This window comes from Neopsephotus bourkii, unplaced genomic scaffold, assembly GCF_033783945.1.
Source record: "Neopsephotus bourkii isolate Nb327-2 ecotype Australia unplaced genomic scaffold, CSIRO-AGI_Nbou_v1 NB_1598, whole genome shotgun sequence".
Classification (NCBI taxonomy): domain Eukaryota; kingdom Metazoa; phylum Chordata; class Aves; order Psittaciformes; family Psittacidae; genus Neopsephotus; species Neopsephotus bourkii.
In genome coordinates, this window is record NW_026902074.1 from 551,065 (window position 1) to 623,153 (window position 72,089).

Sequence of the window (72,089 nt, forward strand, 5' to 3'; positions counted from 1 at the left end):
TAAATACAAAGCAAAACCAGAAGAAACATTCAGCAGCAAAGAAAACTAACTATGTGAGCAGCATACTCGGGGGCATGTCTTTCTAAAACCTTGCATCAATGCTGAACTGCTGGGTGAGGCTCCATAGCCTTTTATTAGGAAAACATGATGAGATTGTCGTACCGTATTTCAAACTGCTGTGGATTTACTTCTTGTTTTTCCCCACAAGAGTATTCTCCCCCTGTTCCATTTCTGGCAGGCTATGTTATACAAATACAGCAGAAAACATTGAGCTGTATATCCTGCTGCTCACTGTGCCAGCGCTGGTCAGATCCTCAACAGATTTGCATATGTATCCTGCTCTCTTCTGCAGTTACAGAATTTCTCTGCTGCAAAGTCTAAAGTGAAGCAGCATTATGTTGAAGAAACATGAAAAAAAAAAAAGACCAGCATAGAGCTGCAAGGTGATGGGAATGATGCTGTTAGCTACTGCACACTAGGGTAATTCTTTCTGTCAATTGAAAATGCAGAGACACTGAAGCTGTTAATTGAATCAAATTATATTCTGGATCCATTGACATGGGTGAAGCTACTGCACTTCAGGATTCTCCTCTTCACCCATGCTTAAGCAGCCCATAAAATCTTAAACAGCATGGTTCAAATTGTGAGGATATGCACGTGAAAAACATCTGATAAATCTTTGATTTATATAGGTCATCACTGACTCTCCTCCCTATGACCACAGTTAGGGAAAAAAATGAATTTATAATTTGACTTTATAAGTATCTGTAAGTAGGAGTACAAAAGTAATACTTCAAAATCACAATTACAAGTAAAAGTAATAATAAGAGCAACTGCTAATTGAAAACAACTAACTAGCCAGTAGTTGCTACATGTATCATGTAAATAAAAACAAAAGGATTTGTTACACGCTTGAGAAGGGCCTGGAATGATTTGCATAGTTTTCCTACTTACCTATTACCTCTATGTAAACTCTGCCAACTTTCACGTAAACATTAAAAGAAAGAACAGGTTGATCGCAGCTTCAATTTGCAGCTGGGTCAGAAGCCCAGAAGGAACTGTGGAATGCAACTGGAAATGGCCTACATGGGTGGTCAGATTGCCCCGTGTGGTACAGCCATGGCGTGATCTCCCCACTCATATCAGGGATGTGTCTGCATCTAAGCACCAGAAGCTCTAGCCAGCTAAACCAGTAATGATGCTGAGAAGTCCACCCACAATTTCATCTACTCGTATTGTACCTAATTGTTGCCCACACCTGTGTCCTTCATCGAATTTGCACTAAGCTCAGAGAGGCCAAGTACATGCTGGAGGACAGGCATAAAACTCAAAACAATCTTGAGAAATTGGAGAAATGGATTGCAACTATAGGATAAAATGAAAAAGGTTCAACAGCAAGAAAATACAGTTTGGCAGAAGTAAGCATGTGTATGGCAGTGCCTGAATGTATGGAAAGTATTTAGAAAAATGGAATGGAGTACAGCTGGTCACTACAATCCAAGAATATCAGGCTCTTGCCAAGATGGCATATCTAAGGGTGACCATAAAAGCAGGAACATAGCCTCCAAGGTACCCCAAATATCCCTTCCACTTCATTATTACTGATATACGTTCAGCTGGATTACTTGATCCAGGTTGGTGCGACACCACATAAATGGTAGAGACAATCTGGGAAATCTGTCCAAAATGAAAAAAGATGATCAGAGGCTTGGAAAACATAATGTTCAAGAAAGAATTGAAAGATATGGCACTGATAAGCTTAAAGGAGAGAAGGCTAAGACACTTGATGACAGTCTTCAAATCTATCCTGAGACTTCCAATACAAAGTAGAAAAGGTTAAAATCTGAGCATAATGCTCATCTGACATATTAAGTGCTAATATGTTAAACTCAATTTCTAAATTAAATTTTCGTGAGATAAAGTTAGACAGTATTTTCCAGACAAATACCTGTGTATTACAAATTTGAGAAGCTGCTGTTTTCCTGAGCTTAACAATAATTTTTCATGGTACTTTGATGCAAATACTCAATCACATTCAAATGAAAATAGAAGGAAGCTACTATTTTACATGGCTTCCTGCAGGACATATGCAATGTTATCCCAGAGGATATGGCAGGTTATGCAATGTGTGAGCAGCTCAGCATAGCTATGTTTATTTGGGAAGCATTTCCAGTAATTATTTGGACTGAACTGAGAGAATAAACTGATGAGACATTCTTGTGGTTTAGTATTTTAATAACTAAAGTTAACAATTAGATTTTAAATTAATTGCATTTGGTTACTATTTCACTCTCATTATGCAACTTAAATACTGGAAGGGAAATAGGAACTTGCTTTACTAATATTAGGATTCTTCCATTGCGTGTGTGTTCGCATATGCATGTGAAAGTGCTGGCTAATAAAAGAAGCAGAATGGTTTCCTCTACCTTATTATATTCTAGTACTACTGGATAAACTTGGTTTAGGGACCAAAATAGACCAACTCTTTTCCAGATTTAAAATCTCGTAGAACAAGAGCCAATTCCAAGTTCTTAGCAAAGCTAAATGCTGTTCCAAGTCACCTAGTAAGTTAGACAAGTAAGTCAACTAGAAGACTAAAGCCTTCTCTTTCAAAGGGAAACAAACATACAGTTCTTTGATCATAAAATATCACATGCAGACTTCTCCAATTGCATACTCCATATTTCTTCTTCCTGATTATCGTAAGTTAGCAGTATTTCTAATTTATGTGTCTGGCACAGACAAACCCCCTGATCTTTCTTTCCTCCTTACATGACAGTATTTTTGAAAAATGCAAAAGAAAGACTTCAGCTAATTCTTTCTGACAAAAAAAGCTTTCCCATCAACCAGTTCTGTATAGAATGGCCTACTGCAGGAAAAGCATTCAGGCTTCCATACTGAGCTCAAAAGCATGTTGCTTTGCTACAAGCAGGTTTTAAAACTGAACTGGACATAATTATTTGTATGTCATTACTACAAATCCTTTTCAGGTTTATAGCTGCTGCACATCAATTCTGTCATCAGAGTTCTGGAAACAAACTGGAAAGCTGGGTGTGAGCTAAGATACACAGAGCATTTTCAGAGCACTTTGGAAGCCAACTTACAGAAGACTTTTTCCACTTTTACCATTCATTACTCAGTTATGCTTGGCCTCCATCTCCTCCTGCCACCTTCAAAATGAAAACAGCATGTTCATTATTATTCATGGAAATCCATCAGATACAGAGAAAGTATCCCTTTAGCCCCCCAACTGTTCCATTTATATTTCTTTTGGGAAAGATTGCTATTCTTTGCTTGGGTAGCAATCTTTTGAACTGCTGCTTTGCCACTGAATCCACAGGAAGACAGTAATTTGCCTTGGCTTTACAGAGCCTTATCTGTAGGCTAAGTAATCGTGTGGCTGCCAGCCTCAACCGAGCACATGTGTCCGAAGCACATAATGCGATGGCAGCTGGCAGCGCTCAGCTTCCCCTCGTTTCTGTTCACTGGCCCCCCCTGGGCAGCTGTCCACAGTAGAGGCAGCTTCACCCAACACCACCCAGCATCTTGTGGCATGAAGTCCACAGATGCATGCTTCTCAACTAGCTTAGTATTTAATATTACATGTTTACAGTGCTTAGTACAATACCTGTTCTTGTGGGGCTTATTGGATGTTACTCAAGTATCAATGCTTATTTCAATTAGTGCTACTCCTAATTACATGAAATGAGGTGCTATGTATTCCAGCTGACTTAATTTCATTATTACCTTGAGACCATTCAAGGAATGACAGTACAGCAACAAAATTGCTAAGGTGTACAGGGATGGCTGCTCTATCTGAAGTGCACTGCCTTGCATGCACTGAAAGGGATTTAAGAGCAGCACAAAACATTTCATATAATATTTTCAGCTGATTACACAGAATAATTTTAAAGACCCTGTTTATCCCTTTCCCAAGAAACATGCTGCTATTTGTTATTCCTATCATACCTTCAAAGATACCGCATGTGATGACACAGGAAATCAAACATGTGCATCACTCTTTGTGCAAGGTCTTTTGTAAATGGAGATTCCAAATTATTATAAATGTTTGCACATGCATGTCTTAGAATGGAAATATAATACATTAAATTGATGCTCAGCACTAACCAAATTTCAATCCTTACTGCCTAATAGTAAAGAAAGTATGAGCTTATGAGTTGAGCATCCTCAAACTAGGCTGTGCTTATTAAATGTCCCAAACAGATCTAAAAGTCTCAGTGTAGGCATGAGGACTGAAAAGCCATGGCTTTATTACTCATAGCCTAGCCGAGGTCTGCCCGGAGTCATATATTGACACCCAACTGTGAAATACTCTATAGCGACATCCAATTTACCACTTTTTTGAAGGAGGCTGAAAAGAAAATTACTGTGAAATGGGGGCGGGAGAGAAAAACCTCCCTTTGCCAGACTGCGGGAGAACAATTTACTTTTTCACCGCTTTTTTTGCCCAGCCCCGTGAGGACCGCCTGGGCCAACCGCTCCCGGTCGGCTTCGGCGCACGAGAGCCGCGAGCCGCTCACCCACCGCCTTCCTCAGCCTCCCTCCCGCCTGACCTCGCCCGCCACCGTGCTGGGCACCGCCGGGGCAGGCTGGGCGGGGCCGGGGCGCGGCAGACCCCCAGGGCGCTGCGGGGCTGCGGCGGAGGTGGAGCGCCAGCAGGAGTCGGCTGTCCGCTGCGGGACAGGCCGGAGGTACGCTGAGGTGGTGCTGCCGGCTCGGCGCTGGGGCGGGACACCGGGCTTCCTGCTGGCCGCGCACCTGGGAGCGGAGTTGGGGCTCCGGCTGTCTCGGCCCGGCGGCATCGGCAGCAGGAGTAAGACTGAGACTGGGGGACATCGACCACAGCAGCGGCACCAGCGGCAGGAGGCGGCAGACCGGAGCATGGAGAGCATCTGCTCCCCCCCACCGGAGCAGGAAGCGGTGGAAGCGTGGCTGGACGATCACAGCGACTTCACCCGCTCTTACTTTGTTAGGAAAGCTACGAGGTAAGACCGGAACGGCAGTGGATAAAGGCAGATCCTTTCTTCCCAGCAAAAGGTCGCTCTTCCATTAATCTTAGGTGTCTACAAAGAAAATAAAGGAGAAAAAAAAAACTATTTCCCCCTCCCCCCCTCACCAAAAGAGCAAAAACTGAGGCCGAGCAGCAGCTCCAGCCGCCACTGGGAACATGCCGCTGTCTCCCGAGCTGGGCCGCCGTGGTGCTGCGAGCAGCACCAGCCCCAGCCCGGCCCTCGGGGGTCCGCGACGTCCCCTGCCCGGGGTTCGATTGATTTATTTTGCGGTCTCCGTGGTTTAAAACAGGCATAGCCAACTTCTTGCGAGTAGCGAGCAATACGTACTTCCCTGCCCCGCCAACTAAACAGAAGTATGTCGAAGCCTAGGTAACATCTCCTCTCTTCAGGACGGCGCACTGTGTCACTGCTCAGTAGTCTCTGAACAAAGCGCTACTCTTTCAAGAGCTCGGTCGCCCCGCGGCCTCGTCACCTTTCTTGACAGCTCGACGGCCGGCGGGAGGAGGGGCGGTGCGTTATCGCCACGAGAGCTGACGAGCCGGTTGCGGCCGCTCGTGCCGTACGGGGAGCACTGGAGAGCCGAGCTCTGCCCGAGAAGTGCGAGCACAGCAGCTGAGGGGAGGGGGTTCCTACAGCAGGGGACATCGTGCTGCATCCCGGCCCTGCACCGCGCTCCCCTTTCCTTCCTGCAGCCTTGGGGAAGGGCAGCAAGCGAGGGATCGCTGGCCCTGGGCGCGCGGGCAGAGGCAGAAGAGCAGTCTCCCCGGCAGAGGCAGAGTCCCCAGCAGGGGGCAGCCTCCCACTAGGGCAGAGGATCCCGTAAGGCAGAAGAGCAGTCTCCTATTAGGGGCAGAGGCTCCCCGGCAGGGAGTAGCGCGGTGCAGGCGGAGCTGCTGATCGGCGTTGGGCGGGAGGGTTTAAGGAGGGGGGAGAGGCTGCGCCGCGCCTGTCCTCGATGCTGGTTCTTTCAAAGAACTTAATGGAAAGACCTGGAGAGCTCTCCTGGGCTTTTCTCTCCTGGCTTGACATGTTGCCATTTGGAGATAAGGCGAGGTATTTGCTAACCGTTCTCACACTTCAGCAGTGGGACTTCAAGTTGAAATCGAGTAAATTCCGCTATTTTTAGAAGTGGAGTCAGGTTTCCATTTCAAATATTTTCCGATAAACAAAGCAGTGGCGATGCAGAGCACCGGCAGTCTGCAGCTCCCACGGTACATCTTAGCTGAGAGCTCTGGTTAGTAAGTCCTCTGGGTGGTTCCTCGCGCACGCTTCCCTCCTCTCTGCTTTGCTCTTCTGCTTCTGAGCCGCTGCCACCATCTGCTCACCGATGCTGGTTTCCTGCTGTCCCAGATCACTTAGCAGGGCTGGCTGGATGCATTCATAGCGGGGTTTTGCTGCTGCTTCTCTCTGCATGGGATGGGGTGGTAAGAAGAGAAATCCCCATTAATAATTGACTCGAGGCAAGCTTGAAAGCTTCAGGGATCACTTGCTTTCTTGTGACCATCTGTCATGCAGTCTCCTCTCTTTCTTAGGTTCATTTAACAGAAAAGTAATAAAGGTGCCATTTAAAATGTCTTTTAATGTTGGTGGTTTTTAAAGGCTGTGCATAGCTGTTGGATGCATAGATGTAAGTAGTTAATCTTGATCTTCTCCAGAACAGTAGGGCATGATGTGTAGTTGAAGGGTAGCTTATTTGCCCAGGAAACAGCGTGTTAGCAGCTTTGAGAAGTCCCATTTTATTAGTTCAGCCTGTAACACTTCCTTTGGAAACTGGAAGTAGCATTGAACAAATAGGAATGCTAATTAATAGTATGCGCTTTGTCAGATTTGTTTCCCCATGGACAGGTTTGGTTGTTTTTTTTTTCTTTTCTTGTTTTTCTTTCTTTCTTTTTTTTCCTCTTTTTTTTTTTTTTTTAATGCTGAGACAGTATGATGTTTGTGTGGGTCTGAAACAGGCAGTGGTCACAAATACAGATAGCAATGCTCTCAATTCTGCAGGAAAACTGTTGACTTTGAGTTCTTGCTTGGCCACAGTTCTAGGATGTTTTTGAAGTGATGAAACATTGCATTTGACTCAAAAGTCTCTTCTCTGCTGTCTTACATGGAATGGTTTGGGGTGGTTTTAGGATTTTTTTGTCCTTATGATATAAATAGAAAACTATAACTAGATTTTATCCACTAAATGCTGTAAAGCTGAGCAGTTTAAAGGAATTGATGTACTTTACAAAAGGTTTAATGTTCTATACTGTAGTGTTATTTAGAACATGAAAACATTTAATGTTAAATGCCCAAACACTTAATGCTGTGCTTTGTTTTAGTGGAATCTTTCTACAACGGCAATACATTGAACAAAGACTACGCTGTTAATGTTTTCTCACTTGGCATTATATTTACTCTGTCAAGTAAAGCAGAGTTTTTTGAACTAGTCTCATCTGTTTTCTAGTCTTAATTTACTGCTTCTCAGTTTTTATTTTGCTTCATAATATGCCAAAGTCGTCGTGGGTTCTAAAAGCAATAGACTAAAAGGAGAGTTAGTTTGGTACCTTTCAGAGCCCAGAGGCATATTCTACTGCATACTGCAAGGCACAATTGCAAATGGATAGTTTCTGTCTCTGTTTCTCAAATATTTATACACAGGAATAGGAAAAGATGACCAGTGCAAGCGTTTACTACAGAGTAATACAAGACCTTTCCACTGATAGTAATGAACTTTGAGTCAGAGCCTAATTTAGCAAGTATATGACAGGTGTTAATTTTTTTCTCTGCAACTAATTAATTCCCATAGTGTTTTATACAGTAGCTCTTTTGGTAATTCCCACAAAAGATGTTTTAATTAGGTGTCTAAATAATACTTATAAAAGAAATGCTTTGGGTGCTCTTATGCTGCAGATTTGTTTTCTTGGTTTTGTGTTGGTTTTGTGCTTTTTTTTTATTTTTTTTAAGTACAGGGGTCAGATTATGTCATACAGTCTTTGAATACTTCCATTTCTTCTAAGTGGAACCTCTTGTTCCATTTTGCATAGGTCAGTGATATTAGTATCAGTTTTCATGGTTTAGATAAAAATTGTATTTTCTGTCAAGGTGGCACTTCAAGAGAAAACATTTATTTTCCTTCACAATTAGCTATCGTTCTTAACTTGACAGCGATTAGAAAAATCCATATTCTGGATTCTTTGGGAGAAGGGTTGCAGGTTGTCTACTTGATTAATTTGTTTCTGCTTTCCTCCTCTCCCCTAAAATGTGTTGTAGAAGAAAAGTATATGCTCGTATTTTGATCCTGCAATGCCTTCAGTTTGATAGCATTTACAGGCGGGCCACATCAGTGCCTTCCTCAAGTCTTTGGTGTCTAAGTGAACTGACATATTCTGCAGTTTACCTATGGTGACTGACTTCTACCTGTACAACGCAAGGTTACAATCCTACAAGCATAGAATTCATGAGAATAGCTTTACATTGCTTCCTCCTTTAAGTAGAATAAACTGATCCCTTGAGTAGGAAGCAACAGAATCAGTTATTACTTTATTTTGTAGCAGGGGTACAAGTGAAATGCAGTGATAATATATCAATAGCTGTAATTCATTTGGTATTATTACAGTATGATCAAAGTACAGAAAAGCAAAGAGGAAGTATGTCACCAGCACATGCTGGTGACCAGCTGAATTTGGCTGACTGAGTGATAGTGTATGCTGGTTAACAAACCTGGCTGGAGAGTTTGGTACTGCACGCTTAGGGGTTCCAGTGTTTCTAAATACCTAGCTCCTACTAAATTTTAGCTATTTGTTTTCTTCCTTCTTTTTTCTTTTTCCTCAGCTCCTCTTGCTCTTTTTTTCCTCTTCCAAAGTTCTAGAATTGGCTATCATGGTCTGGCTTCCTGGAAAGCAGAAATGTTTTGAAGTAAAATGTTTCTTCCTTTAGATTGTATTTTATGTTTACCCAACTGTTATATGGCTCTTTGTAGCTGCTGCTACAAATATAATTGTTTCAACTAGACATTATAAAGGCATGATTATTTTTTTTGTGACAAAGTTGCACTGCATTTATGGCTGAATCAACATTCTTTTGGTTTTCCTGAGGTTTTATCTTTTAATGTTTCTTTCAGAAAAACAATCCATGCATTGTCATGTTCAAACATAATACTTGTTTTCAACCCTCATGGAATACTTCTGCATTTCTAACATCTTGTTTGTCCCTACTCTTAAAAATACAGGAGTGAGTCTCTGTTGGTGCTCTTTGAGATCAGAAGCAGCAGACTGCCAAAATAGCCGAAGTTCTCCCCTCAATTACTGGCAACTGCAGTTGCAGTTTTTGTTTGGTTTCCTAAATGTATGAATGCCATGATAGATATAAATTTTTCATCTAGGTCTTGTATGCCTTTCACTGGAAGTAAGATTACTTCATTATAAATACATCTTGGCATATTAGCAGGGTTAGGAAATATTTACAAATGAATGAAGGCGGGTTTGTATTTGGAAAAAGAAAAGTCCTTACCAGCATGGTACTTCATTGTGCTTAATTTAGGATTCCAGAAGTGGCATTTACTGGAAAACTGTACTTTCCTGGAATTCAGAGATTGCACAACTTGAATATATCAGTTACATTTATTACTTTGGAAAAACTCAAGTACAGTTGTTTGGGTTTATTTTCTTAATGATGGCAGGTGGACAAACAGTTTGTAATGTGCTGTCTAGAGTACTAAATTATTTAGGATGTTTGCATTCTAATCTCCGTGTCTAGAGGTCTTTTAAAAAAGGTATTTCATTTTGAGCCAGCTATTTGAAGTTCAACCTCATAAATATTATATCATATGCATTATGTTATTGTTTTGTTTGGTAATATACATGCACTTAGTTTTTTTCTAATTGAAAGAAAATTAATTTTTGGAGTTAAGTGTATGAAAAGTTGGAATTTCAAATTTTTCAGAAAAGACCTATTGAAGATTTTCTGCATTGAAATGTGCTTTGGCCTGTATTTTTCCTTCAAGAGATACTGCTGACATAAAAATAACGATCCTAAAAATAGACAAGTATGAGCCATATTCATTCCTAGCATGACCTTAGTAAGTAGGCAGTGGGTTTTAAACTTCTGTGATTGAAGGACCACTAACAGTTTTCTAGTAGAGGCACAGAATCTTATGCAAATTGTTCAAACATGCTGAAAGGGGTCTTGCTTTTCTAAGTTATCCTGAGCAAACCATGTACAAGAAGACTGCAGACCACTGATTTTTTTCAACCATGGCTTGAAAACCATATGAAGTAGTGGTGTTAATGCAGGGATCAGAGTATTTTCTCTCACTTACTTGGTTTTATTAGATACTTACAGAGCTTTTCCAAGAATGAAGTACAGAAAAAAATTGATTTCTATGAAATCCTGGAAAGTTTTCTTGTTGGTTTAGCCATCTCCATAATTGTACCACTTATGAATAAGGTGTCTGTATCTCTACGCCTTTCTTGAAGAGCGTGCAGCAAGCTCACTGCCCTGGACTTCAAGCAAGCAGACTTTGGCCTTTTCAGGAACCTGCTTATTAAGGTTCCGTGGGATATAGCCCTAGAGGGCAGGGGGGCCCAAGACTCTTGGTTGATACTCAAGGATCACCTGCTACAAGCTCAGGAGTGCAGCAGGATGGCCAGGCTACCTCCTTGGATAGATAAGGAGCTGCTGAGGAAAATTCAAATGAAAATGAGGTTTATAAAAAGTGGAAGCAAGGACAGGTGGCCTGGGAAGAATACAGGGATGTTGTCCGGGAAGCTAGGGACCAGGTTAGGAAAGCTAAGGCCCAGTTAGAATTAAACTTGGCTAGGGATATTAAGGATAACAGGAAGCGATTCTACAGGTACATAGCAAATAAAAAACAGACTAGGGAGAACATAGGCCCCCTCAGGAAGCTCTCGGGAGAACTAGCTACACAGGATTTGGAGAAGGCTGAGGTTCTGAATGATTTCTTTATCTTGGTCTTCACTGGCAAAGGCTCTGACTGCACCACCCAAGTCTTGGAAGGCAGGCGCAGAGACTATGAGAATGAAGACCTTGGGCCCACTGTAGGAGAGGATCTGGTTCGAGACCATCTTAACAACCTGAACATGCACAAGTCCATGTTTTAGAATTTGACCCCAAGAATTTATTCTGTCTTTATAGTGTGAGTAGAAAGTCCCTTATATGGAGGAAAGCTTTTTTTGTGAAAAGCTAAACTTGCAGTTTGGTTGTTAAAGAAAACTTGAAAATAACGAAGAATAGCCTGTTAGTAGTAGTCCTCCATTTCAACTACTTTTGCTTCAAATAATAAAGGAACCTCTGCCTCCTATTTAAAAAAAATAATGTGAGCATTCAGACAAGATTTACATCGTTTCATAGTTCTAAAACGTTGTATTTCACTCTTTCACTAGCGTGGTTGGAGTCAAGAATTAGAGTTCTTAATTTAGATTTGCATTCAAACAGAAGTCAGTCAGGCCACTTAAAATGTTTAAAGTTAAATGTATGCTTATATATTTGACTGCATTGTGCAAAAATTGACACAGACTTTAACTTACACTTTGTCTTTAAAAACTTTGTCTACCACTGTTAGCAATAGCATGTCTAGTAACTACAATTGGAAAGGTTTTAAGGAAAACCAACTGTTGACTTTGTCAATCTACTTCTTTAGTTAACTTGAAAACACTTCTTTTACAGTCAGTTTACTGTTCCCATCTATTGAGGCCTTACACAGTTTATTTAAATGTTTCCATGGCATTCCACTTAAAACATGATAGTGGAATAGGATGTACTGGCAAGAAAATGGGAAGGCAAGTATAATGTTCAAGTGACACTGACTTTCAAACTCTTTTGTTAAAACTGAATGTTTTTGAGCTGTTGTTAATGCTTCAAATAATTTCTATGTCAAGATGCGTGAAAGAAATTTAAAGATATCTAGTGGTTATTTTAAGGAAAGCAACTAAGAAAATAATCTGAGCTTAAAATATTGTTGATTTTGGCATTGACAGGGTTAGGCCACAGGAATTCAGATATTTGAAAGTGAGTGTTTTCTAGTAGGCAAGTTTGTATTCAATCCATCTTCTGAAGTGTGTCTTCGGTAGCTGCTGGTTTGCATGACAAATTAGCAAACAGGCCACAAAACTGCTGAAAGGTTGCACATTGTATATATAAAAGACTTCTGAGCAACAGAGAAAATGGGGAACTATTTGTTATTTCACTGGAAGCTACTCATTACTCACTACTTTTATGGTACAGTCATTATTATGCATTCTTTGTGCAAGATAAGTAAGACGCAGTGTACTGTCATTGCTGCATCTCATTGTTACTTTTTTTACCGTTTTTGTATTTTCTCCAAAGATAACCACATACCTGCTATGGGTTCACATTGCGGTTGTCTTACATATGTAAGTTATATGTGAGAACAATATGATTATAATCTGGCTGTTACTTTTTAAGCATCTGTACTGGTTTTTGTTTGGATTTTTTTGCAAAGGTATGCTGTGTGTTTTCAAGATAATCACAATGAAGCAAAGGTGGGTACAATAAATTATTTAATATTCCCAGTGTATGAGTAGAATAATAATTAACGTCATGTCAGCATGGTTTGATACATACAGCAGAGGAAATAAAGCAAGATTCTCATCAAGTCGCAGACCTGAAGACTTCAGGTCTACTTGTGCTGTTCTGTGTGACTTGGCTCAAGCCATGTTGCTTCTTTGTGCCTGTGTTTTTTCACCTAGTGATCTTCTATTTTTGTTGCCTATTCATACTGAAAAATTCCTGCTTTAGGGACAGGTCTACTTTCTGTACAGTGTAACCTGTCAGGGCCAAAGAGCCTTAATTCCTCTGAAGTTTCTGAGCTCTCATGGAGTGCAGATAATGTGCATATATATACAAGTGTGTATGTATACAAGCATAATAGAGGGGAGGATCCCACTTTTTTTTTTCTTTAAATGTTGTACCTGACATTGTATTTTCATCCCATTCTCATCCCTATCTCTTCAGAATTTCTTTCCAATTTTGGGATGTGCTGATGAGGTCACCAGCCAAATTCAGCAGTCACTATTGTCATGCTCTTTTGAAATTTTATAGGGTGTTTTATACAGGAAAGACTAGATTTAGCTGATGGTAATGACTAAAAAATGGTTACTTCATATGCAGTTCTTTCTGTTTATGAACTCTGGGATAAATTACAGTTTTCTCTAGCGGAGGCTCACACTGCAGTAAAGGTTCATAGTACAGTACAGGATGCATGCAGCTCATCAGGAGTGGATGCTGATGCCTCAACATGCAACACCTCAACATGCAGCAATTGCTGTGCTGGGATGGAGATGCTGCATTGGTTTTAACTATCTATGTAGATCACAGTGGATCAGTATCTGCTCATGTTTAATACACTCCTGAAATTTCTAAACTTTGTTCTACAGTAAGCATCTTGTTCTTACAATCAGCTCTTGATGATCTCAGTGCCTGAGGACTATTTATATGAATAGAATAGTCCCACGTGTTTGTTTCTTCCTGCAGTCTTTTAAAAATAATGTCTTAATTAAGCATACATAGTGCTTGTTACTCATATCCAGTAACCTCACTTGTGGTTCAGTATGTGTCTGGTATGTATCTGTCAAGTTAATTCTGCACTGAGAAAGTAGTTGTGTTGGTAACAATACTTGTCATGCATTATTAAATAGGATTGAGTATCAACAAGCAAATGTATGTCAAGTCCTTGTCTGATGGATTTTAAATAGTTTGAATACATGAGTTAGTGTGAAATGCTAGTTTTTCTATCTGCACGTATGTAAAGCGAGCTAAATAGTTTCTTTGTTAGAAGTGGCATTCAGTAAAGGACAGTGAACACTGTTCTTATTTCTGATGAATTTGAATGGCTTTCCTGTTGCTCAAATAAAAATGCCTAAATGCTTGGAAGTTGAAAACCATGCATTAAACAGTATAGTTAAGAATTATTTGTTGTTAACCTTTTTGAGAATTGCCCTCTATGTTGGCAAGTTATTGGACTATCATCTAAGAGACGTTAAAGGGGACAGGAATATGTTACTCAGAATTATGCAGCTCCACATATAGTTCTGTTCAGCGTCAAAAGTGCTTCATAAATAGTGCAGATACCTAACAAGTATTCAGTTCTTATGAAAGAAATGTAATTACTTTCATGTAAATGATTTTACAGTTATGTTCCACATCCTTCAATACCCTCCATAAAATAGAGAAATTAATGTTTATTTTCCATAGTAAATTCAACGTGAAAGAAAGCTAGGTTAAATGGTAGCATTGTATATTATCCTTTCATCATGTGGAAATAAACAGTCGTTCAGATTGCTCTGCAAGTAGCTGTCACTCCACAATAGTACAGGTTCACCCACGTGCATTTTCAAACATGCTTAGACAAAGTACACAGCTTCCTATGCCTACTCACTTGGAGTTTTAAGAATGCTCACCATCGATATCAGGATATTACATTTACTTTTAAATCTTGTTGTACATTAATGCCAGTCCTTGATGTTGAGAAAAAAATCAAGTCAGCAGACACACTCATAGAACTGGGTCAAGTCACAAGCCTTTTACAGCTAGTAATTATTCTCGATCTACTTTCTGGTGTCTGAGGCTTCAAACACACCCAGTTCCCATTTTCAGGTTCTTTTCTGGGGCCTTTATGCCAAATTTTGTGTAGAAAAGGCTAAGATCTCCAGGTAATTGCTTTTCTTAAGAGGAGGGTAAAACAAAAAGAAACTACATACAACACAAACATAGCACATATGAGGACAAAAAGTATCAGCACTAATTTTAGAGGTTGCACTGTGTTTACTTATAAACTTCTGCATTTTAAGCTTTTTATTTTTCTTAATGATACTTTTGGTCATTTTCATCACAAATTTTGATTCTGCTTTCTCAGTTTAATAAATGAAAATCCCAAAGATTATCAAATCCTAGCTTCTTTGACTGTCATTGAAACAGCTTTTGCAAATGGGATATTGCCCTACGTAAACTGTGTATTTCAGTAATACATGGTCACACACTCCACATTTAATATTTATCCTGTTTAAGTACTATAAAGTAAACTTGTTAAAGTCAAAGTTAAATAACATATAATTGTTCTTTATGCTTTTTTATGGTGCAGAACATTTGGATGAGGTAGCTCCATGAAAAATATGTATTCCTACTGTAATAAGGAAGGATCATTGGTAGGTTTTATTAATATACTTAAAAATCAGAGCTTCCTTTTAAAATAAGTAGCTAAGCAATGAACCAAAACGCTTTCCAGAATAACAATGGAATTCATTGTGTTCTCTGGCACCATGTTTCCAGTAACAGGACATGCTTTAGATTGCTGGAAAATTTATAATAGATGCTGATTGAGGTACATTATTGCTACAGCTAGCACTGCTCCAGGAGCTTCATGGAAAATGTGAAAGCATGAGATGAAATCCTAGCTCTGCAGTGGGCAAAGCTCCCACCACGTTAATTGTATATAACTTTTCATTCAGTGGTTTTGGACTCATCAGAAGATCCACAAATGTCTTATGTGAACACACTGACCAGTCAGCCTTGAAGTTCACCCGGGCTATAAAAGATACTGTGTACATAAGGTTTTGCATGATCGGGACCACAATGTGCAGAGAGAAGCCAAAATAAAGAATAGGCTGTCATCCATTTATTTGGAGTTGCACTTGTGTGAATAAGAGTAGAATTTGGTTTTGTAGTGCTACGCTTACTGATACTTACCTCAGTCAGACTTCTTGAGGGGAAAAAATTACCAGGTAGCTAGCACTGAAGTGGAATGGGTGCAGTAACATGACTTCCCTTTGTCCAGGTGCTCCTGGGTAACTCACGTGATTTCTCAAATCAGTTCAGTTTCTCGTAGCATATTTGCCTATAGTTGAGATCTCCAAATGATACATGCTTGCAAAATCTGAACAACTCTTTCAAACCTTCCTAATAGGAGACAAGAAAGTTTCCTGTTGTGGATTGCATGCTAATAAAATTATATTGATGTACTTTAGATCTTAATTGATTACTTTACTTTGAATTTAATGGTTAATTACTTGTATTATTGCATTCTAGAACATAGATGGAGCTGTTCTGTAAGGAAAAAAAGCCTATGTACAGTGCTTTTCATACTGAACATATGTTGATGCATGTAACTGATCAGTAGCTGACTAACCTGACTAATTTCCATGGTTTCATGCAGCTTCACTCTTGAAATTCCTGTGGTCAGCTGAGCAAATAAAAAATATACCAAATTTAAAACATGGCCACCATAAAGTTTTCCAAATTATAAGACTTTTAATACGATTTTTGCTGTTCATAGGCCCATACATTATGTAATTCAGAAAACAAACATTTCTTCTGAGAGTTGGTTGGTTGCTCTGACAAATCCTTGACAACGAGTAAATGAAATAAAAAGCCCTTTATTAAACAAACAAACAAAACCGAAGAAAACAAAAACCATCACCACCAAAACAAAACTATCCAAAAAACAACCCCCAAACAAACAAAAAAAACCCCAACAGATTTTTGACAAGAAAATATTATGGTGATAAGAAAAAAGTGTACTCATGTTATTGATGAGATGTGCTTATGAATAATTCAACATATGCTGTACTTGGTTATTATGATGAGCATACTATTAGGGTTGGCATTCTAGTGCTAAGTTAATTTAAGAAATACTAGGGTTTAGTTAAAAACTAAAGTTCAGTGTCAAACTCTTCAAAAGTGTAATTTTGTGGGTACTCAGTATTTTGGGTTGAGTGAGGCATGAGTTCCATCTGCAAGGAAAGCAAAGAGGAGAGATGCATGAAAACAGCCTGTCTTTTCATTATTTTGAGGGGGGGTGAATTAGAAATATTCATATTCCTGCCTGACAGTTTTCAAGCAAAACTTTGTGCTTTGAGTCAAACCAGCATTTTTCATTAACCCTGAGAAAGCAGAGGAAGTTAACATAAAAATAGTGTATAGGTGATATAAAAATAGCAGGGGCTGCAGGTGATTTGACAGAGACAATTAAGGTTCAAAATTGACTTTTTAAAAGTTAGGAATGGCCTAGAAAACCAGAATTAAACCAGCAAGTTTTGTCTTCTTATAAATATATATTCATTGTACACAGAAATCCAAATCTTAGCAATGGTATGGACCAGAACTTTTCAAGTGCAAAATCACAGTGTAAACTTCCAATGTATATCCTGACAGCCACAGTGTAAGGAGTCTTCCTCTGCCTGTTCAGCTGTTTCCTTTAGGCAGAAATAACTTCCTTTTTATGGGGCATAAGCCATTACCGCTTAATCTAGGCTAAGTGCTGTGTAAAGTATGACAATATTGATATAGGGGAACACTAAAGGTGCACTCATGTCCACTGTATGAAAAGGTCTAAAATTACTATCTTTGCAGTGTCCTCTTCAAATACATATTAGTCCCTGAGTACTTTTAACTTGCATCATTCACTATGTTTTTATTTTCGTTTTACAGAGAAATGGTTAATGTATGGTTTGCTGAAAGAGTTCACACCATCCCAACCTGCAAGGAAGGAACCAAGTCCCAGAGTGAATTCTGTGCTTGTCACCAGCCTGTCTGTGCTGAGACCACCAATCCTGGGGCCCCAGTGAGGAAAATATCTGCTTCTGAATTTGACAGACCCTTAAGGCCGATTTTTGTCAAGGACTCAGTAGGAGCAGTGACTTTCCTCTCTGGCTCTGAAAAGAAAGAACAGATGCCTCTGCAATCTCCAAGAATTGAGACCAGTGCAGGGGATCAGTGCTCAAGATTATTAGAACTTGTGAAAGATATTTCTAGTCACTTAGATGTCACAGCGCTGTGCCATAAAATTTTCCTACATATTCATGAGCTTATAGCAGCTGATCGCTATTCCCTCTTCTTGGTCTGTGAGGACAGCTCTAATGAGAAGTTTCTTGTAAGCCGACTGTTTGATGTGGCAGAAGGCTCTACCCTGGAAGAAGCTTCCAACAGCTGCATTCGTCTGGATTGGAACAAGGGCATTGTTGGGCATGTGGCAGCTATAGGCCAACCTCTGAACATCAAGAATGCCTATGAGGTAAACCAAGAAAATTTATCTTGAACAATTCTTGAAAAAAGAAAAAGCCATATTATCAGCTGTTGTGATATTGCCATTTTAGTACATGTATTTGGAGTTATAGTGACTTAAACCAGTCAAGATGCAAGCCTGATACCATGCTTTTGGTTAGAATGTGTGTATAATAGATACATGTTTATACAGAAATATGTAGCTATGAATAGCTAACATCAAAATAAATTATATAAGTTTGACATTCCCAGTCAGATATCAGCCCCATTTGAACCTGCTAAATGCACACCAGTATTTGCATTTTTATCTTTGGACAAAGATTTGAATTGGGTCCATCATGCTCAACTTGAAATTATTCACCAGAGACAGAACAGCAGCTTTAAAAACAGTCTGGTTTATTTTATTATTAAAACAAAAAAAAAAAAATCTGAATTTTATAACAATTTTCCACTAAAAAAATGAAACAAGCGCTCTCTGGTAAAAGGAAAAACACTAACCACCTTCATGAAACCTTGTTCCTTTATGGACTTATGTATTTCAGTGTATTTCTGTAATTTATTTTTTGATTATAAAAGCTATACCAGGGATGTTTAGTCCATGTATGCATTTACTATGGCTTGAAAAAGGCTCCTCCTAGGGTTTGAGTGTTTTGGAGTTTTTTTTCGAGTTCTTTCTGGCTGTTACATTTATCCACAGGAAATCATGTTCTACATACATGCTTTTTTGTTGTTGTTTTAACACACTGATAGTAACAACTTTATATAATTATTGGCTAGTAAGGGAACCTTTGTTATCCTGGGTAACATTTACGTCAAATATTGTACTTTTCTTAACCTTTAAACTAGGAAAGAATAAGACCTGGTCTATAGGCAAGTAGTCAAATAATACTTTTTTTTCTTTTTCTTGTACCAGGATCCAAGATTCAATGCAGAAGTTGACCAGATCACAGGGTATAAGACTCAGAGTATTCTCTGTATGCCAATAAAGAATCATAGGGAAGAGGTAAGTTGCAGTATTAAGATTACTTCGTATAGTACTGTTTTCAGATATGCTTTAAACTTCTGTTAGCTGGCAGCCATTATCTTACAGTATAAAACCATCTCTTTTCTTTTTTTAAAAAAGGCTGTTTATGTTTGCTTGGAATTTAAAAATATCATATCTAGTTTCAGTAATAATAAGCTAAAGGGAATTGTCAAGAAGAGTTTAATCCCAAATACAGAAGTAGAAGATGTGTATTTAACTCTAGATGTGCTGTTCCTGGTTCCTGTACCAAGCATCTGTCATCATTAAAGCTCTCTGCATACTTATTGGTCTATCTCAGTGCATTCTCAGATTGCAATTAAGAGTTACTGCACTTCAGCTTAGCTTGTATCTACGTTATTTCTTTAGAGAACACAAATTGGGTTTTACCATTGTCTAAGAGGCTGGGTTTTACATTCTATAAATTTATCACTTATGAGCTAAGAAACATGTTAAGTGCTTAGCATCAGGCATTGGAAAACATATGGTATCAATGTGATTCAGAAAATTCATCCACAAGTAATGTAACTTGTATCACTCTTAATTTAAAACAATGTGAATCTGATCATTGAACACTTGTAGGTATTTCCCATCCATGCTACTTCTTATGGAAGTTCTCTCTTTCTGTCTGATATACTGTAGGGAGAATTCTTATTATCATAGAATCACAGAATAGTTAGGGTTGGAAAGGACCCTAAGATCATCTAATTCCAACCCCCCCGCCATGGGCAGGGACACCTTGCACTGAAGCATGACACCCAAGACTCCATCCAACCTGGCCTTGAACACCACCAGGGATGGAACATTCACAGCTGCTTTGGGCAACCCATTCCAGTGCCTCACCACACTTACAGTAAAGAACTTCTTCCTTGTATCTAACCTGAACTTTTAAGTTTTAACCCATCACCCCTTGTCCTGTTGCTCCAGTCCCTGATGAAGAGTCCCTCCCCAGCAGCCTTGTAGGTCCCCTTCAGATACCAGAAGGCTGCTATGAGGTCTTCACACAGCCTTCTCTTCTTCAGGCTGAACAGCCACAACTTTCTCAGCCTGTCTTCATACGGGAGGTGTTCCAGTCCCCTGATCATCCTCGTGGCCCTCCTCTGGACTTGTTCAAATAGTTCCATGTCCTTTTTGTGTTGAGGACACCAGAACTGCACACCATACTCCAAGTGAGGTCTCTCAAGAGCAGAGTAGAGGGGCAGGATCACCTCCCTCGACCTGCTGGTCACGCTCCTTTTGATGCAGCCCAGGATACGGTTGGCTTTCTGACCTGCCAGCACACACTGCCAGCTCAGGTTAAGTTTCTCATCAACCAACACCCCCAGGTACTTCTCTGCAGGGCTGCTCTGAATCTCTTCTTTGCCCAACCTGAAGCTGTGCCTGGGGTTGCCCAGACCCAACTGTCGGACCTTGCACTTTGCTTGGTTGAAATTCATGAGGTCCTTATTAAGGACTAATGATGCCTTCTTGCACTGTATTTGACTAGTGAAATCAGTATAGTCAATGAAAGCCAGTGAATGGAAAAAAGTAAGGTCCACTGTTTCACTTAGGGGTCCTAAATGTAGTAGCCTTCAGCCACATCACTAGTTCTTAGAATGCTCACAAAGTGTAAGGTGCTCTGTAGGGTGTGTCAGAGCTTTAAGATGGACAGTTTCTTTACTGTAATTCCTTTATTTTTTTTCAGAGTACTTATAGTTTGTGTCCAGAAAGCTCAAACTCCAAAAAGAAATGCTGTCAAGATTGGTTTGAAGACATCATACTTTCTTTTTCTTGCTCTTCCATCTTTCACTTTTCTTGTGGAATGTGTCACCTTGACTCTGACTGCACTGATCATTTTTTTCATTAAATAAATGGATTAAACTCTTGATTTAACTTGTCTGTTGAATTAAGATTCTAGCTGACCCAGATGATCAGCCAGAACTTTCTTTTTTCACCTACTGCTAATTTTGGTTTAAAATATTTTTTTCAGTTCTTCCAAGGACAGCACTTGATCCTCTCCTGCTTAAAGAACTTCACCTTTCTAACTGGCAGCAGCCAGTGCTGGCCCTGGGCCAGCTGATGAGCAAAGCAGATGTTGTGTGTAGAGCTACTGGGGACCAGTGATGAATGTCAAGCTGACGCAAGGCTTTAAATTTCACCTATTCCATCATGTTTACTTTCTGTTTAAAAAAAAATGCTATTCTGTATGTAATTTGGATCGGGAATGAATGACAAGATCCTGCTAGCCAGGCAGTGTGAAAGTAGTTACTTCTCACTGGATCATGCTGGTAGGTGTGGAAAGGAGTAAGAGCTGTACTATATTGGTCCAATGCACCATGACTTACAGGCTGAACAAACCTGCAATTGGCCATATCTTTAGCTAGCTTTCTAACTCCTAAGTGCTTCAGCAAGTGGAAATGAAGCAGGATTTGGTTTACTTTGAAATGTTCAGCCAACCCTCAGTTTGAGGAGCATGTTACACTCCACTCATAGGCAGTAATCTGAAGGGGGTAAATTATAATATTTCTTATAGGAAAGGATGGCACTTTTAAATTTTTTTCTGATTTTAAAATTTCTACCAGAAGGTTTTTTCCTCCCTCTCACACCATAACAAATAGCTGATATGTTTCTGGAGAGATGTGGGAGTCAGTCAATCAGTCCTTAATTTGCTATGTGCATTCTGCTGCTTTTTCTGTTTAAACCTCCTCTCTCCTCCCACCCTCCCCACCTCTCCCAAGAAGATGCAAAACCAAACTGGCTCCTCCCCGTTAAAAAATAAGATAAAATAAAATAAAAAAGATTTAAAAATCTTCAAAGCCCCTCTAGTAATGCTGAGTCTAGTAAGTGCTGCCTTAGCCCAAGAAGTCAGCAACAACAGTCAAAAGATGATTCGGGAAGACTTCAAAAAATAAACACTGAGAAAGAGAAGCAACTGGGGTTTTGTGTGTATGTGTTTAGTATTAATATGATTTCTGTTTTAAACAGAAGAATAATTGAAAGGAAGAAAATCTCATGCTGATTATTAAATCCTCTGGGCCTGCTAAAGTATGGAGGTTTTTCCAGTAGATGGTTTTCACATTTGCCTGTATTTCCGTGAGGCATGTGGGAAACTGAAGTCTTACTTAACAGCTAGTAAGAAATTCCATAGGTAAAAAGAAGAAAACAGTTTGATTCACAGAAGAACTCATAAAAAGGACCCAGGAACTAGCATCAGTGAGAAAAAAACAGTGCAATAAGAGGACTTTAACTCCACACAGATGTGCATGAAGAATGGAATTATGTTCACTTAATAGTAAAGAGCTTTTCTTAATCCCCTAATCAACCTATTCTTGCTGACAGAAATTCCACAGACACATTGCATTTCAGATGCAGAAAATTCTGCTGGTTATGTTCTTTAAGATCAGATCATAGAGGCTTGCACAGTTTCAGCTTTATAAAGAGTTCTCATTTTCCCATGAAAAATTACAAATGCAAAGTGACTGAGCTTTGCATCTCACTTTGGGGCCTTTGAACAGACTCCTGATATCTGTAAACCCCTCCTACACAATCTCTAATAACTAAACAAATTCTTTCAATTCCATCATATGGATTGAAAGGATTATCAGGTGATGTTTTCTGGCATGCAAGGCTGCATCATTTTCTGGTTATCACTGTTGAAGAAAACAAGGAGGAAGAATGGGCTTGGGTAACCTGAATTGTATTCTACGTAACAATTAAAACGTAATGGTTCTAAGTCAAATAATTTGATCATCTGTTCCTGTATTCACATTTGTCATAAAGTGAATTGAAGCCATAGCAAAGACTGCATTTTGATCCTTGAAGGTTTTCTCTTCTGGTGATTCTTCCGTAAGAGCAGGTATATATTTATCTAGACATCAGTATGTAAGACTTGCTACTTGGATTACCAATATGTATCAGAGAACACATCAAACCCTTCAAAACAGACTGAATTTGTACCCTCAGTAGTAAAAAAGCCACCAATTAAAAGTTACTACTAGCCAGCCTGTACCACAGAGTTATCATGGTTATTTCTTTTGCAAGAGGAAGCTGGTATTGCTGGCCACAGGCTTTAGCTGCAGCTGTTAATACTAACCATTTCAGTGCTTATATAGAAAACAGGCTCTTACCACTACTGGCAGAAGACCTAAGTTTTTGGCAGGTCTGCACTGTGTATCTCAAAAAGCAGCTTTTCTTTCCTGGTGTGACCTTAAACCTTTAATTTTTTAGAAGCTATAAATGCTACTCATTTGCATTCTAGAGCTAGAATAAAGTCAGTCAAGATAATAAAGTCAGTAAATGCAGTGGCATTTTTTTCTGATTTTGTTTGGTCTTAAATTCATTTCTTTGATTTTTTCAGCTGTGCAAAATAATTTCCATAAATTTAATATCAATTTAATTTCTATTCAAACTGTAGGACTTTCTCATATGGGAACTTTTAGCTGAATTAATTGAGATCTAATCTTCTAGGCTCTGAGTGTATACGATTGAACTTCCTACTAATTGGCAGGGAAATGTTTTATTTTGGCAATGCTCACTCCAGTAGTTTAGTTTCTTGTTTACTTTGTCTTATCTCCTGTCGCTAGGAAGCTCTTTCCAAAAAATTAGGGGTGCTACTCTATTTACAACAGCCTTTAAAAACATCCTGTTGAATTTTATTGTGTAAAATGTGACCAGGCATGTTACTCTTAGCCAGCTAAGTTATTCTCTCCCACAGCGAATCCTTCGGGTATAATACATCCCAGTCACTGCAGTATAGCATAGATCTAGCCAATTGTCCTGGGCTCAGCTCTAACTTCAAGCAGCTGACTCAAGTTTCAGAAGCATTCTTGCTGCAGGATTATGGAGATCAGTAAGTTGCTTCTTGGGTGAGTTTTCAGCTTATGTTGAGACATGTTATAGTAGCTAGACTGCTGGAAACTGTGCTGGCTACTGCTGGCAGGAATGATAGAAGAGGATGTGAAAGTTCTGATGGTTAAAAATGAAAGCCTGTAAATATAGTTCTGTCCCTGCAGGATGATTTTACAACCTTGAATCAAACCCCTGCAAGACCAGGAGAGCAAAATAAAGTTAAAACCACTTGGTCTGTCTTCTCATGTGCGTTCCCATCTTTAAAATGAGATACAAGTTTCCCTCTTCCCATTACCATTTCTTGGCTTACTGTAATTTTTCTTCATGTGCCAGACAAGTAAACAAAAAAACAACCATATCTTCTTAGGAAGCAAAATTATACTAACATTTTTATGTCAAGTCAGCTGAAGTAAAAAACAACTATGAAGGACAGTAGCTTCCTGTAGAGCTGAACAGCTTTCACAGAGTTAGGCCTGTAATCATAACGTGCAAAAAATTGCAGCATGAAGCAATTCAGATAAAATTCAGAGCACAGTCCTTAGCACTGAAGTCATCAGTCATCGCCTGCTGGGTAGTACTCAAGGTAGCCTGCTACTTTTGGAGGCAGGAGTCAGCTATTGCAAGAAAATAGTAAAAATAAAGCTCTGATAATTAGAAAAATAATCTGTCCTTGTAATGTGGATCAGGCTGTATTAAATGGGATAACTGGTACAGACTGAGAAGAAAGATTACAGAACAAGTAGCAACACTGGAAGATGACCTCTGTTGCCAGCAAGAATGCAATTAGGAATGCAGTTAGACTGAATCAGATGTGGTAAAAAGGTGTGGAACTGACTCAGTAATTGTTGGAGGGGTTTTTTTCTCCCTTCTTGGGACTAAGTAATAGTAAGATATTAAGTGATAGAAAGAGAACAATTCCATCATCAAAATTGTGTTTTGCTTCATGGTGTATGTCTCTCTTTCATGATCTGAATGGAAAATACCAAAGTACTTGGTTTCTGACCCAAGGGGGATTTTTCCAAATGACTTCAAAGAAAGCTGGACCGCTAAGGTACTTTACATACAGCGTGCTCCTTTCTGCTTCCTCTTGTGTACTTTCAATACAGCAAACCTGGATGAAGGCCCTTGTTAGGAACTGCTTGACCACTATAGATACACCTTGTTCTGTAATCTCTTCAAGTAAAGCTTGCGAAAAAGAGCATTTAGCGCTAAACAGCTTGTTGGTTACTTTAGGTATTAAGTCATAAACTCACAGGTATCAAAGTATAAGCAGATAATTATTTCAGTCTTTCTTCTCCCTTAGTCTTATTTCAGTCCAGTCTTCCACTATTAGCTTTTCTAGTGGTCATTCTGTTTCCCTAGCTGTTTCTATCCTCTTTCTTTCCTACTGGTTTTGACATGGGTGACCAAGAAAAATGCAGGATAATTATGTAGGCATATTAAGAAAGTGACAAGAAATCATACATACGTATCTGCTTTATTGCTACAGGACTCAACTTTCATAAAAGTTCAGTCAGTGACTGCCTGTTAGAGAACTGAAAACACAAAATATTGTGCATAAGTTACTTAAAACCACCTTTGTTAGACTGTAACAGGGCTTTCATGAGCAAGTGTTTGAGTGGACTGTCACGGTTTTTTTGCAGTATTCTCCCAGCTTTATCGCACATATGTCTTGTTTATTGCCACGAAGATTTCACACTTTCTGTGTACCTGTTAGCTGAATTAATTCTCTGTATAGCTGAACTCAGAGCAGTAGTTCACCTTTGATTCAAATTTTCTGCTGGTGTGAACATAATTTCCAGATAGAGATTCAGAGATTAGGCCTACTGCTTAGATTTGTTTACAGTAAGTTTTAAAAATGAGGATTTGAGTTTCATACTATGTTTAGTATTCTCTAAAATGGAGGCATATGTCCTCCATGGTCTAAAATGCTACCACATGATTTGCTTTTTTCCTAATTACATAATTACTCTAGTAACAGGAACAGATCCTCCTCCTCCTAAATACCTGGTAGTAGGCAAGACTTCAATGGTTAAATAATATCCATCTGAACTTTTACTCATTACTGTCTCTATGCCACATTCTGCAGAATTTAGTGGACTTTACTGGAATTTGTACTGCTATATATGAGGCCAGAATTTAAACCAGTTTAATTTTTAAAACTGTTCTGCATGAAAAAAATGGCACACACTATGAAGTTGTCTTTAAAAGCTTAAAATGCAGCTGAAACAACAAAAAGGTTTGCATCTGCACAGAATGTTTATCATCATCAGGACAAATGTGAATTTTTAGCAGGTTTATTCTCATTACTCCCTCTTCAGTTAAAAGTTTTTATTAAAAATGTTGACAAAGATCTAAAAATAACCAAATGCTCTTGGAACACATGCCTTGGTTAATGTATCAGAAACCTGTAGTGCTAACAAAGGGAGCCTCATTAGTCTTTCTGCTATATTAATATTGTCCTTTAACTTTTTTAATAGTTTTGTTTAAGCACCACAGATTTACCTTTCATGGAGAGGATATGCTTATGAAAGATGAAAGTACCTTTTGGATGCCTTAAGGAGCCTCTGACCTCATGAAAGGAGGATCAAAACTGAAAAAGATAAAATACAAATATAATAAAATACCCACAGAAGATAGTAGTATGAGAAAAGGCCTAACTTTTGAACGCTGCACATGTAGGTTAACAGAAACGCATATTGACTGGGTAAAGATTTCTTAGTCTGCTACAGAAGTCCACAAGACTAGTTGTACATCATTACTACAATAAGAAAGTTTGCAGGTTAAGAAATATTCCTCACAGAAGTAAATGAGAGGTTGACTGTGGGGAAAGCTGAGTTGTATGGAATGGAGCTGACAGTTAAGCTTTATTTCAGACAGATGTTTTTTAGCCCACAGTTGGCAGTGATTCACAATGCAGAACAATGACCTTATTTGTAACATCAGTATTTTGGGAAGGCTAGGCTGAGAGATAGTAAATTGTCTTCTTTTCCATTACAAAAATAAAACTGTTTGTGTTCCTTCAGTTTAACAATTATGAATTTAATGGTTAACAGTTAAATGCAGCTTTTTAAATTTGCACACCACACAGTTTTCTTCCGATACTGTTTATCCCCAAAAAGCAAGATGAAAAAGGAACTATCGTTCACACCTTGTGCAGTTCTTACATTTGCTGGATCTCAAACAAAGGAAGTTCTTTGCAGCTTTGTCAATAATTTGTTTTAAATGTGCCAAAAAATCTGAAAAGAATCAGAAGTTTTGCATATGCTTCATGGCTTCTTACCGTGTAATCTTTCATGTTATTGTACAAGTCTAGGTGGGCTTCATCTGTGCTAGCACGTTGTAGCCTCTGAGTTTACTACAGAGCAGATTTACTGAGGTCAGCAGAAGATCCAGCCATCTAAATAAATAAAATGGTCTAACTGTAAAGAATTGCAGGGTTTTAGTGAGTGATTTCCAGCTCCTTCCAGTTTCCAGCCTCCCTTTCCCACTGTTCACTCTCTTGCTACTTGTTTCTTTCAGGTCTGTCTTAACCTAAATCCATTCCAGGTGCTGCTGTTCAGCTTGATACCATAAACTGTGGGATTCCCTTCTGGGTACCAATATAAGTAATGGCTCAGATATAATTGTTCCCACCCTGCACTTAGCACCTTCCTCAGAAGGTACCATGGTAACTTTCACATCCATCCTGATAAACAGCATTGAGTTCACCCCACTCTCAATGTCAGTTACAGAAAACTGCAATTACTCACTGACAGTCAGAACACTGAATTTTATTTTGCTTTACTTTACAAATCAAGGCAACTATACTTGCTCCAATTCTTTTAAGCCTAAAGTCAGATTAGTAATAAACTGCAAAGTATCAAAAGGAGTGGAAACATACTGAATTATATTATGGAAAGGCTAAGGCCTTGAAATCCTATAATCTAGGAGATGTTCATGCATCAGAGAGAAACACTTATTATAATAATTTAATTGAGAACAAGAATGTGCATTAGTAATGTAATAAATAAAACTAAATAAACTTTTTGTAATGGAATGACAAAATGTTTAAGTTAGAAAGCCTCTAATTTTCACCTTATCCAAAGAGAAAGTCAGGGATCTCAACTAAAATTAGTCTTTCTTCCTGAAAGCCTTCCAATTTTAGTGTGCTGTAAAATTATGTGGTTTATTTGTGGTTCAGAAGAGAAGAGCACAGAAGTACAAGGATAAGCACAGAAGCTAGAAGTTTAATCTAGTTCACAGGACAGTGTGGTTACTGCCAGTAAACAACTTGAATAACTGCAGTGAGGAATCTACATAATTACTATACCAGTGAATTACTTTTTTAGAGAAATGCTCGCTTTCCCTTCATACTGACTTGTATGAAGTTCCCTTTAAAGTCCTTTGCTTTCCTTGGGCTCTGAAAAACAGATCCAAGTTACCACAGATGATATCTATGTTAGGTATGTCAGAGTAAGTCCAAAGCAACCACCCAGTTTCATTTTCCTCCAAATGTTAAGAGCTAGAGCCTGCATTAGAAACTGGAATCAGTACTAAGCAAAGATCTGAATTCCGCTTTCATTGTTATAAGGAGTTCTGGGGTTTGCAGTCCATGAAGACTGGCAGTAAAAAAACATCATGCTTAAACAGCTCTGTTGTTCTCTTACGTTCATTTTACTTTTTCAAAAATCTAAACCAACATCCTGGATCGAGAAATCATTTTTATTGCTTAACTATCCTGCAGGTACAAAAGCTTGGACTTTAACTGACTGTCTCTAAAGGGAAAAACACATACTTTAATCTCCCAATTCATGGAATTATGTCCAGAAATTTGAAATCAAATTTTATCACAGATTGTTTCTATACTAAAAAGAATCACCTAAAATATCATTTAGACAGAACTTTGTAAGAATAAGACTAGATATGTAATCTGACTTGGTTTATTGTCACACAGATTCCATTCCACTTAAATCCAAAAGGAGACAAGCCAACAAAGACAGTAAATGGAACTGGTCTGTTGATGTCCTTAGTACGTAAATCATAGTAGTAGTTGTTTCCTAGTTCAGGTAAATCTTCTTTGTTACTCTCTGTGCACTGATTTACTTACATGGGCAGCTTTAATTTATGAAGCTTCTTGGCTGGTGATCTTAGTACATTTGAAAGCTCAGATTTAACCCATGTGCCAAAAGCAGAAAGAACTACTTACGGAAAGCTTTTAAAGATGATCAGGACATGTGGATACCTAGGTCTACCATAGATATGCTGCAGGACCTGTGAATGAATTTTTACCCTTTGTTTAGCTTCTTTACCTGTAAACCAGGATTCTTCCCTACTTTATGAGCTGCTCCATAGGGAAAATAATTAAAAATAGCATAGTATCAGCATGTCTTGGCAAGGACAGTCTAACTAACAGCTGAAGCCTAACAAAGTATCTCTTCTCGGTGTTGGTTTAATGTCATTTTAGTAAAAACCTTCCTTTAATAACATGCTGAGTTCAAGTAACAAACTTGAGTCTGGCAGGAATACAACCTTCATATGCTATTTTTCAGCAGATGAAAATCCAGACAGATTTAGAGAGATGCAAAATGCAAAAAGGTCACTGTAGCCAAATTTCAGATCCGGTAAGGAGGCAATGTTTTGGATATTCTGTCACAGCTAGCAGGAAGGGTATTTCCTTCACCCACAAGCAGATGAACTTTAGAGAGAGCTATGGCATAATCTGGCTTCTGACTGCAGAAGCATAAACTGTTACAGTCTTTCTTGGTGAGGAATTGCTCCAATTTATAGAATCAATTTTGGATCAAATTGACCCCTCCTCATAGAGTGTTCAGGACTCATGCCACTTTTTTTTTTTTTTTTTTATACATCTATCAGGTTCATGCTCAGCTATACATTAGGGAAAAACAGGCTTAAATACCTTACCTAAATGTCAACCAAATGAATACCTTTAATGATAATTTATTATCTTCCATAAATATGTATAGAAATAGAAGCAAGTGACAGACTCCTAAAAATTACCTAATCACTCCATTTGGAATGCACTAGGTTGTTGGCGTGGCTCAAGCAATCAATAAGAAATCTGGAATTGGTGGCACTTTCACAGAACAAGATGAAAAGGTATAAAAGCTGGCTGTTTGTCTTTTCTGTTTTCCCAGGGGAAATGGGGATGGATGTGTTATTACTTTTTGCCCCAATCAGAAATTTTAAAGTTATAAAAAATTAAACACGTCTGAAAGAATAAAAATTCCTGGTAATACTGCAGATTTATTTCTTTATGAGGCCATGAGAAATGTGGATATGAAATAGTTTAATTTCTGGGTCAGCATAGTATCTCTCATACATCTCTGAAACACAGGCTTACTCTACTAAGATGTACTATAAAGCGATTTCATAAATTTCAATAGATATAATTTTTTATTAATTGATTCCAACTCTCCTGGCATCCCCAACAAACATATTTTGAATATTAAAAATATTCAGAATATTTTTTATTGTTTGATTCCTCTGATATGCTTCTTATACCAGTCCTGCTTTTACCAGGATAAACTGTGAAGATCATTTGTTTAAAAAAGGGAGACAAGATTCTTGAGGGAATAACTGAAAAAAACCCAAACCTGAATGTGTGTTTGCTAAAAACAACCAAAAAGTATCAATTAATACTTCAAAGTGAAACCATAAAACTGCAGTAGTTTATCTTTGAATAGAGTTAAGATGCTGTGAAACATTATCTTTACAAGGTCTGATGTTCATTTGTCTTCAGGATTTTGCTGCATATTTGACATTTTGTGGAATTGTTCTTCACAACGCTCAATTGTATGAGACATCTTTGCTTGAGAACAGGCGTAATCAGGTATTGTTGACAGGTTTGTCATAAGAGTACAGATATTATGGTGGTTGGCTAGTAATCACTGCCTCCTACTCATAGTTCTCATATGGTAGCTATCATTGGCTATTGTCAATTATTCTAATTGAACGCTGTGTATCTCTGATAAAGCTCTAACTAACTTGCACTGAGCAGTAGCTGGGCACATTCCACCTTGGGCTGTGAAAAGTGGACTGTGTTGGGGAAGAAGGTAAAGCTACATGTTAGAAAATTCATTTCATGTCAGTATGCTCGATAATTGCCTGAAGTTATCCCGTGTCTCACTGTATGTATTATACAACCAGAGGTGTGCATACTCTGTACATACTACAGAGATTTCAGAAGAATTATCCCTATAGCACAGTAGAGGTTATACAGATTGCTCTTTTAGTCTACTACAACAATAAATAGTCACTAAGCATGTTTTTGGTAATAACCAGATGGAAAACTGAATTTCCTTCTGATTAGTGTAACTGTATTTTGCAGCCACCTTTATAACTGATGGGTTATTAATGCCATGGACTTTATGGGAGGATATGCCTGCTATATACGGTATGAAAAGATTCTGGAGAAACAACTAGGCAGCAGTTGTTTTAAAAATTTTCTGGTAGGTCTGAGTTTCCAAGTGACCATCGGTGTCTGTAAATCAGTGCAGATTTGGATAATCTTTTCAAATTGACTCCATGCTTCTTTTGAGGAAAAAAAGAACATAATATGTGCACACCTAAGCAGCTGACTCCTTCAGTGGCAGCTCTGAAATACAGCAGACTCTATCTAAATGATGTTTTCACCAAATTCATTCATTCAAGTTTGTTACAATCTGTTAGAATTACAGCAGATAATAATTACGTTCAAAACTCCTAAGAAATGTAAATACTGCTGTTTCTAGAATGCACACGTGAGCCACAGGAAACTATTAGGTTTCCTAAGGACAAATAACTTTTGTCTGGGTTTCTCAGGTTTCATTTGATGAACTGTTAATGCTTAAATCTATTCTATATCTCTTTGACTGAAGACATCAGACATATACCTATGCTATTTATTTCTTTCATCAAGCATCAAACTGGCTATTATTTACTGTTACCTTGCAGTCTGTGTGAGAGCCAAAACTTAATTTTGGTCACAGTCATACATGTTAACTCTCATGATTCAGGCAAGAGGAAAAGAATCAAAGACAGTAGAAATGGTAATTATTGCTTAAATCACAATTAGTCAAAATCTCACAAAAGACTTTTTCCCCAGGTGCTTCTTGATCTTGCCAGTCTGATTTTTGAAGAGCAGCAATCTTTGGAAGTGATTCTGAAGAAGATAGCTGCCACTATAATATCCTTCATGCAAGTGCAGAGGTGTACCATCTTCATAGTGGATGAAGACAGTACTGTGCGTATGTTTTTTTTCTGAAGGCATAAGTGCTTATTCCCTGGGAGCAGCATAGGCTTCCTTCCATTCTGACTCAATAGTATTTCAAACCCATAGTATGTTCTGTTGCCTTTTTGTCTGTCTTTTCTTTTACAGTATCTGCTCAGGTTAGCTGTTGACTTGGAAGGCTTTGGTCTTTGTGTAGGCTAGACTGCCATTTTAAGCAGCCATTTTGACAAACAAAGCAGCAACCTTTTGACAAACTCTGGCTCTGAGCTCTCTCAAATTCTTTCATATCTCATTTTCTTGGCTACAGGTATATGATGGAAAGAAGGAGAATGCTGGGGAGAAAAACAATATAGCCTTTGCTTCCTGTGCAGAATCAGTTTTGATAGTACTTTTTATTTATTGAGTATGTCTAAGCAGGGAGTATCCAAACAAGGTGTCTAAACAGAATCATGACCTATCCCAAGACTGTGGCTCACTGAAGCAAAGCAAAACTGCTTTGCAATTCTCCCACCTCTATTTCCTTCCTATTGAAAATAGGCAGCAGAAAAAGGAGCAGAATACAATGCTTGTATTGTACGGGCTTTGCTAGTTTTATCTTTACTACTTGTTACAGATGCAGGTGTACTAAGAACCAGAAGTAAGGACGCATTTCCAGGTTCTGTAATATAGAAGTAACACACAATACTTGCGATCATCTGCGACAATTCCATCTCTCAATGTAGAAAAGTCACTTGTGCACACAAGGTTACAGAAGAGGAATCTGGATAGTTTTTGTATTAACCTATTCAAACTGTCCCTGCAAGTTAGGTAAACTCCAGCACCTAGTTTGCAGTCTGTAGTTTGAATCTTTTGTATAGAGAGAATCTAAATTTTCTCTACATTTACACTTCTCAACTATTAAAAAAAGCTGGATGAAAAGGTCAGTCAATATGTTTAAAATGTTTTGATATCCTCACCTGTCAAAGCAAAGCTGGTCTAGAATGTTGAAATAAAGAAGTTCTGTGTTGTCAGATTGGGCACGGCCTATAAACACAGTCTTTTCTTCTCAGAGTGTCAGTAGAGATTTAAGACACTTCAATAATATGTAAAGTTGTATCAGGAGGTATTTTTGTGGTAGGATCATGTCTGCTTGCTGCTGGATGAAGTTAAGTAATTTTACTCTTGTCTTTGTTACAGATTAGGCTTTGATAACTGCAACAAGCTTTTCATGAATAGTACTATTCTAACTTATGGCAATCTGATACTCCTGTATATTAATATATCCTCCTGGTATTCCAGGATTCATTTTCCAGTGTCTTTCACATGGAATCCGAGGAGTTGGAAATTAGAGCTGAAAATCTGAAGAGGTAAAACAATGAATTAAAGCTTTTGTACATCCCAGCAGAATGTTGAAGAAACTATGATTATTATTATTTTTTTTTCCATAATAACAGACCTTATTTCTACTGGGTACCATGTATTACTGCTATATTCACAGAGTAGGTTTTGTCCTGAAATATACATAGACAAGCATTATTGCCTTAAAAAGGTCTGAGCAATACAGGAGTGCGGGGCCTGATCACTTTGTCAGGTCTAAGTACATAGTTGTATTGCAAAGCTGAAGTATGGAAATGTGCAGAATGTGTGAAGATGTGGGAATCTAAATTGGTGGGCTGCTCTAATACTGATCTGTGAGAAATCTGTGTAGATAACTGTGTTGTAGCCACATTAATAGATACAAATTCTATTTATGATTTTCATCAATTATTTTAATCATTACTTATATTTCATGGATAGTGAAACTGACTCAAAGAACAAGACTGACTAAATCAAGAATAAAGTTCTAACTTTTTGAGAAACCATTATAAAGTTCAACTGGGAGGAAGGAAAAGATGTAAGCACAGTTGAATTGAAATAAACAGATTATATAGTTTCTAAATCTAGCGTGAACCTTGGTATTGAAGTTTGAAAATTACTGTCTCCATTACTTTTCTCTGTCATCAAAACCAGTTGTTTCAAATAATGTCAAAAGAGTGAGACACATTTGTATATAAAATAGACTACTCAAAGATAGGGTGCAGAGAGAAAATGGAGGTTTCTGTACCCCTTCGATCTCTTTGCAGTGAACATTTGTTATATCAAATTTAATTCCATATATTGGAAAAATACGTCCAAAGTGTGTCAGTTGAGCAGCTAAAAACTGTTGAGCTGTAGAATAATTTTAGACAATGTACAAGAAAGTAGAGAGGTACCACAGGTTAGTAAGATACAGGGTGAAAGGCAGAGTTCCTGGTTACCTCCTCTTCTACACCATGGAAATGGTTAAGAGAATTTACCCTTCCTATTCATTATCCCTTTCATGGTTAGTAGTTAATGGACTCAAAATGTAATTTACTGGTTGCATGGGCCCTCAGTAAATTATTTCTCATAACTGATAGAAAAGAAATCTGAGAGGCTTAGTGCATATCTGAATCTTATATATCACATGTATCTTATAATCACAGATACATGCCAAGGACTGTAATGTGGTCAACAACTGGAGTTAGAACCCTATGCTTGAAGGGCACGATCTGGGCAATAGCAGAAATATTGGATTAGATGGGAAGTATTAATTTACATAACAAATTTCAGGTTTATTATTTAATCAAGGACCCTGAATCAAACCCCAAATAAGACCAGTTTTCACAACTGTGGGGCATTGCCCTGTATAACCAACTTTGTGAAATAATGAAAGAGCAATTTTCTTCCTCCAGCACTGTGAACATCCTTACACCAGAAGGATTGCTAACACCAAGTCAAATGTCACAGGGAAACTACAGGAGCTTAAAGGAAATAGGCTTATTACTAGGACATATGTCCTTTTCCAAAGCAGGCAAAGTATCCAAGAGAACCGAAATGCCTTAACTGAATACACTGTGGCTAAAAAAATAGGTTGATTCTGTAAAGGTATTTTATGTCCTCCTTTGGAATAAACAGTTCTATTTCAATAACAGAATCCCCATGCAACTGATTATGCCGTTACTTTAGAACAAATTTTAAACAAACTTGAAACTTAGCAGAAAATTCACAAACATGCCTGCTGCACTCCATTTAAAAAAATGTGAATTTCATCCAGTATTGATTTTTCAGGTGTGTCAGATTTGGAAATGGAGTTTGTTTTCAAAAAGTTTTGTTTATTTCAATATAAACCGAGTTGTTCGTTCTTTATACTTCATCTGTATAAACTGTACTAATTCATTTATTTCTTAAGTTTGGTGTTCGTTGTTAACATTGTTGAATATTAAAGAAACGGTGGAATATATAAATCAATCCACTCTGCTGTTTTGTGATGACAGCTGGATTAAGATACAGGATTTGAACTCAACTCTGTTATATATCTAGTTGTATTCTTTCCTCATACAGGAAAGATATTACAATTACCTCCTTTGTATAATGAAATGACCCATTTTCATACTAAGGAAATAATAATTATATTGTATCCTTCAGGGACTGTGATGCAAACAAAATCAATTATATGTATGCTCAGTATGTCAAGAATACAATGGAGCCTCTCAACATCCCAGATATCTGCAAAGACAGAAGATTTCCCTGGACAGTATGTAAAATAAGATTAGATTTAAAATTCAGGATTGGAAAATGTGTTTTTCTGTTTAGCTTTCAAACCTTTTTTGTTTTCCTCTTATTATTTCTATTAATTTAATGGCCACAGAATTATGCAAACACAGAGGAAGGTACCTTTGCTTGCTAAAATTAATTACCAGTGAAGAAACAATACGGTACCCACACAATGGGCCAGGTTGCCGGGGGTTTAACAACCATTATTAAAAAAGCTTTACATTATTTTCTCAATAAATAGACTGTGATATGTAGAGAGCTTGCAATATGTTCTACGGAAAACACTGAAGTGAAAAAAGTTGGAAGTTTTCATAGTAATCCTCAGTAGTTTACAGTGACTGTTGGGAGACTCCCATGAGTTCCTTCCCTTTCATCCTCCCTTGACCTTCTTATTCTGGCAAAGATTAATGTTATAGATGCAAGTTCTTCACTGTTTTGGAGACAGAACAACTCCACTTTTCTTTGGGATCTTTTGCTTCACACTTCATCAAGTGCAAGCTTGCGATATGGTATACTACTGAGCACACAGATACTGAGAGTTAGGAGGGAAGGTCACTTGGCAAGACTCAGACTACAGTCAGGTTGCCTTCAAAGTCATCATAAACAAAAAAAATTTGTAATTTCATTATTTTCCTGTCAATGCCAAAATTAAAGAGATGTCTGCTCTTATTATATTTAAGCCTGTTGGCTAGAGGGGCTCAGGGAGAGGGTACTACATGGGAGAGGAGTTGTTATGATCAGCAGATAGCTCTACCTAACTCTGTTCTCAGATGCACAATGAAAAAAGGTCAGTGTTTGGTGTGATTATTTCAGTAAGTGGAAAGAAGGGTCAGGCTCATTGTGGGAAGCTGCATTTCTTCCGTTTTTCCATGTGCAGGCTTTCTTGGGTGTTCTGGAATGGGTTTCTAGGAAGGATTGAGCAACACAGGTATTGAGTGCTCACTACTTTGCAGTACAGGGCTCAAAGTTATCTTAACTGCAGGAGGGGAAATAAGAACAGAATCAGGCAGGTATACTGTATAGACCAATAAAGAAAGAGATGATTATTTTGAAAACATTTTAAGGTAAAATTGAGAGTCGTTCAAACAGCTGTGTGTCTAAATAAGGCCTTTGCACTTTGTCAGCCGGGTTAGAGTTCTTCTGCATTTTACCCTGGAATCTAGATGACTTACACAGGAATTCTGGATAATGATTTTCAACACCCAGTTGCTCCACCACTGTGTAGGAGCAGTCTCAAGGCAGAGCTGTAGTTTTCCTACCTGTTCCTTGGATGATACTTTGGTCTCCTCTAAGCCTCCTTTCATTGTGTTGGTGGTTTAATAAAGGGATCTCAAGCAAGCCAAAAGGGTCAATGAAAATTTTACAGCCACAAAATGCGTAGTTAGCTTAAAGTCAGGTAGTTACTTCTGTTTTATGACATCTGTTCTCTGTTTCTTATATCGCCATATTGCAAGTGAGGGGATAGCTGCAAAGGGGAAAGGTCAATTCCTTTTCACTTGGTGAGAGTAAAAAGGTGTCCTAAAGCCCATCTGGTCTCTTTTCAGCTGCACTGAGTGGAACCATTTGTAATTTTCATGGAAGTGGTACCTTCTTATGAAAGAATCTATTATAAATTTAGCACATTGTTAGCACAATTACACAAACCACTGTAAAATCCTACTGAATCAAGATTATCATCGTCATATTTCATAGTTATTCACAAAAGCTTGTATCAGATACGGTGTTTATTATACTGTCCAGCCAAAGATATGCAAACTCTCTGAACACATGGTTTACTTCTGAAGGACTATGTAAGCCAAGAATAGCTGTAGATCCCAGCTCTACAGCTTTTTCACCTTTTTCACTTTGAATATTAGTCTTCCAAATTATAACTGTATTTTTTGTTTGTTTAACAGAATGACAGTGCAGAAAATGTAAGTCAACACATAAAGAGTTTGCTGTGCACACCAATAAAAAATGGGAAAAGAAATAAAGTGATAGGTAGGTATCTTTTAAAAAAAAATCTTTATACATTTCATAGAAATATTTCTGTGCTCCGCTGCAGAATCTCAGCAACATGGAATCTCAACCCAGGAAAAAAGGTCCTTAATCATCATGTTTTCACATACACTGCAACCTTGACTGTAAATTGCTTACCTAGTAAGTTACCAAGTATGTACAGCTCTCTTGTGATACTTCACTGGTTTTATACTTGCAATCAAAAACTTTCTGTAAGTAAAATCATTTTCATTGCTTCCTATTCAGAGAGTCAGTTACCCCTATTGCTTGTGCAGACCTTTTTACAAGGCAGTGAAAGGAAGAGAAGATCTAAATCAGTAAATAAACCCTTCAGGCCTGAGTTGTCTGTAGTGCTGGGCTTTTAGGAAGCAATGGTGGCATGTGAAAAGGTGATCTGAACTACACAAATATTGTCAGTTTCCTCAAATGAGATTCACCTATGCGAAGATTCATACATTAGAAGGTCAGATGCTGTGCCATTTTTGGTGCTACCAACTGTCCTTTGGATGTGCCCACTTCTATCTGTGGATTACACTGGGAGCCAATAGTACTATAGTAAGACAATAGGTTTAAGTGTCTAAAGCTACCCAGTGTAAGTATCTCTGCAGCATCTCCTTCATTTTGATAGAACTAGTTTTCTTCTAGTTTAAAGAGTGGCCATAGTTTCCTGGTGTAGCATTTCCAGAAGTAATTTGACATCACTTAGGCCTAGATGCTTATGGAAACTTAGAAGTCTAGCTGTCTCTAGTTCCCTAAAACTTCTAGGTGGCTGTTGTCTCAAAGACAACACCTAAAAAGAAACTCCATGCGTAAGTCTTGCATGGAGTTTCTGGTTCACCTTAAACATAGGGATGATGATGCTTTTGGAAATTACCAGGACATTCCAATCCCATGAAGAGTAGAATGTGTATCAGCCTGCTTTCCTGGCATCAGTAAGTTCCACAAATAAGCAAAACATAATATATACTGATTCCTAAATAGCAGCATGAATCCAGCTTCCACAGCTTAAAAAACATTTGGCAAGTAAATGTGAAGAGTTCCAAGAATGCATTTTTTAATGATCTTCAAGTAATTTTTCTTGAGAATTGTGGCAAAACCGCATAATCCAATGTAAAGTAAATATGAGGTCCCTTTTCCAGGAAGACAAGTTGGGGGGGGGGGGGGGGGGGGGAGTGTTAAGTCTGTTGGGGTTGGTTGGTTGTGTTTTTTAACTCCTGAAGCAGAAAGAGAAGCATCATCTTTACCTGGTGGAGTTCTCTGAAATTTCTTTTGATATCAGCTTCTTAAATTAGTTCTTTTATTACTTTGTTTAAATATTCTACCAGACTCTAGAAGACCGAGACAAAGATTGAACTGTTGAACTTTAAGTACAGATATCTCACTATGCTTTTAGTACTGGTAAGACAGTCACATCTGACCTCATGTATTTTTTTCATTTACTGTGGAAATTCAAACTGAAAGTTTTAATCAGGCTACCCGTTTAGGTGAGTTTTCCAACTCTGAGTAGTTCTCACTGGGAAATGTTCCTTAAATTCTTTTAAGGTTTCACAGCCTGCCTGATGTTCAGATCTGTAAAACAGCAAGGTTAAGAAGTCTTTGGGACAATACCCAGAAGTTCCGTTAGCATATTATATACTATGTAAGACTACTATTATAAGTCTACTTTTTCATTTTTAAGATTTAGATTTTCATTTCATTTACCAGAATTTGGTAAGTGTGCTGTGCAGATGGGCATGGGGTGGGAAAAACTGTCCACAGCAAACTGACAAATCTTACTGACAAGACAGATGAACTTTTTCAGGTATGTGGTGAAAGCTTTAAAGAATTTTTCTATTGTTTTATAACTATGTCCCAATAAAAGACTTACGAGTTTCTTTAACTGTAACGTATGGGCCCCTCAATGCTTTGGGGAATCTTCTGAAAAAATTAAAAGGTCTTAAGTACTAGATAGTGTATTTCCTGCAGTTCCCCCATTTTTTTTTTTTTCGAGACATTGTGCAAATACTATTTCTTTTAAGAATTCTTTTGGCTCTGTGATTTATTCACTGTTGAGTCCTAATCTTGTATTCATTACAACACAGTTGCTGTGGAAATAATTAGAATGTCATAAACAGTACTAAACAGAGATCTGAAAGTGAGTTTCATGACATTTTGCTATAGAGTTTTTTAAGCCAGCTTCTTTTTCCCAGGAAAAGTTAATCTTGCTCTTAGTTAATCTTTATTTGATGGGACTATGTATTTTTACTATTATTCAAGTATATAGTAATCTCATTGCAAAAAGGTTCAGAATCCTGTTTGCAGTATTCATTAACCACAACCTATGCCACAACAGTTTACAGCTGCAGTTACAATGTTCTTACTGATTTCTTTAGAGGCGACTTTTACACTAAAATAAGATCCCCAGACAGAATGTATTTTGGAAACAAGACAGTGTTACACTGTCAACAGACATTAAACTTCTACATGCAACACCAGTGTTCTCCTAAAAGCACAGTTTGCATGTGACCAGGAAAATGCTTGCTTGCTTGGATCTAAGTTGCAGCAAGGTTTGGTAGAAGTTACCTGTTAGTGGCATGTGCATGTCGAAGTCCAGAAATTCTTAATAAAAATAAACAGATGCAACTACCAACAAGTTTGAATCTAACAAGTCAAATTCAGTAAGATGCTTTTCAGTGAGCTCAGCAGTCTTTGGAGCAGGCTGTAATTCAATCACATCCTCACAGAATCAGGGAGTATACTTTAGCTTTCAGCCTCAACTTGCGTATTCTCTTTAGTTCATTTATTTTAAAAAAATTCCAGCACTGACTCAAATAAGGAAGTGAAAACTCTGTGTACCACTCTTCTGACTTTCATAAATGGTTCTTTTGGCATGGTTAAAAACGTCTAATTAGCCTCTAAAAGACAAATTGCCTTTAGGGATTAAATCAATCTAGAATACTATTAATAATAAAATGACCCTGGAATTTCACAAGATAATCATGTCTGTAAAGCCCTACATTTGTGGTTTACAAATCCTAATAAATACGTTTGAATCTACTAAGAAATATAGTACATTTTAGCATTTACTCTGTAATACAGTGAAATTACTAAAAAAAAATTCCGGTGAAAATCCTGTAGCACTCCTGTGTGTCACCTTTATGTCTGTTGCTGGTTTATCCTGTAGGCTAAGCTGTTGTAGCCTCAATTTTTCTCTTGATGTTCCATACAATAGGTGATATGTAGGCAGTTTTCTTGTTTTACATCTTCTAATCTCTGTATCCTGCCACAGGGGTTTGCCAACTTGTGAATAAGATGGAAGAGAATTCGGGCAAAATCAAGGCTTTCAACAGAAATGATGAACAGTTCCTGGAAGCATTTGTCATCTTTTGTGGCTTGGGGATCCAGAATACACAGATGTATGAAGCTGTAGAAAGAGCCATGGCCAAACAAATGGTGACATTAGAGGTGAGCTCAAAATCTAGGTCAAATGGATCCTAAGTTCCCTCAAGATCTTCTCTGCTCTACACAGAAGTGCAGCTGTTTGCATGGATACTGAACAGAGATTGTTCTCCCCTACAAGAACAGCATTTGGCCTGTTGAGTTGCACAGGAATTTTTCTGCTTGTTTCTGTATCTGACAGCAGACTATTTTGTATTTTAACCTTACTCATGTGATTTTGTGGTGAGCTGAATGCATCTTTACATGAGGCTGCACACTGACAAAATAGTGGCTTTGTTCTGTTGCATAGGAAGAGAAAACAGTTTGGTGTATTAGGGGCTTCCTTTTATTGTCTGAGGTTTTCTGTGATGATTTTGGCACAGTCCTTTAGACAAACCAGTTTGTGGAGTAAAAGCGGCATTAATGTAGGTTTTCAGTAATTTCCTCAGACTCCATCAGACCATATCAAGATGTACGTCATTTGATCTCAGCCTTTGAAATGGTTACTGTTAATAGCTAAAGGGGGCTTCAGTCTGAGAAGCTGAGTTACCTGGAGGTGATAACTTGAAGCTGAAAGTCCCAAATTTGTAGACTTTGAATCTCCTAATATTCATTATGTAAATAGAGTGTTTACAGACTTCCTAAATGGGGATTATGTACCCTGTAGCCTTTACAAGAAATGTTAAAACTCAAACAGACCTGTATTAAGCAATGTTAAATAAAAAGGTGGTAAAATTATTGTCAAAACCATTTCAGGGTTTAAAAAAAAAGAGTTGTTTGTTTACATGGCAAATTAGCAATTCTCTCTCCTACTCTAACACTTTATAGGTAACGTAGAAAGTCCAGACAGGTTATAGGCTGGTATATAAGATGGCTTCTTTTCATAAAAAGTCAGTCTCTAGTTGTTAAAAAGCCTCCATAACATTTTCATGTCCTTGGTTCTCAACAGCTAAAAAGATACGAGCTTATTTTGTTAATTTAAACCAAACATACTGTCTTTCAGATTTTTTGCCAGGTTTCAGTTAGGGCAAAACTTTCTTTTATGTCTGAATAAACTCCTGAAAGGGTTACTATGGCAACGATGTCAGGCTCATATTTATAGCTGGTTCATGTATTGTTTGTCTTTGAAAGTGGGGCATGAAAACTTTCCAAATTAAAAATCAGAGTTCTTTGCTCTTTTATAGAAACTAATTATCTCAAGAAGATTCTGTGCTGTGCAAGATTTTTGAAAGCTACAGGTATCTCCTCATAGGCTTCCCGAGAGCTCCCTTAAAACCAGCATGGGTTCTGCATGGAAACTAAATTTCATCAGCAATAGCAATGCAATGCAAAGCCATGCAGCTGCGAACTGAGAATTCTGCTTTAGGAAAAATACTTTTTCACCATATTGCTCTTTTATTTGTACTAATGGCTACTTTCCTCTTCCTGTAGGTTCTCTCATACCATGCTTCTGCTGCTGAGGAGGAAACGAGGGAGCTGCAGGTAACAGCGGTAATTGAATTTTTTACTATTTAGAAATGCTCAACTAATAGAACAACAAAGGCATGGATGTGAGCCCTAAACATGCAGAAGCACATCTTCCAGAAATAAAAAATACAGTGAAGCTTAAACTGATCAGTTTCTGAGTTGAATCAATACATGACATAAAAGAGAAACATTGCAATGAGAAATACAGGTTGGCTAAAGAGCTGCAGTTATTTGCAGGAGAAGCAGAAGCATACCAACTGAGTTTGAGTGCCAGTAACAGCTGATGCAATGTTACACAATCATTATGTATTTCAGAAGCAAAATGTTGAGAACACTTCTGTCTGCAGCTAAGTCTGAATGGTGTATATTTTATAACTTCGGTACATTTCAGGCATCCCAAGTATGGGTGCAACTTTACTGCCTTACACAGAAATTCTGAATTTAATTGTTAATGTGATGATGATAATTTTTTTATTATTTTTACAGTTACTTTTCTGTTCAGTGTCCTGTTCTGCTCATGTTTAATTCTGGGTTTAGAAACAACTGCCTAAGGAATAACTATAGCTAAAATTTCAAGTATAATTTAAAGCATAGCCTGTGCTTAGTCTCTTCAGTTCTCTCTGTTGGAGCAGACTTTCTGGGGAAACAGCATCAGCCTGCTGCACGAGAAAAAATGGGAAGGATGGAGGGATGGCGAAGAAGGCAGATAGAGAAGTCCACAAGCTGGGTAGTATGGGACTGGACTGAACAAGCAAGGTGCCACAGAACAAGGCACAAGACTAAGGTTATTTCTGGAACAGTTAGCGTCATACAGATTTTGGACCTAAGTCCCACCCCACTGTTGCTCATTGAGACAAGATTTTCATGCGATGAAAGCATCACTCTGAATTTTAACAGAGCAATCAGATTAGTTCAGATAATTTTGGCTGAAAAAAAAAAAAGAAAAAGAAAAACAGGCCTTAAAAATAAGGGTATCTTGAAACCTCAGGGCACCACACAGAGCCCAAAGCAAACCACAGACCGAGTGCTATGTTGTACAGACAAATCAGTTTGTAGACTTTCACATCACTGCTAGAGTATGATCCCCGTGCTGTTGTATATAGCAGTGCAGATCTAGCCACTTCATTGGTCATTTGGTTCCTTCTTTGTGCTTTTGCATACAAGATACCTAATTCAGTGACCATTCCTCAAATTGCTTCTTTAGGCATTATTCTTTTCTTCAGAAAGCTTATTTTCTTTCTTTGGTGCCACATTCCACAACTTTGATAACTGAAAACGTCCCCTATGGCATATAGACTTTATAACTGTGTTGCCTATTATGAAAGTAGTTATCTTCTGCTTTTTTGCAGTTTGATTTTCTTTGTAAATCTGAATGATTCAATTTCTTTGTAGCTGTTACCTCTCTCTTTTTTTCAAGAACAGCTAAGATTTCAATGTGCAAGTTTTTACGCTGAAATGTTCCCAGTTGAAATGAAACTTGCAGTTCTGGCTGTCAAAAGCAGGAGATCAAGGAAGGGAAAGATAAATTGTGAATGAAGTCAGAACACAGGCATGAGGTGTTCTGTTGAGCTCCTATTGTGTCCTTCCAGCCCCTTTCCTCGTGAAATACCAGAATGCAGTTGCAGTTTTTCAAAATTATGTCATTAGAGTTTGTGAATGGTCACTTTATTTTCCACTGAACCTACTGGCCTTGTGGTTCTTTCACATGCTCATAGGTGAAATACCAAATGAATCCAAACTGAGGGACACAAAATTACTGGTACAAGAAATGTGTAAGAATGATGGATTTATTTTTTTTTTTCTGTGCAAATCCTGTTTTTCATACTCTTTCATGACTTTCCAATATTGACACCCAGGAAAGATAACAGCACGTTTATATGGAAGATATATTGGTAGACATAGTTATGAGGAGAGCTGATTTGTATGCTACATGTAAAAATATTGCAGATTATGAAACATGCTTCCTTTTCAGGGTCTCAGCCTTCCAGGACACAGTTCCCCATACTGGACAAATGTCTTTCCCCTAGAATTACAAAGTAGAAGATGAACACATAGGTTTATTTTTTTCACCATTTCAGTTTTATCTGACCTTCTTTTAAACCACACTCATATTGAGGTGAAACAACTGTAAAGAAGTAGCACTGACAACTCTACCTTTTATTTTACTGAAAAGAAAAAGATACTAAGTTGTGTACTATAGTACAAGACTTACCATTTATTTTGTTAGCAGCCTTAACATCTGTACGTCGAAAGTCAATGAATTACATCGAAGTTGTAGTATCTGTAATACATGGAGATGTTACTGGTAATAAAAGTTAGATTTGTAAAAGTATAGAGCTGTTTTTTTTTTTTTTTTGTATACTTTATAATTTCACATTTCATATTGAAGGTTTATGACTGTATTCAGATTAGATCAAAAACACGGTCCTAAATTTTTAAAGATTATGGATCACAGGTGAAGCCTAATTTTTCAGGTTTCTAGACCAGAGAAAGCTCTGCCTGTGGGCATGTTCTGACTACCATAGTGCTGAATGTGGATTCTGTTAGGAATTCTGTTCTATTGACATCTCTTTCCTCACCGTTTTTAGAAAAATGTAAACATCTACAGATTTTTATGTCTGCACATCCATGAAAACATAAAACTCCACTGCCTTAGCTTTTCAGTCTCCCAGTTTCATACATACTCTTGGTTACAATTTGCCTTTGGCGGTTTAGATGACAGACTGACCAGGTAATCACAGAATCATAGAATAGTTGGGGTTGGAAAGGACCTCAAGATCATCCAGATCCAACCCCCCTCCCATGGGCAGGGACACCTCACTCTAAACCGTGCCACCCAAGGCTCTGTCCAACCTGGCCTTGAATACCGCCAGGGATGGAGCATTCAAAATTCCCTAATCCTTCCCTTATTCTTTTGATCTGTGGCAAAGTGTGTGTTAAATCTAAGGATATAAGGCAGTGTTAAATGAGAAAGGCTAAGGAAAATGAGAAGTAATCATCAGGTTTCAGTGTAATGCAAAGTTAAAATTTCGAGTATCTCACTACTTTTTTGTGGAAAAAGCCAGTATTTATGTTATGCTTTTCTTTCCTAGTCTAAGCTGTGTTCTGTTATTCTTCTCTAGGCTGCTACAGTACCATCCACACAATCTCTCAACCTAACTGACTTCAACTTCAGTGATTTTGAGCTATCAGATTTTGAAACAACACTGTGTACGATACGAATGTTCACAGACCTCAACCTGGTGCAAAATTTCCAAATGAAACATGAGGTATGAATGTTGTCAAATGTTGTTTCACATGAAGAGACAACTTAAGTATTAGAAAATTAGGAGAATAGTGAAATAAGTCCACAGTAAATATAAATGGAAATATGTATTAAAGAGTAGTTAGCAAACTAGGAAGGCATGTAAGGTGGGTAGTACTGGAGTGTGTCCTTAGTTTGGTTCTACTGAATAATCAGTAATTCAGTTAATGGTCTGTACAACACTTTTAGAAAACTTGGGGATTGGAAGTATAGAACTCAGTTAAAATTCAAATGAGTTTGAGAATATATAGCAGTATTTCAAAATCAGTAAGAACAAATATTTAAAGGCTTAACAAAAGCAGTAAAATGCATAAATTAAAAATGGTAAACAGAAGTGGTAACAGAGACTTCACAGCTACTAGTATTAGAAACCATGTAAAAATCAATAATGTGCCATAGTAGCAAAAAGCGGCAAATTTTGCGCTTTCCTGACAGAGTGGTATTACATATCCATGGAGTAATTATATTGTAGCTTATTATTTGAAGAGGCACATAGAGATACAAAGTAATTTTTAAGGAAATAAGAATTGAGGAGATTGAGAGCAAAATACATTTTCTCTGTCAAATATGTTGTTACAAACAAGGATTTTTTTTCTCCCAGTTAGCTCAAATTAACTCAGTTTCTGAATTAACAGCACTGCATCTGATATTAACATTTAGCCATTAGTAATAAAATCTCCAACACACAAGTATTACATACTCAATGAAAGGCTGAACTAGTGGATGTAAGCATATTCTTATCTATGTTGGCAGTTACAAGTATGTTACATTTGAACTTTTAAAAGGAACTATTTTTTTTGCCGTGAGAGTTTTCAAGCAGGAATATTACAGAAATATTTGTTTTCATAAAAATAATAGGTTTCAAATACATTTACAGTTAACTATGTGATGCTGTTTCTTAAAGGTCCTCTGCAGATGGATTTTAAGTGTAAAGAAAAACTACCGGAAAAATGTTGCTTATCACAATTGGAGACATGCCTTTAATACAGCACAGTGCATGTTTGCTGCTTTAAAATCTGGTAAAATTCAGGTACATTTTGCCGTTTCTACATTAAGAATCTTCTAAAAATTTTCTTCTAAAAAAATGTTATAACGGTGCATAGTTCTGATTGCCATGTCAGTAAGAGGGTCATCATTCTGTGGCATTGCTAATGAAATCAATATATTTTTGCTGAAGGTTCACAGCTTTAAGGGCTTGGTTTGTGAAATTGCTGTCATCTTGTTATGTACCCAGTTCCAGTTAAATCCTCTGGAAATGATTAGGTATATACAGTGGGAAAATGTCAAATAAAACACATGCATGATTATGTCCTTTTTTAAAGTTAATTCTTATGCTACAAGCAAGTCAAAAAGGTGGAGATGAAAAAGACTGACCATCTTTCAGGGTGTTTCCTTATAATATTCAACAGGAAAATTTTAAAGTCCAAACAGAGCTGAGTACAGCTTTAGACAAACAATAGAATATTTTTGGAAATCAAGATTTAAATGCTCATTTCAATGCTTTTGAACAATGCTTCAAGCTTCCACTTAAAAGACGCATAATATCTTTAAAAAAACAATCTATCTTTGGTGTAAATACTGAAGAGTTAGATGATCCCCAGAATATGAAAGATACCAATTCAAGATTTTTCCAAAATATGTTTTTAGATTTTTTTAATATTCTTGAAGAAAAGAGAATGTGTCTATTTATTCTGTATTAATGTGTTTCTTTACTTTGATTACAGACTACTCTTATTAGTTGGTTTATATTATTTTTCAGTAAATACTTCTGAAAGAATAAATAAATCCTATTTGTAGACCAAAACCTAGTATCAATAATGAAGAGGCATTCCTTTCTTCTGAAAACTTGTCTCACAAAAAAACACACAAACAAACAAACCAAAAAAAAAAAAGACAAAAGTTGCTGGATGAGACAAAAGAAAAGGCTTCATATTCCTTCTATACTGCAGTGGACATGGTAGTTTTGCTCTGTGTGGGGTCTAGATCTGATGGTCCTGATAGCTTGCTTGCTATTTTTGGAATCCTGTCTGTCTCCGCTGTGATTTCCATAAACTCATTTATTCCTCACTACATTGGATTCACTCCACACTGATTTTCGTGTCCTAGATTCTGGAGTCAGAATGGCGTTGATCATAAGTTTCTAATTTTTTTCTGTAGTTTGAGGTGAAAACCACATGATGGGGGACACAGCTTCCTAGCAGAAACATAAAAACAGTAATTTCCAAGCTGATTTGTCTTTTAATTACGCTAAGGACAGGCTTCACGTCTGGAAAACAGATGTAAAGCCGCAGTTGTAACTGCTTAAGGAAAATTTGGCTTTGATTGTACAGAGGGTGCAGCCCCCTAGTGGCAGTGCTGTCACTACCTGTTCCTCAAATTCCTTAACTGACTCTTGTGCCTGTGGCTCTTGTCCCATTATGAAATGTTGCATCAACAGTGTAGCTTTGTCCAGCTTCTGTTTCTTACTGGACAGATTTAAATAAATTTACTATCTAATTCTGCTGAACAATATTCAAGATACGAAATAGTCACAAAGAGAAACTATAACCTGTTCACTAATCCATTTTGGAGGTCCAGAAGAAACTCAAAATAATGAGTCAGATAGTGGTTAATTTTGTTTTCTATGGGCTTTAAACTTCTGTTCACTTATTTGTCCAGTAATCAATGAAAAGCATGTATTTTTTTTCCTTTTGATTATTCCAAGGACGTTTTATAATAAATGTTTATACTGGAATGTAGCCTAACTCCCTTGAGGTAATGGAATAGCTGAGCTAAAAGTCATGGGGTCAGAATTTGAAATGATTCCTCATGCTCTCTCTTCACTGTCAGGTGATATGCAAAGCCACTTCCTCATATCAGTTTTCTCATCAGTATAAATAGGGCTATATGATGTCTCCATTGATGTGTGCATTGAGATGTAGGAGAATGATTATTAGTGTTCACCACAACTTCAGGGATAGCCCTCATTCTCAGCATCCCATTTTATGTCCTTCTCCTCCTTGGCTAGAACTGTACCTGCTGTGTGGTAAAGCCAAGACAGCAGATATAGAACACATTGTGCAAAATAAATCCCCATCACAAAGCTAACTCACTTATTATGTTACTGTCTACATATAGAGCAAACTGACTGATTTAGAAACACTGGCTTTGCTGATAGCAACTCTAAGCCATGATTTGGATCACAGGGGAGTGAACAACTCTTACATACAGAGGTAAGTCTGAGAGAAGTTAAGTAAAAACAAATGAATACCAAAATCACGGGGCTAAATTAAGTACAACCTATTTGACTTCATAATGTGAGGCTGTGTAAAGGAGCAGGTTTTTAACAAAGTAGTAAGTGCAAGAACAGCCAGAAGCATTCAAGAGTCCACAGCAAAGATGTACAACCTCTGTTCCTGACTAGTTAAAATGGCAGGTGAAGCGAACTCTTAATAGGCTGTGCAGGGGCAGCATCTTCAAGCTCCTGTTTCAGAAGTCACATCCCCCATTTCCCATACAGTGACAGCAAAAGGTCCCAGCTGCTAAGGGACAAGCTGTAGGGAATATGGAGCTTTTCAGGTTTCTCCCTGCCTAGCCAGCTGTTCCCTGTTTAGTCTCAACCACCTGTGGGTCTCTGAGCTGAGATCTGCAGCTATCTGATACCGAGGTGTCTCCTTACCATCTTGAACTCTTGTTTTTCCAGAGTTTTAAGTTGATTTGGATAAGTTACATATTTAAAATCACATTACAAATGTATGACTGTTTTGTGTTGATTTGGTATTATCTATGCTCTTCAACATTGATAAGTTCTAGAATTACAGAGAAACTTTTACAACATAAAAAGTCAAAACGTACTTCGAAACAAAATATTTTTACTAAACAAAATATTTTATTTTGAAGTTATCAAAATAGGGCATCTGAACTCTCCTAAAATTTTCTCCATATTTTAATTTTTAACTAAAAATACCTAGGTCTTTTATAATTTATCAGTAGTTTCAGATCTGCTCAAAATGTGTTTTTCAGTGAATTTAGTATTCAGGTAACAGTATATAATCTTTCCTTAAAATAGCTTGACTTAAAAAACATGGTATAATGTGATTACTGTGATTTGGCAATGTGTCCTGATCTGACCAGAGATGAGGAAAAGATACCCAGAAGTGCATACTTCTGTTTCTGGGAGAGCTGGAGGGTGGAAGAAGTGGTCTGCTGTTTTCACTGTGTGTAGAGTAAGATACTAGGGGAAGAAAAGTGTCCAAGGCAGAGAATACTGAAAGACAGAAAGTAAGCCGACGCAGAATTCCACCCGTTCATACAGATGTGTTCAGAGTAACACTAAGACTGATGTGTATAGCAATTTAAAACCAACCAAAATCCCCCAAATTGAAAGAATAACCTTTTTCTAGTTTCTTAATAGGGGATTCCAGCAGTGACTGTAACCTTGCAGTGATTGGAACCAGTTAGCTATTTTTTGCTTTATTTATTTAAAAATAAATTTCCTGGAAGACATCTGGAGATGCATCATCTCCTCTCAGAAATGTCCTGGGAAAGTATTATAGACAGCAAGATCTAACATTTGCACATGCTGCAAAGCAGCAATGATTACAGCTTAATAATTGTTTCGCAATGGAAGGTTCCATGAATTTTGTTTTTTTAAATCCCTCATTTCATTGAAAAGTTAATTTTCTAGGAACAGATCCCTTTTGTTTCTTAAGTATCTTGTGGATACTTAGCATATAGTTTTTTTCTTAAGCAACAGGGTTTCAAAATTTAAAATGATCCTGGTAGTAGAAATTACAGGAAAGAAACTGCTGAAAGGTATTTTGGTAGATAGGCTGAGGGTTTCTTTTTCTTCCAAACCCACATGTAAAGTAGGCAAGCCCAGAGTATGAATAGTGCATAACCAAACCACTGTGTTCAGAAGGCAATGGTGTCCTTTAGCTCAGCGCAGTGGTTTAACAGAAATGCTGTGTACTACAGTAGTAGGACCTCAGTTTATTTCCAGCACTTGTTTCTTCCCAGACAGCCAGGGTCTGTAAGTACCAAGCAAGCTGTAGTTTGGTGCAGAACTTGGGAAGATAAATTAAGATATTTCTCACATATTTCTCTCTTCAGTCAGGATGAACTTTAGGGGACATGGTATGCATTCGACTTAACTCAGTGGGAATTTTCACCCAGCATGCATTGGCACCATACTACAGTTTTTTTTTCCCTCTAGAAACACACAAGCAAATATGCTCTATATGCCTTTTGCAGTGGTCTCAGAGGAGGTACTGGGCAGTCAGCCCATAATCCTCAGGGGCTTGCATCCTTTAATCTCCCTTTCCGCATTTTAGTTTATCTTTCCATCTTTTTCTCCACATTTTTGTGCTTCTGAAATTCCCAGTCTCTTCTTAGGACTTTTATTGAGTCTCCGTGTGCAGTCACTTACACAGGGACCCAGTCCTGCAGCTACTAATTCATATGACTGAGACCCAGTCCTGCAGCTACTAATTCATATGACTGATTCTTAACCATACAAAAAGTCCCAAAAATTTTGCTAAAAATTTTTTTTTTACATGATTAAACACTTGTAGGCCAGATTATAATTAAGAGTAATGGATTCAGGATCAACAGCCAAAGAGACTTGCAAAAGAATCCAGATTTATTAAAGAGATGACATAAGCACCATGGGACCGGGGTCTGAAAAGGAAGATACAGTAGCAAAAATTAAGAACATTATGTAATGAGGATCAAGGGAAATCAGAACCCCTCAGAGAGGAGAAGTTTAGATATGCTTTATCTAAAGCTACTCAAACATTAAATTCTATTTTCTAGACTAACCTTTAAATTCTGCATTGGCACAGTTGGTTTCATGCTGGTTTTCTCTGCCTGTAGTACAGCCAACATCTTGTTTCCCTTTTGGATTTTACCCTGGGCATAAGATAGGTAACGATATTGCAGTAGTTGGTCATGAAGAGAGTGGTGATGAATGAAGTATCAGTACAGTTACTAATACTGGGAAATTACTTGATCAATCAACAGTTTTGGGCCCTGCAGAACAGTACACTGAGGTCAGCAGGAAATTTACCATGGGTATCAGGAGGCTTCACATTAGGTCTGCATTTTACTTACAAGTTCAGTAACTGAACTGACCGAATATGCAAGGCAGCTGTTTAAAGTGTAACAAACCCCCAAACCATCACTGAAATTTTGCTTGTGAATGAGTCCTTGTTGCCTTCCCCTTTCATACAAGAACTTTCACTCTTCATAAAACCTTGTATTACATTCTCACTCCTTGTGTGCACCTGGTCTCTACAGATAACAGAAGGCAGAAAACCAGAGCTGTCAATGCTCTGAAAAGTAACAGAATTGTCTTTTTGCCTTTACACCCCCTGCATCCTTCCAAATGTATTCGCTTTGTTTGGGAATTTACACAGAAAGAGGAAAGCAACTGGTTAAGAACAAACCTGGGTGGATTGGGAAAACTGTAAATGAGAAAACAACATTAAGAGGGAAGTCCTTTTTGGACTAGTAGTATGTTTAATTTGATTTCTTAATCTGATTGGTCTTTTTACTCTGCAGAAGTGAACATCCACTAGCTCAACTGTATTGCCACTCAATCATGGAGCATCATCATTTTGATCAATGCCTTATGATCCTGAATAGTCCAGTGAGTGCCACATTTTTGTGTACACTGAAGAAAACTATTCCCTAATTTACTTTTTATTTTTAGCTTTTGGATAGATTCCCACCTTTTACATTCCTAAGTGATCTTTATTCCTTTTTGGGTAAAGAATGCAAATGAAGCAGTTTAGAAATCACGGTTCCATTGCTGAGTGCCACCAAACCTTTCCAAATGTTGTTTGACAAGGGAAGCCTTGCTAATTTCCTTTTGCGTACCTGTTCCTTGGACCAAAGGAAACAAAAGGCTTTGTTGCCATTTTCATGACCTCTTATGAACCACCAAACAAACCCAAGTCCTTGCTCTCATTTCAAAAAGCATTCTGGCCTACACATACACAAAGCTGATGACATACACAAAAAACATTCCGGCCTACACATACACTTTTGAAGAGACCAAACCAAACACTGCTAATGTTGACATTCCAAAGTGAAGCCAAACCCAAGTTAACTAAATATGCAAGTAAAACTAAGTTCTTCTTGGTTTATATTATTAACTAATTCTAAAGTATAGGGAAGTTGCTATTTCACCAGCTCCATAGTGCTTTGATTTAACAGTGGGTTGCTGAGCTTATATTTCTATGTAATAGAATTTGTTATTTATGTTGCTTCATAAAAGGAAAATATTTTCATTTGTGTGAGGTGTATAGGCAGGTACTGGAATCTATTGTAGTTCCTCTGCTTCAGGGAAGGATTGGGAGGAAGATGAGAGAGAAATGCTACAATGCACCTAGCAGCAAATTTAATTTTGATGGGTGGAATGAAGTCAAAGGCTTTAATGTTGCTCTGCTTGGAGTTTATTTTGTAATAGTCACTTAGGATGCTGTGCTGCTTTCCTCTATTATTCAAGAAGACTGGAATTTTTATTTTTAAATTGGGGAATGTGCAAAAGGAAGCAGGGTAAAACAATGACATCAGATGTGAGCAAGCAACTCATAATGAATTAGTATCCAAGAGACATTTTAGCAAACTGGTTTGCTGTTGCTCATTTTACTGATAGCACTGGCTATTTTTTTTTTTTTTTTGTAAAAGGGAAACCAGATTCTCAGCAGCCTTTCCATTGAAGAATACAAGGTCACACTGAAAATGATAAAACAAGCCATTCTTGCCACAGACCTAGCACTATACATAAAGTAAGTCAAAGTTTGGCTGGATAGTCATTGCTGGATGTTTGAATTCTGTCAGCATGCTGCAAAAACTTTTGTTTTTTTTCCTTAAAGGAGAAGAGGAGAATTTTTTGAACTTCTGAGGAAGAAGCAATTTAATTGGGAAGATCCTACACAGAAGGAGCTATTTTTGTAAGTAAAAGCAGAATGATGAAGTCGTTAGTTAATATTATTAGGTACCTGATTTTCAACGCCATGTTGCTGTGAATTTCATTAAAACCAGCAGATCTGTGTGCTCTGGGCTTGTACAAACTGGCACTACACATAGTGGCCAGTCACTGAATGACTCCCTGGGTCTGAATTACAGACTCTGCAACCTGTACAATAAACTTTGTTAAGTAGCACATGGAGCTATATGAACATTTCTGTTCTTCCCAGAAGAGTGTAGGGTTCTTGCCTATGTAGCATGTTCTTTTGCTGTGGATACTTCATGTTTCAATATTGAATTGCTGAAACTAATAGCTAAAGATTCAGGACAGGCAGCTTGTTTTGAAGCAGATTCCTTAATAGCAAGGAAGAAAAGAAAGCATTAAGAACAGAGACATATTGTAATGCACAGCTACAGAAAACCAGGCTTACATAGGCTCTCTTGGAAAGAAAAGATGCCATATATCAAAGTCAGTGCCTTTAAAAACCAGTCTAATTTAGTCATGTTTTATATCTATTCTTATTCCAGTTCTTGGCCCTCATACTGTCAATAAAACGGCAGTCACTGCTAATGTCATAAATAAATAAATATGATGTCCGTCCAGTAGCAAATAGAATGAAACAGTTCATTTGATGTGAATCCACCAAATAAGCTGGTCCAGCTTTTCTCATTTCTGCATGCTCATTTCACACAAAAAGTCAAAGTCTGCTGCATCACTGAGCCTTGGATACCTTTATAACTTTGCTTTAACTTGTTTCTTTGATGTTCCTTGAAATTTTATACCGTTTTATTAATCACTTGACTTCATGGCTATATTTCATAGTTTTTTTTCCTGTTGTTTTTTATTTTTTTCTACAGAGCAATGCTGATGACTGCCTGTGATTTATCAGCCATAACCAAACCATGGCCAGTTCAGCAACGGGTATATACTTAATTTTAAATACTGCATAACAGCTTCTGCTTCTTCCATCCAGTCTGTATTGCAAAAGCAGTGGTGGAATGCTTAGGAAGTACTCCTTCAAAGTGCTGTATGTGGACTTAAGACTTTCTCAGGTCTTTGTAGTAAGATCTGTGCATTTAGCTATGTCACCATGTTAGCAGTAACCTAAAGGTGAATCAGGAATCTTTGTTCTTTCCAACATTTCTGTGTTACTAGAAGGCAATAGTCAACTGATAAAACACCTCAGTATCAGTTGACCTTTTTCTGTATTGATCATTGCAGCTGATATCAGTGATAAGATGCTTATGTGCCATTTTATTCACTTTGCTTTGTCAGAGTAAATATCAGCACGCCAGGTGTTTGGTTTGTATAGAGATGTGTGCATGAAGAACCCTAAAAGCTAGTTGTTAAGCTGGAGAGTTTCATTATGGGGGGTCCCAATTCAATATATACTAAAGAAAGACAGGAAATAATAGTTTTGGTTGTAGGTAGCTAGTGAACTTTTAGGGCGCTCAATGTGTGAAATCTCTTACAGATTGCTGAGCTTATAGCTACTGAATTCTTTGACCAAGGAGATAAAGAGCGGAAGGAACTCAACATAGAACCAACAGTAAGTGACAAAGTCATGCATAATCACCTCTTTCAAAATGGCCTCTACAAATGGCACTTCACATCATTACTTTCAAAAGCAACAATTTCTCCCACTGACCAGAATACAGGGCCAACTCCTTCCTAGTAGTCACTTTTCTTCTGTGGCTCTCCAGCACCACTCGTGTGGTGTTACCTCTGAGCCAGAAGAATAGACTGCATTATTTCGTCTATATCAGTATTGTCTAGGAAATACATTCCTAAATTGGTACCTGTTTGCAAGCTATGGAAACCCAGTAAGCGTGTCTGTTTGTCTAGCTATTTGGGCTCTGTCATTCCAAAGACAATCTCCTAAGGCAAGTCATGCAGTCATATTACCTCCATTATAACAAATGTACTGATACCCTGCTGTGCTGAGCTTGCTGTGCGTGTTAAGGTGCCACTTTTTAATTGCAGCCTTTCTCTTTGGTTTTGGCTAGGGTTTTATTTAATGCATTTAAACACAGAGCTTGTTTGCTTTTTATCTGCAGGATCTAATGAACAGAGAGAAGAAAAATAAAATTCCCAGCATGCAGGTTGGATTCATAGATGCTGTTTGTTTGCAACTGTATGAGGTATGATGCCTAAGCAAGAATTGCAAATATCTAAATCCAGAACTGCTCACTGTAGCCTGTGACAGATGCTAAATTAGAATAAAAATCACATAGAAAACGACTCCCTTAGTTAAAAAAGGTTGGGTTTTTTTTGTATTGCTATATATTGCACATGATTCATTATTCAGTTGAAGAAATTATTACTTTAGCATTTATCATTAATGCTATATTTGTCTGATTAATGCATTTTGATATAAGAACATGTTGCCTCTTACAGCTTTCAGTGTATCACTCTTGTCATCTTGTCCCAAAGTCTGACTTGAACTGGAACAGCACATGGTTGACAGTGTCTGGGATTTTTACATAGATTCAGAATATGCCAGCTTGTGTCCTAACCCAACAGATAAGTGACAGTGACTTACCTACAGGGCAGAGAGCACTAAAAAGGATGGGGAGCCTTATGGGGAGGAAGCGGCAAAACCAGTAACAGCACTGGTAAATTCAAGGAAGGGCCTATGGTTTGAGCTGATCCAGTGTTTTGTTTCTTTTGACTGGCGTGCAGGTAGGGAATATTACCTGCTTACACAGATTTTTGTTTTCTTTAGTAAGTAATAACTGGTAAAACATATACACAACTGCAGTGTTACTTTGAAAATGAACAAGCAAACAGTTCACTCACCCAGTATTCAAATGCTATAAAAACAAACAGTAACAAGGGTTGTAATGACAGCTTTTTCACAGTTTTCTTCACTTTCCTTCAGTCAGTAGGAATGCAGAAACATAAATGAGTTCCCAATACAGCACGGCAAGTATGTGACTTACCATGTTATTCAGAGTAGGTCAGGTCCCAGTGAATTGAAGTTTTGTGGCATGTGTTAGCTAGGTAATCAGTACAGTTAAATTGAATGATCTACAAGTCTTTAAGTGAAAAAATAAAAGCAATGTGTTTCATTCTTTCTATTTTTTTAATTGAAAAAGTACCATTTAGCATTTTTAAATGCTGTTTAGATATATACAGATAAACAAAACAGGAAAACTACAGAGATGTCAGACCTATTCTTATAGTGTAAATGAACAATAATTCAATTAGGTCTACTGGAACTAATGCAGCAGCCTATAAAACCAAAAGGATCTATGGAGATGTATACAAGCTGGGAACTCAGTAGGGTCTGAATATAAAGTAACAGGAGAACTAGACATTGCTACCTCAAGTTATTTCAGCAAGACCTGAATTGCGTGTGAAATTTTGACTGATGTTACATTTTGTATAGTGACCAGCAGAGGGGCCAGGATTCTTCTCTGTGTACTTTGCAGTTGGTCATAGTAATTACAGAATCAGTGGGCTCAAACACTCTATCCATACCTCAGTCTAATCTGCACTAGTGCCAGGTAATTTTGTTCATGTTTGATATGCAGCAGGAAATCTTCCTTGAAGTTTAAAATACATGTTAATTTTCAATTAAATATACACCTCATATTTAATTCATTCTGGTCTCTCATGGTAATCTTTAAGAACACTTACTTTGTTGTTAAATTTAATACGTTTTATATATTCTTGATTTATTTCAGGCCCTAACGCATGTGTCAGAGGCCTGCTACCCTTTACTGGATGGCTGTAGAAAAAATAGGCAGAAATGGCAATCCTTAGCTGAACAACAAGAGAAGAATCTGATTAATGGAGAAAGCAATCAAGCCAAACGGAACTGAGATGCTGATTTAACAACCACAAGCTTGAGTTCACATAGAAAACATAGTAATAGGGGAGTTCTGCATTTTGCTAAACACTGTATGAATTTGGCTTATGTTTTGCCACTGCTGTATTATTTTTCCACATTTCAAGATATAGCATGACCATGTATGTGCCAAGGTTATATACAGAGTGTGTTTCTTTTATTACATCTGATGGAGATGGAAAAAGATCTGCAAAGGTATTTTTTGCTACCTTATTCTGTGAGAAGGTACGAGTGCAGTTACTCGACTGTCCCCAAGAGCCTATTTACAGATGTATATAGTTGTTTAGTGATCGTGTTGTGGCCAGTATCTTAAAGACTGCTGCATTTCACATATTTTTTTCCTCTTCCAGTCTTGTTGCATTACATTTTAAAAGTAATGAGCAGTCTTGCCTTTTCTCTTGCCAGAGGTTCAGAGGAAGGACTGGGACTACCTCTGGGAGACTAATCCCGTATATACTGTGCTAACCTCTTTCAGGAGACAAAAGTGGGCTTTAGAGTGAAAAAGTCCCAGAATCTGTGCACCCAGTAGGTTTTATTCACACTAGAGAAATACCTTAGCAAATGTCTTACATTTAGAGAAATAAAATAAAACACAGCAAAAACCAAACCTGTGAATTACTAAGCAATGGGGGTCTTAAGAATTTTGTGGTAGGAGTGTCATAAATATCCATGAATAATGAAAATTACTTGAAGGTCAATAAAATGTCACAAGATAACTGACAGCTCTCATAGAAAGCTGCAAGAAGCACACAGAGAAATAGAAACTAAACAAGGTCATTTTTTATATACTGGTTTTAACTTCCTTTGGAAGTTGAATTTAACATCATCTTAAACAAAAGACTGAATCATGGGCAGGAATAGTAGAAGAGACTATAACTGCAACAGCAGAGATGAAAGAGAGAAATCAGAACGATGCAGAAATGGTGTCACTTATGGTGACTATCAATGACTGATTCTTGAGGCCAGTGCTATTATGAAATGGCTATGACCACTAAGTTTTATGTTAACATATTTTAAAAATCATTTTTATCATTAGTTAATGTTAACAATGATTAATCACAATACCTTAAAGTAATAGGATAAAAAGAATACCGAAAGCAAAACCAGCCAAGAATGATACAGGGATTTGCCATTTTTATTTGAGCCATTAATGTTCAGAAAGGTAAGAAATCTATTGACTTGCACTAGTAAAAAAGGTAACATTGGTATTTTATTTAAATGAAGATGGCTAATAAAAATTGTCTTTAATTGGGAGACAATTCAAGATAATATACACATTAGACCAACCCCAAGGTACAAGGTATTCCAATAGTCTGCAGCATTTCTGCCAACCTAAATTATTTGTCACTGATTAAATCCTATGTCAAACTTCCTTAATGACTACCGATATTGTAATTACTATTATGCAATATTATTGCAGCTGAATTTTGAAAAAAATTCTACAGAATAGTTCTCATTATTTTCCAGATTAAAAAAAATAATGGAATTAAACAATAATAAGACTTCCAGGGCTACTGTTATGCAGTGCTCCATATGTGTGCTTACATCACACACAGTACAATGTATGTATCACAGTATCACAGTATGTTAGAGATTGGAATGGACCTCAAAAGATCATCTAGTCCAATCCCCCTGCCGGAGCAGGAACACCTAGATAAGGTTACACAGGAACGTGTCCAGGCGGGTTTTGAATGTCTCCAAAGAAGGAGATTCCACAACCTCCCTGTGCAGCCTGTTCCAGTGTTCCGTCACCCTCACTGAGAAGAAGTTTCTTCTCAGGTTTAAGTGGAACCTCTTGTGTTCCAGTTTGTACCCATTACCCCTTGTCCTTTCATTGTTTGCCACTGAGAAGAGCCTGGCTCCATCCTCGTGACACTCCCCCTTTATATATTTATATACACTAATAAGGTCACCCCTCAATCTCCTCTTCTCCAAACTATAGAGACCCAGTATGTATGTAGTATGTCACAGCTTTTGAGAAAAATGACAGCAGCCTGCCCTCCCAATACACTCTCCAGAAAGAAGTTTTTTGGTACTTCTTGATAAACAGGAAACTTTGCTTCAGGATTTGCATAGTCCTTGTATATTCTTTTCCTTGAATGCTTGAGATACTGGAATGTAATTATTATGGTAACTGATGACATATTTAATATAAATATTATTAAAGTGTATGTATATAAAGGTGTATTCTAGCTAGTACAGTTGAGACTAGTAATTCACAGCGACAGCATGGCAAATCAGCTACAGTGATACTACAGTGTAGTGACATGTCATTTCCATTAAGATCCCAGCATTTCTTTGCTATATTGTGTGTTCAGCAAACCTTTAGTATAACATAAATTTATAGCTATTACAAAGGAGCGCTGGGCTCATACCTGTGACTTGAAAAAAATGGACATGATATTACATTTTTTCAAAGGTTCACATAAAATTAACAGTTCTACATTATGTGCATGTATCTAATTAAATATCTGTACACATCCCACAGAATTTCTTCCGCTACAAAGATTGGAACATACATAGAAATGTGGTTCCTAGAAAATGAACCATTTAAATTTCATAATACCTGTATGTATTTTTACAAAACCAAACCCTTTAAACTGTTGTTTTGAGAACCTTAAAAGCATAGGCTGTTGTACTTGATAAAATTTCAGTGATCAAATTCTTCATCTAGCATTTTACTCTGCCTGAAGGCAAAGTCAGAGTATGCTGGTTTCGTGTTAGCTTTGTGTGAACTGTTTGCAGAAACCAATCAGTCCTTTCATATGTAGGTAAGTGACAAGGGAAAAAAAAAAAAAAAACAAAAACAAAAAAACGGGTTGTTTTCTGCCTGGAATTAATTGCCTTCAGAATTCAGCATTTTCAAACATAGCTCATGGATTACAGCCATACAGCTGCCATTAATTTCATTATGAGTTTTATTTTTTTTGTCAGGTCTCAAACATATTCTCCCAACTTAAATTGTCTACCTAAAGTAATTGGTGTGGATCATATAAGAAACAAGCTGCAATGGAGTTTATCAGTTTGTCCGTTCAGTTTTAAGTCCATTAGAGCCACTGTGAAATTTTATATTTAAGTTTTCGGGTACAGGATTTGTTCCATTAATTTGTAATACTTGCCTCAATGAAGACTTCTAAGTCAGTAGCCCATTTGTTCTCAGATGTGGACATATTTTCTTTAAAAGTCACTCCACAGCACAGTTTAATGCTTAAAGTACACTTTGCTCTGTGCTTTGGTTCCCCTTCTGAAAAAATTTCTTGTCATACGTATTAACGTACACAAAATAACCCTACCTCTTCTAAATAAAATTAACAGTGAGTCTCTAAAGCTGTTGTAGTACCTCTTTTCCAGCAATCCAATCCAATATTGGCTGTAGAATGTCTAGGTTTTGTATTATCTCACACAATAAAGAATGGAGGGGTAACATAACATAAAGTTGATTTTGGAGATGGTATTGATTTTTCATTAGTAGCACTTTAAAGTTAAGAGGAGATTACTCTCCTATCTTCACAGAATACCAGGGGCTAGTGATAAAAGTGAATGCTCTTTCATTGATGACCAGATGATCTCTCTTTAGAAGAGAGGGCTGAAGCCTCATTTTATGCATCACCCTCCAGCAACTGTGTGCATGTAAAGATAAACTTTTGAACTCCAGTTCAGTGCACTTTAGCTGGCAGTGGCACAGACTAAATCAGAACACTGTCTAATTTCTACATAAGATTTCTCAAAATTACTAGGTAACTGAATTTCCAATCCATTATGCAGAAGGATTATGAGGAGTCATCCCTAGCCCCTTAAAATTAGGAGATGTTGCTCAAGTCATCTCATTGGTTTCCCAGGCACATCTCACACTAGACCATGTCGCCCATGGCTCTGTCCAAGCTGGCCTTGAACACTGCCACGGATGGAGCATTTACAGGTTCTTTGGGCAATTTGTGCCAGTACTTCACCACCCTCACAGTAGAGAACTTCTTCCTTCTATCTAACCTGAACTTCCCCTGTTTCAGTTTAAACCCATTCCCCCTTGCCCTACTGCTACAGTCCCTGATGAAGACTGCCTCTCTGGCATCATTGTAGGCCCCCTTCAGATATTGAAAGGATGCTCTGGGATAAGCATGAACATTAGAGCTTGAATAACAAAATTAGTTTGGCCAGAGTATGACAAATGACAAGGATTGAATTTTTTGGTTTGGATTTTCACAGGAACAAGAAACACGACAGAATCTGGCCTGGTAATCAGTGACACCTGCTAAATGCAGCAAATTGTGACAGAAAGATACCTGATCTTTATCATTGCTAGATGAATGGAAATTGCATAGGAAAGTTTATTTTCCACATTTTGATAATGCTCTATAATATTTCCACTATAATATTTTGCTATAATATAATAAATAATATTTCCACTAACTTTCACAGCATGAGCTTGTCATGCCAGAGCCTAAGGCATGGTCAAATGCCCATTTGAAGTCAACTATATGATTCCCATTTAGGTCTGTGTGAGCTGTATACGAAGTGATGGAATGAGTCAAATCCACCTTTTTTTTTACCTATAAAGAGGGACCAAACTCTTACCCTTGGTAACATCTGCCTCACCTGTTCTTTGTTGTATTCAGCTATTCTTGCTGATGCCTGAGGTACCTTACAGATGTAACTGAAGTTAGAATTTGAGCCCCCTATTTATTCACATGGCAGACATCTGCATATGTCTCAAAGAATGTAGTGTGAAATGCACTGTAAATAGTTTTAATATATATTTCTATTATAGTTTAATAAAAATCTAAATCACAGTCACTAGTCACTGAGTTTGTCTATTTGTATTCTTTTACTTTTTAAAAATATTTGAACAAATGCATTGTTTCTGGACACAGTATTTTTGTACTAGGTTAAGGGGGTTACTCTGCATATTATGTTTTGCCTTTAAGCAGTATTAAAGTCTTCTGAATGTTACGATGTCTTGCTTGCTTCTGTCCTATGACTGCTTAGTAAAACTAATTACATAAGGGAATCATTAGTACTTACTGTACAGCTAAAAGAGAATATAGTCAGGTTATTCTCTAAGGTCAAACTGCTGCTTATTACTTATTTCCTCATTCTTGTCTTTGTACTGTTTTCATGCTTTTTAAAATAAAAAGGATGATGTCAAATTTTACTGTTTTCAACAGTATTGAGGTTGTATTTTCAACAAGACATTGTTTACTGATTCAAATAATTCCTTGTGTAAATGTGTATTTTATAATAACTTCTGTCAGTCCTAGAAATCCAGAAGAGAAAATCTTTACTATTAATATCAAGATACTTATAGCCTAAGTACTACTTAAGTGAGCCAGTGGTACAGTACTTCTCATTTAAAAACATAAAAAAATAATTCACTGCTTCTAACCACCAGAGAGCACTGTAACTACACTTACTAGCTGTCAGAAGCCAGTTTATTTATTGGATAAGTAGAACTAGCAAATACAATTGTTATACAGATCCATCCTCTTACCCCAGGTATCAAATATTCCTGGAGTAGCACATAAGAGAGATGCGAATAGTCAACCCCATGCCTTTAAGCAAAAGTGTGACAAAACTATTTTTGACAAAAGCCTCATCCTGTGTGAGCTGCTGATCCTAGAAGTAATTCTAGACCAATGGATTTCCTGTCAATTTCTCTTCTTTGCCTATTAGTTCTCCACACCAACACTTCTGGCTTTTTTAGCTGTAGGCAAAATCAGAAAGTATGTACATCCCTGACAAACAACAGCCTCATTCAAAAAGTTACGAAGGGCAGATTTAGTTCAGCACAAAACACAAGCACTGCTTGCTTGAACCAACTCCAGTTTATGAGTGCAACTGAACAACTGTCTGCGTATATCTACATTAATCAGGAAATCCTTTGCTGTTGGGACTACAATCTTTCCAGCCCACTCACCAACCTAGTCATGCTCCTACTTAGTCTTGCTGAATGTCTGAATTCATTTCTGAGAAATGGTGCAGTTTTCAACAGGAATACTAGTACCTTTCTTACTCAGCCCAGAAAAGAACGTAACCTTAAAAGAGGGCATTTTTATTGAAAAGGTGAAAAAGAGTATTATATTCAGTCCTTCACATCTTGCACAACTATGATACCTTTTTAACAAATGGAAAAGACAATAACTCATTCTTCCAGCCATATTTTTAGTAACAGTGGTGACAGCTATTGCTGACATACATTTCGCATTCCTGTGAAATCTCACCCCTTAAGATTCTCCAGAAATAATTCAAATGTGTGAGTTGTTACAGTAGTTAGCTTTAGGATCTAAAGTTATGGAATCTGACAGCCATTGAGATTTTGAACCCTTCAGAGGAGAGTGGCATTTCTTAGCCATATGCAGAACTTTAGAATTTCAATTTAAGTTGAAACATACCACATGTTATAAACACAGAAAATTTTCACTTCAATATTTACAATCCATAATTTCTTGAAATGCCTGGCTGCATGTTTTCCCCCCATTATTTCAAAGCTCTTATTTTATTTAAGACAGAAATTTGTTTTTACACTTCCTGAAAGATTGAACTGTTCTCTAAACAGCTGCATTATTTTCTGTTCTGAATCTGTATTACCAAGTAAAGATAAAATCCTCTTTCCTGCTGAAATATGAGGATGATCGGTTTAAGCGATATCCTGCTACTCCCAACCCAGTCGTTCATAATAGTTGATTTACACTTTAATGGTGTTTATCATCAAAGATCTTTGACAAAAACTAGTATTAAACTCCACGGTTAAATCATATCACTAGTTTACACATGATGCATTCACATATAGGCATTAGTTCACAAAACTTTTTTGTAGTAGTTAATCAACTCACTGGCACACTGATATATATGGCTTTTTAATGGAAGGGAAAATTATTTTACAGGTAAGTAGAGGGATCAAATTGATCGAGGGCACATACAAAGTCTCTTTCTGAGCTGGAAACAGAGCCAAGATCTGGATGTCCATTCTGCTTTTATATGAGATATTAAATGAATGTTTTAAGACATATTTTCCTTTTGGATATATAAATATTTAAATATCTAAGCCATATAGGGTGCTCTCTTGCTGTGATACTGAGTTCAAAAGAACTCTGAAGCTTACTATTTTACAGGTGAGATAAGATTCAAGTCAGTAATCCAAATAATCACAATAATATTTGGTGGAGTTTGGAGCTATATGATAATCAAGAGCAAAAGTGTATAATCAGCAAATAGCTGTGCTGAAATGAACTACAGGTCCAGTTCAAATTTTGGAGAAATCAGAAAAGACTGATGAAGACTTTCCATACTGTACATCATTAGTTCATTGGACTATAACTCAGTTCTACACTTTGATCACATTCCATATTCTGAACTAAAATAAACTATTTCCCTAAATGTGCCTGCTATTATTTGCCTAGAAAATATACATTTTAATACCTTACATAAACCTGACACAAAGCACGCAGGTCAACCAACATACCAGTCTCTATGTGACAAGAGACAAATGGCACTAATAGTCAGAGATTAATATAACCTTTACTGGAAAAGCACGCTTTTCTTCATTAGCAGTTCTCCATTGTCACCTTCTTTCAATTAAAACTAGGTTAGATTCTACTATTCCAAGTAATATATGATTCACTTTAGCACACAGTAATGGATGAAGTAAATACCATAGTTGTAACTGCTTTAAAAAAAAAAACCCTGTATTTTGCTTCTAGATATTCTAACCTGGAGTTTACTAGCTCATGCACTTCAGTTCTGTTCAATAATCAACTCTCAAAAACTTTCAGCACTTTATGGATCAGAGCCATTACACAGGAGTGTATACAGACAGTTAAGTTTTAAGATTCACAGACCACTACTAACTAATCAGAGAAATGGATCTATACTCACTGGAAATTTCTAAATAATCTTCAAATGTTGAATCTTCAGGTTGAGCAGACTGCATTATCAACAGCATCTAGGAGATTCTGAGAGAGAAAATGAGAGACTGAAAATGAAACCAGAAACTTGGCAAACAGGCAGCTGGGGTAGGACAAAATTTAGCTCAAGTATGATCTAATCCTGCAGCAATACAACATCCAATTAAAATACGTACTTTGAAATTATTCACCCAGGAGATGGCATTAGTCCCATTGAGCTCCTTGCTGCTAGGCTATCCATAGTTATGCTAAAGTTGGCTTTACTGGACAACTATTTTTTAAACAGAATTACCTATTTACCATATCAACAGAAATTTAAGTACTGTGGTTTAAATGCTTAGCAAAACTTCACAATAAGGGATCCTGAGAACTTCAATGATTTAAGTGCCCAACCATTCTCACAATGCATCCCAAGACATACAGAAGAATCATGCAGTAGAACACATGTATATAGACAAATCAGTTCACAGCTACCAGACAGAAAACAGTTAACTTGCATGATTTTGACAGGGATTTATCTCTTTTTAATATACAATATTATATATGTCCTGGGTTTAGCAGCAGCAGTCATTTTTTCTCCTTCTTGGTAGCTGGTGCAGTGCTTATAATAATATTTACATAAGCATATTATGTTTATACTGCCACCAGGCCTTAACCACTCCATGGTAAAGCTGAGTTTTGACTGAGATCTACTGTCCTGGTTAATTTTAGGCAGAACAACTTGAAGACAAATCACAAAATAAATGGGATAGATGAATATAACACACTACAAAAGCATTTTTGTCACCCTGATCTTTGGACCCTCATTGTCCATTACCATCACGATACAGGTTGGCATGATTACCACAGACTGGCATGATCAGATTGGCATGACTATATAAGTTAATTATTTATTTCTATCCACCTCATTTAAAGATCAAACTTCAAAGTTAAAAAGTTTGTCTGTTTTCAGTGTTCTGAAGCTTGCACAATAAAGCAAGCCACAAAGCCAAGAATACACACCCTTAGCTTTTATGACTTACATGCAACCAGAAACACTAAAACCCAGGTTTTTCAATGCACCATCTAAGCAAAAACTGTAGTTTTGAAAGCCACACAAGGATGACATAGATGGAAGAAGGAAAAATATTGTGGAATATTCCAACATTAAACAAAAAATACTGTAAATACAATATTAATTATAATTTTAGAAGGAAACCCAGCTTTTAAAGGAACTCGAAAGAATTCTGATTAAACTGTGTATCATATGATTCTGGTAAGACAACTGAACTCAAATTTTAGCATGTTAGTAGTCCTAAGTAACTCATGTAAATTGTGAGAGATTAAAAAGATGGCTGCTTGTTCTAGCACTGACATTCCAACAGAGAAGAACAGTTCTTTATCCTGTGAGTGCTACACCAACATAGAGACACCGTGAAACTCATAAATATTGAACACCTGTGGAGATTCCTACTTAACTGACAGATCTGTGGGGCTGATCTGAATGGGATCCTAAGGATTCATGCCCAGTGAAAAGAAATGTTAAGGAAAGGAAAAATGGGAAAGAAATGGAGCAACAAGTTTTGACGTGAAATTCAGGACCCAGCTACTTGCTGCTCATGTGGTAAAAATGTTTGAAGTAAAAAAGTTTGGTAAGCCTGACTTCTGAGGGAGATAAGAATCACAAGGGGGGAAAGGCAAGTTGTGAGATAACTGACTAGAAAAAATACATCTAAGAGATCTTCCTCTTAGTTGAGGACTTGCTCCAGAAGACCCTTGCCCTACTTTAAGGTTCAGAAAAACTGCTGACATAAGTTTGATGTAAAAATTCATTCTTAACCTGCAGAATGCCACTAATCTGAGTTACTTTCTTAAAGGTTAAGATAGACTGGATTCATATGAGGAAAGCAATCACTAACATTAGTTTTGTTTAAATATAGAAACACTACTTCAGATAACTTTGCATTTCTTAAATGAAATGAATTGGCAGGTTCTTGGAGAGAATGCAGAACCCACCTGAAAAGTAGAAAAGCTCTCTTGAAATGCTCAAAATAAAGGTAATTTCCTATTTGTTAGATTTTATATATACCTAAAATAATGGGAATTTCAATTTTCTACTGGATACAAGAGAAGGGGTTCAAAAGTTGCACTGCACTACACTACCCTGACTTACTGTCAGAAAGAACCCTTCTGCAAAGACTGTAAAGAGAGTTAATAACTTTATTATGCAACAATAAATTGGATAAACTATAACCAGACACTGGCTATTTTTGTTTATATATATATATACCAAATAAATAATATAGATTGACAATGATAACTACAAGGGTCAAGAAACACCCCAGTGCAATAAAAAGAGGTAATCTGACTCTTAACAGAAACTCATTTTGCCCATTTTCTGAGCTGCCTGAAAGGTAAGATAGGCATCTGTGATTAGCAGAGAACTGGGCATGGGCTCTGAAACTTTTTGAGACACTGAGCTTGGATTTATCACCATGCTAACACAACTATGCATTTTAGAGTTAGCTAATTTTTACCCAGTTCCAGTTACAGGGGCTAGCAGCATATATTTCCCTAAGTCAAACATCTTGAAATGCCTTGCCTATACCAGACAATGCTTCAGTTCACAGTGAGATACAGTATTTCATTTTTTCCCTTCACAAAAAAAAGTTCTGGAATTCTAATATTTATATCGAGCCAGTGTTTTTCTCTACTAAAACTATGCCTGCTTCTTTGAAAATTTTATAACTTTCATGTAAGTCAAGGTGATAAAAAACACATGAAAATGTGTGAAGAAACTGTAAAAAAAACATGCAAAAAAGCATGCAAAAACTACATAATAAGGCCTAACTGGTGTTCTTAAATAGATATTGTGAGATACTTCCCTCACCACCACTAACAGTAAACCACCTGAACAGCTTTCCTCTGGTAGGCTTCTTTACCTTGCAAGAAGAGGTAGAAAGCACAGGAAAAGTGGCAGGTGCTGCTTCTTCCTAGCACTGAAGAAAAAAAGATACTTCTAAGATGGAAGACCACAGCTTCGAGGAAGGCAAACAACAGCAGCTGGAACACTCATCAAAGGAGTTCCCTTGGCAGATTGAAGATAAACTCTGCAAACTACTGCTGTGAGAGTCTTCTTGAACTAGAAAAGCCGTAGTTGGAACATGTGTATTCATAACTACAACACACTAACTTGCATCAAATCCCATCTTAAGACCAAAAGATCTGGAAAAAAAATAATTTTACCTGTAACGCATAGTCAACTTCTAGCACCCTGTTTTGGCTTAAAGTATGGCTCCTTTCTCTGCCTTACTGATAATTTTCACTATAACTTGAATATAATGAATAAAATGAACAGATTAGAAATTCTTTATTAAGATGTGCAATAAAGATGATGTCATGATTTGAGGGCAGTAAGGGAGAGATGCAGCAAAGCAGTGTGGTCATGACTGGAAATTTGATTAAAGTAAGGTAATCTTCTTGAAAAGAATTAATGCATCAGTTGAGCTTTAGTCAGCCACATCATCCTGTAAACTGCTGTCAAGATAAGCTAGTACATAAATTCTCTTTGCAGAGATATGTTACTTCAGAAGAGTCCAACTAGCAGAAACATGGCATTTAGCGGTACTTGGAAAATAGACAGAAATGAAAACTATGAAAAGTTCATGGAGGCAATGGGTAAGTCCTACTTTTCCAATGCCTTCTACAAGAATAATACCACTATCACTGACTACAAACTCAAGCTTTCTATGAACTACCTTCTGGCTAGCCTGTCCTTTTGCTGCTTGCTGGTCTGCCCTTGCATAGTGTACTGCATTTGTCTTCAGAAGATCACAAGGGGGAGGGGGGAAACTGCAAAATGTTCTGATTTTAATTATATTATTTTAATCTTAAGCAACTTACTGCAGCAGATTTACTTCAACAGAGGAAAGAATCTCTAAGTCTACATTTGAGTAAAAGTGTCAATCTGAATATGCTTTCAGCAGAATTCTGCAGCAGGAATATTAATTTGATAACATGAAACTACTTTTAAAATTACACAGGAAGTAAATCATTCTTCAGTTCTACAGAAAGACATGATTCGAGTAATTTTAACATCATGACACTTTAAGTTTTTATAAACTGTGCATTATATGGATATAAACATAACCATTCCATTACCATTCCAGTTGGATAGTTTGTACTGGTGAATATGGCCTCAATAAAAAATAAAGAAGAATGAAAATTTGGGTTAGAATGCTGGAATAAACTCATTTCACCACATAAAAGTCACTAAAAAGAGACAAAGATGATGCTCCAGTTTTTGTGGTGGGTTTTGTTTCTTTTATTTTTCCTGATTTATATTAATTGATTTTCCTAGGTGTTAACATGATGAAAAGAAAGTTAGGAGCTCATGATAATTTGAAGATCACTTTTCAACAAGATGGAAAAAAATTTACTCTCAAAGAATCAAGCAACTTCCGTACCATAGACACTGAATTCACACTGGGAGTCGATTTTGAGTACAGTTTGGCTGATGGGACTGAACTTACTGTAAGATACTTCCTATATTATTAATTATATATGGCAATAACTTTATGAAGTACAGTTTCAAGATGAATAGTTTGTCTCCTAGTTTTTAATTAAAATTTTACTTTTAGTGTGACTGTTCAGGAATGCTCACAGCTTATATACAAAACCACAAGGTATTTACCTTGGTTTTGGCTGGGATGGAGTTATTTTTCTTCCTAGTAACTGGCTGAGTTTAAACCGCAATAATAGTCTTAATGATTCAACACTGTACCATGAAACTCAGGGTTTCACAGAGGGTCCAAAAAGCAGAGCAAAATGTAGCAATTTTCACAACATGAAATCCAGACAAATGCAATTTTACTACCTGCAATACTCAAGTCAAGAACCTAGAGGGCAGAGTCAGTATTTATATGAAATTTTTCTCTGTTGATGCAGTTCATTAAAATAGAATGCTGAGCACTAAGAACATCTTTTTTACTACGCAAAAAAAAAAAAGTGGGTTTATTAAAATTTTGTTTTTACAGCCTTTCTCTCAATGTCCAAAAAAGCATTATTACACTGTTTTAATCTCTTCTCACTTTTAAGCATTCCTGCAGTTTTTAAATCAAATCAGTGTCATATCTATAGTAAAACATTTGCAGGGTTGGGTTTGTTGTTGGTTTTTTGTTTTGTTGGGGTTTTTTTCCCATTACAGGGCTCTTGGAACATGGAAGGAAACAAACTTGTAGGATCATTTACTAGAAAAGATAATGGAAAAGTACTCAAAGCAAACAGAGAAGTCATAGGTGATGAACTTGTTCAGGTGGGTTAAGTGGTCACTTACATACACCTTTACAATATAATAACTGAAAAAAATTAAAAGCTTTTCTGAAAGTGGGAAACATTTTCTTCAAGCCAAATAATTTAAAATATTTTTAGCTAAAATTCTCAAATCAAGTAATCTATCAAAATTTAAAGATTTAAAATAAAACTCACAACCTCTGACTTCTGTTTTTCTACCCACGTGACCTGTATATTATCAATGCATTCTAAGGCTTGTGAATAAAACCTGTATACAGAAGATATATATAAACAGACAGACAGATAGAGAGCTAGACAGACATACAGACTGCGTAGATATGTTCTTTTCCAAGTCTCTGCCTTGAGAAGCCTTACCACAGCAGCTTACTACAGTGTAATGTTATCAATGGCCAATAAGTGCCCTTTTTGAAAGAAAGTTTGGTGTTGGAGCAGGAGATGACGCACAGAGGGCTAAGTCTGAGACAAAAGGGAAATGTTTCACAGCTCTGTAGCTGAACTGAACTGTAATGCTTTAGCACGCTCTCCGTTAGAGGGACACAAGCTTCTTAAAAGGATAAAATAAAAAAAATCACCCACCAACATCATGGTTGTGAGATGGGAGATACCAAAACATACAGTCCAACCCTTCAGTGCTTCTAACAAAAACAGTCACAGAGATGCAACCTGTTAAATAGTGGTACTGGGAACACAGGACTTCAACACTAGTTTTTTTTCTGAAGTCCCCCAAAGCTCTCCTGTGGTGGTCCAAATGCTTGCATAGAGAATTTATGCCTACTGACAACAGGCTGCTTTTCTCATGTTCTTTCCTCAAAGCCTGCACAAGAGTGGCAGGACCCTCACGGGCACAAGTCACAATTCATTAAATCACTATTGCCCATCTCTCAATAGCATCCATGAAATGAAACTGTAACACCAGTCACTGATTTTTCTTCCTAATTTCTTAACAGACTTACATATATGAAGGAGTTGAAGCCAAAAGAATCTTCAAAAGAGCCTAAGAATTTCACCCAGACCAGCACCAGAAAAAAACCCCAAAACAAAAAAACAAACCAAAACAATGAAAAAAGACCATTTTTCTATATATCCTCTATTTTGTTTTTTGTTTTTTTTTAACTTTTATCCCCTCACAGCACCTCTTAAGCTGAAATTACTTAGCCCTGTTGATAACACAGGCTAGTTCCTTATGTTTATTGTTTTGCCTTGAA

At 37.3% G+C, this 72,089-nt stretch overlaps 2 protein-coding genes across 7 annotated transcripts in view; both read left to right on the forward strand.

Annotated features, from left to right (window-relative positions):
* The first annotated feature begins 4,846 nt into the window (after window positions 1-4,846).
* PDE5A (phosphodiesterase 5A) lies at window positions 4,847-58,417 on the forward strand. Of its 6 annotated transcripts, XM_061372130.1 has the most exons (22): window positions 4,888-5,006; window positions 15,130-15,193; window positions 17,475-18,057; window positions 18,961-19,050; window positions 29,923-29,994; window positions 30,638-30,727; window positions 31,982-32,119; window positions 33,386-33,453; window positions 35,573-35,681; window positions 37,597-37,681; window positions 40,968-41,143; window positions 42,548-42,607; window positions 45,706-45,852; window positions 46,792-46,917; window positions 49,005-49,099; window positions 52,428-52,515; window positions 53,559-53,659; window positions 53,747-53,824; window positions 54,699-54,762; window positions 55,316-55,390; window positions 55,899-55,982; window positions 57,531-58,417. In XM_061372130.1, exons 3-22 carry the CDS (start codon window positions 17,479-17,481, stop codon window positions 57,666-57,668), a joined length of 2,463 nt encoding a protein of 820 aa, XP_061228114.1. In that variant the 5' UTR covers window positions 4,888-5,006; window positions 15,130-15,193; window positions 17,475-17,478; the 3' UTR covers window positions 57,669-58,417. The 6 variants fall into 6 exon arrangements, with proteins under 6 accessions (XP_061228109.1, XP_061228111.1, XP_061228114.1 ...); XM_061372125.1 differs by lacking the exon at window positions 15,130-15,193 and having other exon boundaries at window positions 4,847-5,006; XM_061372127.1 differs by lacking the exon at window positions 15,130-15,193 and having other exon boundaries at window positions 4,847-5,006; window positions 42,548-42,598.
* A 10,464-nt stretch (window positions 58,418-68,881) lies between these two features.
* FABP2 (fatty acid binding protein 2) overlaps window positions 68,882-72,089 on the forward strand; it is a 3,233-nt gene continuing 25 nt past the window's right edge. The window contains exons 1-4 of the mRNA XM_061372131.1: window positions 68,882-69,249; window positions 69,932-70,104; window positions 70,778-70,885; window positions 71,832-72,089. The exon at window positions 71,832-72,089 is cut by the window's right edge and continues 25 nt beyond it. Coding sequence (XP_061228115.1) covers window positions 69,150-69,249; window positions 69,932-70,104; window positions 70,778-70,885; window positions 71,832-71,882 — 432 coding nt within the window. The 5' untranslated portion in view covers window positions 68,882-69,149 and the 3' untranslated portion in view covers window positions 71,883-72,089. The remainder of the gene's footprint in view (window positions 69,250-69,931; window positions 70,105-70,777; window positions 70,886-71,831) is intronic.

Excerpts from the sequence above, each read along its gene's own strand:
- PDE5A (XM_061372125.1), top strand. The coding sequence starts at position 4,903 with ATGGAGAGCATCTGCTCCCCCCCACCGGAGCAGGAAGCGGTGGAAGCG. Across the intron at positions 46,918-49,004 it reads TAAAATCTGGTAAAATTCAG|AGCAAACTGACTGATTTAGA; the intron begins GTACATTTTGCC and ends GTCTACATATAG. Across the intron at positions 54,763-55,315 it reads CATGGCCAGTTCAGCAACGG|ATTGCTGAGCTTATAGCTAC; the intron begins GTATATACTTAA and ends AATCTCTTACAG.